The sequence below is a fragment of the Lactuca sativa genome, chromosome 3 (assembly GCF_002870075.4).
Source record: "Lactuca sativa cultivar Salinas chromosome 3, Lsat_Salinas_v11, whole genome shotgun sequence".
In the NCBI taxonomy this organism is placed as follows: domain Eukaryota; kingdom Viridiplantae; phylum Streptophyta; class Magnoliopsida; order Asterales; family Asteraceae; genus Lactuca; species Lactuca sativa.
In genome coordinates, this window is record NC_056625.2 from 145,005,486 (window position 1) to 145,077,574 (window position 72,089).

The 72,089-nt window shown below is 37.6% G+C and overlaps 3 protein-coding genes across 5 annotated transcripts; 1 reads left to right on the top strand and 2 right to left on the bottom strand.

Moving 5' to 3' along the window:
- Positions 1–12,064: 12,064 nt before the first annotated feature.
- LOC111885706 (B3 domain-containing protein Os01g0234100) lies at positions 12,065–14,451 on the bottom strand. The gene is made up of 7 exons (XM_023881949.3): positions 14,173–14,451; positions 13,973–14,059; positions 13,635–13,666; positions 13,414–13,555; positions 13,110–13,316; positions 12,922–12,988; positions 12,065–12,794 (listed from the first exon to the last, which is right to left on the bottom strand). The coding sequence occupies exons 1-7, from the start codon at positions 14,341–14,343 to the stop codon at positions 12,172–12,174; spliced, it is 1,329 nt and encodes a 442-aa protein (XP_023737717.1). The 5' UTR covers positions 14,344–14,451; the 3' UTR covers positions 12,065–12,171.
- Positions 14,452–22,324: 7,873 nt separating this feature from the next.
- LOC111885717 (cyclin-dependent kinase inhibitor 7) lies at positions 22,325–24,242 on the bottom strand. 3 transcript variants are annotated; one of them, XR_002848182.3, is made up of 5 exons: positions 23,579–24,242; positions 23,436–23,485; positions 23,149–23,301; positions 22,925–23,052; positions 22,325–22,675 (listed from the first exon to the last, which is right to left on the bottom strand). XR_002848182.3 is itself a non-coding variant. In XM_023881962.3 (4 exons), the coding sequence occupies exons 1-4, from the start codon at positions 23,765–23,767 to the stop codon at positions 22,983–22,985; spliced, it is 459 nt and encodes a 152-aa protein (XP_023737730.1). In that variant the 5' UTR covers positions 23,768–24,242; the 3' UTR covers positions 22,717–22,982. The 3 variants fall into 3 exon arrangements, 2 of the variants coding, with proteins under 2 accessions (XP_023737730.1, XP_023737729.1); XM_023881962.3 differs by lacking the exon at positions 22,325–22,675 and having other exon boundaries at positions 22,717–23,052; positions 23,436–23,482; XM_023881961.3 differs by lacking the exon at positions 22,325–22,675 and having other exon boundaries at positions 22,717–23,052.
- A 19,698-nt stretch (positions 24,243–43,940) lies between these two features.
- LOC111885704 (ubiquitin carboxyl-terminal hydrolase 4) lies at positions 43,941–45,697 on the top strand. Its single transcript, XM_042900526.2, has 5 exons — positions 43,941–44,093; positions 44,266–44,364; positions 44,463–44,642; positions 44,734–44,915; positions 44,986–45,697. The coding sequence occupies exons 1-5, from the start codon at positions 43,941–43,943 to the stop codon at positions 45,137–45,139; spliced, it is 768 nt and encodes a 255-aa protein (XP_042756460.2). The 3' UTR covers positions 45,140–45,697.
- The last annotated feature ends 26,392 nt before the right edge of the window (positions 45,698–72,089 follow it).

Sequence of the window (72,089 nt, forward strand, 5' to 3'; positions counted from 1 at the left end):
ATTAAACAATATGATTTCTCCTTTAATATATTATTCCCATAATATATTAATAAATCATATTTAATCTTTTCTCTCCATAATTCATCCTATCAAGTTGTTTTGGTGAAGGCAACCTAAAAGGACCATGCACCATCGGGTCAAGTACATACCAAAATAGTTATGGACTTAGACACTAATCCAACAGTCTCCCACTTGGATAAGTCTAACAGCTATTCTGCATATGACTTCAGATCCTGATCTGCAATCGTAGCTTTCCAAAGCCGCTGTCAACTCTGATCCTATCAGATACGCGTGTCCTTAGATAAGGGATCATATATTCCTCCATTCTAGATATCATATGAGATATGATTTCAAATCATTCTCTTTGTACTACTTCTCGACTTCCGATTTATGACGACTGACTAATTGAACAAAGCAAATTAGCCCTGGCCTGGCCGAGCATTTACGTTTGTCATCACTAAATCATCGAGGGGCCCAAAGATATCGCTTTTATCCTACTTTGGATAAAAGGAACGGATAAACTTTGATACAATGCTTGCTTGCACTCACTCACCGAATCACACACAACAATATGTTTTATAACACCAAGTTACTAGTGCATTTACATATTATCAATGTGCAACCGATTCGCAAGATACAACTCACACATCTCGGTTTCAAGAATATAAGATGTTATCGTCTCACTAATCACTCGTGATACAATCCATGGAGTGATCCAAGTGAGCGTGGGTTTAATCCAATGCTCAAATCACATTCATAAGCACTCATGAATGTTGCAGCAAACATTTGCTTATGTCTAATGCTCTTTAGACAATCCACACACCAATTCACGACAATCTTCATTCATATCTACTTCCAACATATGAACGATTGTGGCCCGTTCGAATAATTCGATTATTCTTAATAAATTCAATTATTCTGGAAGTCAAAACATGCAAATGTGAAACACAAGAATAATACTAATCCCATATGGCCTCAAACCTTTGAGTATAAATAAAACGAATTTTATTTATCACCATATTGATTACTCATTATTTGTCGTTTCGGGTAATCAACTTCTTGCTTGAATTACTACACTTGTCCCATGCTCCTAGCATGCACACAATGTTTACCTATGGTTCTTACTTTGTGAAATAGATCACATTGAACACATTTCCAATCATTCTCATTTCACAACTCCAAATCCTTTTTCATAAGTGTGAGAATATCAAATTCTTGTTACTTATGAAATATGCTAGATTCTAACATTCTATGCAACTATCCTTTCGTAATGTCACTGCACCAAAGTCACAAAGACTATTGCCAATGATATTACAAAGTCCTCTATCGGAGATTGTTACAAGACAATTCCATAGATATGATGTCTCTCACTCAAAGTACTTTCCTTTGAACATCCTTTTGCATAAAAGTTTCTAATCTTAGACATAGATTTTTCAATATTCATTCCCAATATGGACACGCTTCCATATTTTCCATATGACAACTCATTCTTAATAGAATCTTATCTATTCATAATAAAGTCGATATGGTTCATCCAATATGGAAACATTTCCATAATTTCCAATACTATACTTCCAACTACTCACAAGCGACCAATCCTCGTCGTACTTTGGGTTGTCCTTTGATAGTTGTTTAATTGTTTTAGTCAAAACCAATTCTAGTCCCTTTTCCCTCTAAATGCACTATACATTTGAAAAATTTTAGAATGGTCAATCATTAAAGCATTTGCAATCGATCCTATACCCGAAGCGTATGGGACACGACGCATAATGTTTTATTTGCTATGTTCTCAAAATTCGAATTGTGAAGAGGAATGCCGTAATAATAATCGAAATTTTAAGAACACACTATGTACCCTTGACTAAATTTATTAACATTTCTCAACCTAATCCTTTAGATTTGAAATGAAGCATAATATTATCTCTCCCTTAATTATAGCAAAACAACTATTCCATCCTTACGACTTTGTACAGAATGACTCTTGTTTTCTATAATTAATATTTTCAACTTGCAATATGTGCCTTAATAATCATATAATCATAACTTTTATGCTCCCACTATCATGATGATTATTATAAACATAACACTTATGCTCCCACTAGCTTTGACATGTATTCAAAAACAGCTTAACTTTCAGAAAAACAATACTTATTGAATTTCTTAAGTTCATGTTTCTAATACTTAATGCTTTGATAATCTTTTATCAAGGCCTCTTGAACTTATACACCTTTGCCTTCAATAGTTCATATGTGTGTCTAAACAATTAAGACTGATTGCCAAACCTCAAAATTCAAATTATGGAAAGGGATACCGTAACCATGATTGAATTCGAGAATGCAATTTTACAATTACTATCTTCTTAAAATCTTTCTTAGTGAAAGCATTTCCTCACAATCATTTTCATGAAGGAGGAAATCTTATGACACTTAGATTTAAACGGTGTATGTGTTCCTATCCATGTGAATTTGTTAAAACTAAAGTTTACGACAAATTCAAACTCATATGGACCGAACTTTCTTAATCTTGATTTCTTGCCTTATGGTAGCACAGCTGCCCACCATGTCTTCCAAGTAGTTAAGCAGCTCACCCTTTCCTATCAATGTACCTTTCATTGATTAAGGTGCTTTGCCTTTTATGCGTTCAAAATGAGAACTTATAGAACTCACATGCATAATTAACTCAATTGGAACAACACATAAACAAAATAATGTCAACACGATAGGTTGTAAACCTCAACTCGTGTGCTATTGATGATTGATAAAGGTTTATTTGATTTGTTCTTGAAACCTTTCAAGACCATTAAGACTCCCACTGACTCCTTGACATATAAGATTCTCTTGTCAATAACCATTTCTTGACAAACAAATATTGAAGAGTTAGTGTATCTTTTATTAAAACAAAACACTTCATAACTTTGGTCCTAGTTGATCTTTGTCTTGTCCAAGACATCACAACTTTCCACAATTGATGAATGTTATAAACCTTACTTTTTCACTCGATGTCACAATCTTAACTTTAAGACTTGTTATTGGAACGAAGTATGATTGACTTATTGATTTAACCATTTCTTCAATTCTTGATTCCTCTTCTTAGACATACAATTGTACTAAGACTCATTTAGAGGATCAATTGAGATATGGTTCTTAATCATTAAGACCTATCATTAAGCATAAAAGGTACTCTCCCTTCTTCTTAGAATGGAGAAACTTTTATCTTTCTGCCTACTTGATTCTTCTTATTCGTTCAGCTATTGAATCTAAACCCTTTAATCAATTTATAATTACACTTAATCTTGTAAGTATAATCATATTGACTAAACCTTTAGTAAATTATGACGAATATCTTTGTTACTTTTATCGTGGACTTGATTAACACGCAACTTTGTGTGCTCGATCTCTTAGTCCTTCACTTGACACTTTGTCAATGAATTAGTCTAATTTCCAAATATGAAATTTCTCATTCATCGTGCAACCAAGTTGCATGACTCCAAGTTTCTGTCCAATTGAAACTTGGGCGATGAGAAACTCTCCCTATTTGGTAAACTCTCGACTTTCCATAAATAACATAATAAGAATCAAATCCATTATTTCTAATATTCAAACATCAATTTTTCATATATGCCATTGCAAGGATAAATAAATAATATAAAATCAAAATTTATTTTATTGCGGAAAAATTTGTCCTTACATTGCAATTCATTGAAAAACTATGCTAATACATCTTTCTTAGCAATCTAATTCTAACTCTAAGTAGTAGCTCAAGAATCTAATCTTCAAGAAATGCGATCGAGATCGATTCCTTCACGGTTAGATTCTGCTCACTTCTTCCCTTAAGCTTCCTTCCTTTTCTTCGATTCTACAAAACATCAATAGTAATCTTATCACAATATGTATTAAGAATCTAGAATGAAGCTTAAAAGAGTTAGTCAATGGATTTTACCTATATTAGAGCCATACGTTTTGACTCTCCCATCTCTTAGATCTTAGGTAAATGGGGCAGCTTCGTCTCCAATGCCCTTTCTCTTGGAAATAAAAGCAAATTGACTCTTTTGGAACATGACATGGAACTACTTCAGACATTGCCTTTCTCTTATGATCAAACTTTTCGATCATAGCATGTCTTTCGTTGCCATTGTCTATATCCATAGAGGTCTTAAAGGCAGATTCACCAATCAACTTTGCTTTTCCATTGCGCCAAACCATTGCTGATTCAGCAGCAATAAGCATATAGATGAGATCTATAAGGGTCACGTCGCAGTTCATCATATAGTACTCTCTTACGAAATCACTATATAAGTTAGGAAGTGACTGAAGAACCCAATCAACAGCCATCTCCTCACAGACAACGGATCCCAACATTCTTAACCTATCAATGTGTGACTTCATCCCTAGGACGTGTGCACACACCGACTTTCCTTCTTTATGTTTACTTGCCAAAAGGGCTTGAGTGATCTTGAACTTTTCAAGCCTTTGAACTTGTGGGTTAGGGAGAATAATTTGAGGAGGTGGAGGGAGTGAAGCATGATTTCTTGTTCCTTGATCGAATCGTGGAATATCATCTTCATGTGGAATGCTTGTTCCACGAGATTTGGGAAGACCATAGTTTTCGAACTTTAACATCTACAATACGGGAGAAAACAAACTCAAGTTAGTTGATTGATTGAGTCCTTAGCAAATCACCCAAATGAGATACTAAGGCTAGGACCCAACACAATATTCTACAACTCGGGAAAGGGATGTCGTAACCCTAATTGCAGAATATTTTAAGGTAAGTGAATGACGATTCATTAATTTCCACCACAAAAAACGAAAAAGAATTTAAGTTTTAAATCTATGAAAACTCCTAGATCCTTTGAGATTCATTGAACATTCAATGGCATGTTTAGATCTCGATATGCCCCTCTTGTTTGTGACTGGGATGCCGAGGATCACAAAGCGGGTGTGAATAACCATGCAAACTTACATGGTGCCCTCACATGTTACAGTCACCTATTCGATGTGCCGGTAAACCACACACGCTCCACCGAACTATGACAAACATTGAGTCACCCTTTGCTACCTTTGCTTAGAACCATTTAGTGTGCCGGTAAACCACACACGCTCCACTAACGTCTTTGCAAGGGCACAAAGTGTAATTTCATGGAATTGCATCAATTCACTTTTGCCTAAGTAACTAAGATTGGGAATTTTATGAAAAAATTTAGTTACTTTAATAATTCATTATACTTATAATGGAAGGTTTCGTCCTATCCTACCCGTTCGGCTAACGACCCTCCACTAGTCAAGAGTGCGGTGGGTAAGAGTGGATACCCATTCAATCGCCATTTTATACGCAATTTCCTTAAACACCCCTTATAGACCAGCTTCGTGAATGAGGCCTACTAATGGTAAGACTGACTTTTACTCATACATATATATAATGTTAGACTTTTAATGTTATATATAGTATAGGGTGTATTTTACACTTTTAAAATACTAGGTGGTCAAATTTAACAATTATACTTTTAATTCAATTAAATTTTAAACCTAAACTTTTATGGATTTATTAAACCTCCTTTAATTATACACCTTAATTAATTAATAAAACCATAAGGGTGTGATTTGAACTTTTTCAAAACAATACTAGGGTTTTAGAATTTAACATTCCTAAATTAAACTTTTAATCAACTTTTAAATTCCAAAACTTGAGGGCAAGTTTTGAAACATTTCAAAACATTAGGGTTTAGAATTTAAATATACATCAAAATTAAGCTACTAATCAAAATTTAAATTCCAAAACTTGAGGGCAAGTTTTGAAACCTTTTTCAAAACATTAGGGTTTCAACTATTTAAATTTCAAAACAACAAAACTTTTGGGTTCAAATTTAAACTATAAAACCTAAAGGGGAAAATATGAAACTTTTCATAACAACAAGGATCAAATAACAAATAATCATAATTATCCATATTTGATTTATTTAATGATTTCTTGCAAAACAATTTATCAATTTAGTCAAAATAATTAATCAATTATCACATAAGGAAACAATTATCTTATTAATTGATAAATATCTTCAATTAGATCAAGAATATAGTCAAATATATCATAAAATCGGATTTATATTGATCTAATATGATAAGGTACCTATCCCAAAGCAAAAACAACAAGAAATCCCAAGATATACTCCATCTGACGAGTTGACTCGTCGAGCCAGGCTTGGACTTGGCGAGTTCAGCTATGGACTCGGCGAGTCCAGCCTCCAGAAACCAAAAATCGAATTTTTCAAACATATCAAGCATCAATACAATAGAAACCAGTCAAGGCTCTGATACCACTGATGGATTTTGGTCATAAGACATCCTATGTGCTCATACAAACCCTAATGCTTGGATCTAGGTTTCTCTATTGTACATGCTTTGAATCCAAGACTATAAATCCTAATTCTAGCATACAAGTAATCATATTAGATATTAGAATAGGTTTATAATGTTACCTTGATTGTTATGTAGCAATAACAATCCCAATTCCTCCTTGAATTGACTTTGGAAGGCTTAGAGTCACAAGTGTCACTCCTCTAATGGCTTACAAATACCATAAGCAAGAGGATGAAGAGGAGAGAGGATGGAGACTGCCCAAAACGTGTTCTAACCCTAGAAGAGATGTTCCCCACGTTTTTTAGCCTTAAGGGTTCTATATATAGTGAGGCTATTATGGTTATCTAACAAGGAAACCCTAATTTGGTTGCTTAAGCCCTAAGCAACCCATAGACTCCTTTAATCAAGCCCTTGGACGATTTCCTTATGGGCTTCCCATAAGAATTCGTCCACCTCTTGATTTAAGACAATCCATGGCCCAAATTGCAATTATCTTATAATTACAATTCCAGTCCCTTAAGTTTAATTAATCTCTTTTAGTCACAAAACTAATTACCAATTAATTATTGACTAATATTAATTAAACAATATGATTTCTCCTTTAATATATTATTCCCATAATATATTAATAAATCATATTTAATCCTTTCTCTCCATAATTCATCCTATCAAGTTGCTTTGGTGAAGGCAACCCAAAAGGACCATGCACCATCGGGTCAAGTACATACCAAAATAGTTATGGACTTAGACACTAATCCAACACTTACTTCATCTCCTACCTCTTCGAACTTCTTCGAACTAGACTTCGAGAGTTTTATCTTTTTTTTGGACCTTGGGGATCCCTCAAACTTTCTTTTCTCGCCAATTTCGACCTTGTTGGCGGTCCTGCCCTTGATCATTTCTTCAACAGACTTGGCAACCCAGATGGTTGCCTCTAGGGTAAGTGTCTGGCGTACTGGCACAGTGTACTCCCATGGTAGTCCCTTTGCATACCTAACTATTTTCGCCAGCTCGTCTGGGACAATGCGTAGAGCAAATTCCATCTTATATGTGAAGGCATTGGTGTATTCATCAATGGACATGTTGTCCTTCTTTAACATCAGGAATTTGTTTTCTAGCTCTAGCAGATCTTGGGCCGAGTAGAACTTTCGTTTGAATTGAACCAAAAATTCTACCCAAGTCAATTGCAGTGGCTCGTTGGGGCTTATGTTCTTCCCTAGAGTGTTCCACCAGCGAACAGCGCCACCTCTGAACTGACACATTGCATATGTGGTTTGTAGCTTGCCCTTGCAGCCACAAGTTATGAAAGCTACCTCCATCTCCGAGATCCAATCCATGAATCCGATCGGATCCTCCTTTCCAATGAAGGTCGATGGTTTGCAAGTCAAAAAGTCTTTATACTTGTATCCAAGTCCATCATTTCCTCCATCGTGATGATTCTGTCTAACAATTAGTGGGTTAGCTTGACCAATCACCCCACTGAAGTTACCTCCTTCTGACTGCCCTCCATTCACTTCGGGCTCTTCAATTGGTATTGACAGTTCTTCGAGATTCTACCGAAGTAGACGCCTAGTTTCTTCCATCTGATGATACAGCATCGTTTGAATCATCAATTGTACTCCAGCCATTGTTATCGACTCAGGTGTTGCTGTTACAACCAGTGCTTGCTCAACCACAGGTGGTTGATTCCTGTTTTCGTTCACGTTTCCAGCTCCACTTCTTGTTCTTGCCATTCTTGATCTATACACCGTATAATGTGATTTTTAGATCTTCATTTCACGATAAAATTTCAATTCATCCTTATTACTCCAAACGATTACATGCTAAATCTAATAACGTAGACATACACTTAGAATTCTACACACATAAGGTTTCCAGATCCGGTTGGCAATAGACCATAGATCCGAACAAATAATATCATATATGGCAACATATAACATTTAGCACATAAAAGTATTTTAGGCAACTTTCCTAAAATAAACTAGTGATCGTGTCTATAATATAACAGACACACACATCTCACAATCTTCACTTAGCATTCTAAGTTTAAGTCTAGAAATCCTACAAATTCCTAGTTCGCTTAAACTAATGCTCTGATACCAACTGTGACATCCCCAATTTCACGGCCAGAAAAGACCGATTTGTTTATGCTTTGTTTTTAAAATCAGAGTAACCGTTTAAAGAAAATTGTTGCGGAATTTTTCCCCAAAACAAAATATGATAAGAATTTATCAAAGCATTTCTTAAAGAAAAGTATTTTCATTATATAACAAAATCTTGGGATGTCATGTTTCGATACAGACACATAAGCATAAACAGAACTTACATTTAATTACACTAATGATTTACATCTCCTTTAGTCTCTCAGTGAAATATGTCTTCGTATTGATATATGTGATACAAAGAAAACTGAATGGGCCAGGCTTGGGAGCCTAATGAGCATATAGGGTTTTCGACCCACAATAATATAATTATTATATTCAACCATCAAACAATCAACCCAATTACCCATCCCCATTATCTTCTTTATTTCTCAAGGTTTTACCCTAAGAATTCAACTATCATTCATTCATTCATTCCTAAGGATTGACCTAAGGAATTGACACAAAATCCATTGCTACATAAGGCGCATCTACCAACATCATCCTTTAAGCGTCTATGTCAGGATTACGTCATACACTATGAGGCGCGACTGCCAGGTTTATGACATTCTCTTTTAGGCGCATCTGCCAGGATTATCCTATAAGCGCATCTGCTAGTATTATGACATTCTCTATTTGGTGCATCTACCAATATTATTCTCAAGCGCATCTGCTAGTATTATGACATTCTCTACTTGGTGCATCTACCATTATTGTTCTTTAAGCATCTTACATACCTCGTCATTTACCTCATCATTTTATCACATACCAACTATTTCATCTACCCATGTTCTACCCAACATATTAGTAGGTATAAAATACATATACGGTTTAACTCATTAAAAAACCATATAAAACATCCATTCCACACTTATCTCAAATAAACAATAGTATATAAACACATAACACGCATTTCAAAGCGAATACTTCATATTTATATGTTAGAAGAAAGTAACCACACACTCACTCATATAAACAACAATATATATACACATAGCATGTATTTAAAAAAATACTTCATATCTATGTGTAAGACGAAAGTGACTATACACTCAGTTGATCAGAAGATGATCGGACAGCACTACGACTTGTAGAAGTAGTATTCTTGGGTAGATCTGGAAGATCTTCACAAAAACTAGGCTTCTCGTGGGCAGAGCTTCGGCTTGGAAATTTCACTTCTCGGGATCTTCGGGGCTTCGGAACTTGCTTCGGGGCTCGGAAATGATACCGAAGCTTCGGGATATTTCTTGTACGAAAATCAAGGCAAAACGGGAGAGAGGAAGAAAGAGAGAAGAGAAAATGAGCAAAGAAAGTGGCTGATCTCGGTTTCTATTTATAGGTTGTTGGGTCTGGGATTATGTTGGGCGTAATTTCCAAATACGTTGGGCGTACGCTTTGGATAAGCTTTGGTATGCGTGCCACGATCTTCAAAAATTCATAACTTTCGCATACGAGCTCCGTTTTCGACGTTCTTTATATCCACGTGTAGGTGAGATTATGCTCTACAACTTTCATTTAGACTCCATTGGCTAATTTTGAATTTATTTTTATTATATTATTTTTAGTAGGCCGAGACAGGAAAACTCCGTTATAAATTCACAACTTCTTCATCCGACGTTCGTTTTCGTCTTTCTTTTTACCGTTGGACTACTATCAACAAGATCTTCGATTCTCGTTTAGATTGTTTCGGCTAAAAACCGCTCGATATCAAATCGAGTATTCGGGCTACATACCGCTAAGTCGAAACTTAAAAAAATCATAACCTCCTCATACGAAGTCAGATTCGGACGTTCTTTTTATGCATGCTCATGGTTTAACGAACTCTACAAATTTGGTTTAGATCGCTAAGGCTAAATATCAATCTAACGTAAATTCACTTTTTACGTCATTCAGCGTCGTGTCGGTTCTGTCGCGAAACTTCGACATGTCATAACTTCTTCGTTATAACTCGGATTTCGGCGTTCTTTATATACACGGAAACCTTGTGACATATACTACAACTTAGTTAAGATTATTCATTCTAAATAATCTTCTATCAAAAAGTCGTGTTTGACGCTGATCGTCTCTAAATTGACTAGCCCTAATCTACGGGCGTTACATTTTTGAAGAAAAAAAAGACTTAAATTTTCTCTGCTTGACCTAAGAGGTGGATCATTTTTCTCTGCAATAATTGTAGAAACGATATATCTCACCACCTTGAACGTTCTCTCCTTGTCTGTAGCTTTTAATAAAGAAGTGAACGAAGGAGGAGATGGAGACGGAGGGTTAAGGAGAGAGGCTTCTCCATCCACTAGAGTTGCCATAACGTCCAATAAGGGTTATAGGGAAATAGAAAGAATAAGAAAGCGAAGAGATTGAAGATGAAATGGTCGATCGCACAGCCTCACCCGAGTGATCAAGGGGAACAATGCCTCTCATCTGTCAAATTTTTATTTAGGCTCCTTAACGAAACTTATAATTTAAGCTTTTTTCTTTTTAAATTATTTAAATATTTTTAAATTTTAATATCTTATCTTACTATACTAATAAAAGAATAATTATTAGTGTCACTTGTTATTTTCTCATAATTTATATTTTCTTTTAAATACTTTATAAAAATGACATTTGTCATTTTCTCATCACTTTTTATTTTTTAAAAAGGTATTGATGTTAATAATAAGTTAGATAACTATTTATTTGATTCATGATTTTTATGTGACATTTAAATTCGTTTTGAATAAGTTTCGGTTTATGATTGCCGACAATTAATTGTATTTCTATATTAAAAATCCTACAAAATCATGTTTAACTAATAATTTATTGAAAATAATTGATCAATAATTATATGTTTTATTATAAAATTTTAATTATTTTTATAACCATGGTTCTCACGGACTATAACCTAGTATGTGTGTGTGTGTGTGTGTATATATATATATATATATATATATATATATATATATATATATATATATATATATATGCACTCGTTATATAAAATCTTTTTAATTTAGACAGAGACCAAAACCTCAAACAAAATTCATCCATTCAAATTTTGAAAGGGTTGAACATTTTTTCTAAAAAAATACATATCACAGGTCCATTTTTTTTGTAGTTTAGCCTTAAAAGAATTATATATTTTTTTAAGCAATATATCATAAGGTTTGTTTTTGTCGTCAAACTTTAATAAGATGTCGTTTTAAGTCATATATGTGTATAAAAATAAATATGAATAGAAAATACAAAATTGTCGCTTAAAGTCACACCTTACAAATAACAAGTCACACCTTAAAAATAAAATGGCTCGTTACAACCGGTAAAAACTTGAGAATTGACATTACCTCAAAAGGGTTTCAAACTTGAAGAAGTGGCTCGAAATCCAAGTATATGAATTATTTCTATCGGATCCGTGATCAGACTTAAAATGTTTTTTTCTTCTATCCCCTCTAAAGACAACTATATTCTAAATCATCTTAAAAGTAGTGACTTGTTTGAATTGCCACATCAAATTATCGTCTCTAGCTCCCCTTCAATTGAGTAATGTTGTTTGTCAAATGTATAAAAAAACGGAAAATTTGAAGTTTGTAGGCATAGAGAAACAATCCACCAATTACACATACACTTTGACCCAAATTGGTTAAACAAATATTAATGCAAAGAATAAACAAGTTAACAAAATTCAAAACCATCTCCACTTTCTACCATGGTGCATTAACCTCTTCTTGAAACTTCACCTCATGCCTCCCAACCTTCTCTTTTAAACCACCCACAATCACATCCAACTCTCCACATCTCTCCTTCAACCCCACAATCTCATCTTCAATTCTTTTCTTTTCAATCTTCGCTTCATTATACTTTTCAAAATCAAACCTACTTTCCGCTTCCAACACAAATCTTGAAAGTCTACATATTCTCTCGCGTAAAAATCCAACTTTCATCCCCAAAAATTCAAACGATTTCAAGGAATTATCCCATACACCGAATTCCTCCTTAGTTACCGTGACCTTGCACTTCTTGATTTTATTCGCAATTTTTACAGTTTCACCGATCATCCCAACTACCAACTTGTCATACAAATCTTCCGGAAGACAATCATGAAGCAACTCTTTACGGCTGTTACATAGATTGTAGTAGCTCATTTTTACATCTTCCGGAAGCTCTGAGTCAATGCATTGACCTTTGACCATGATTTGGAAACCTTGGAAGGTGGATGGAAGGTTTGGTTTTGAGGTTCTAGAACCTTCTAGAACTTCTGACTCACTTTCGTTTAATGGAGTTGGTGATCTCTGACGCTTGATTTTCTTTGTTGTTGTATCCGTTTCTATTTTGTTAAAAATTAAAAAATGTTAAATAAAACGAACCAAAACTGCGAGAGAAAATCTCATGGGACCAAAATTGAAAAAATCGGGTAAACTCAGGGACTATAAATGAAATTTACAGAAACAGACCTGGAATTGTGTTTTCTGTTTGCGCCTTCAACTCCAAAAGGCTATCATTCGCTCTGATTATATAAACCTACAAATTAGAAATTGAAGTTAGGTTTTGTTTCTTATTTTTCTGATTTCATGAATTTGAAGATTTCATGTTTATCGAGAACAAAAATTAAACCATGGAAATAAAAAGAGAAAGATGTCACCTTGAATTTAAATTGTTCGATTAACTGGAAGATTAAAACGTCCCCTTCAAGCAAATTATTTCTATTTGCAAACTTTTTCCACCCTGCACTAAGTCCATTCTTGTGAGCGATGAATTTGATATGATGTAGCTTCTTCTTTTCATCTTCAATGATCATATCACTGTCTGTTTTTGGTAAAAACAGCTTGCTGAATGGCTGTGGAAAGCTCTGCATTCAGGAGAGATGATCAGATGAACAGATGATGAAAATTTTCATGGATAAAAGTAAAGACTGAATCAAAAAGTTGAAAAGACAGTAGATTTACCATCCAATAACCAGAACCAACATGTGCTTTCGCCATTAATTTTATACAGCTGGGATGTTCGCTTCCTAGGGTTGACTGAATCTCTTCAGCTAGAATCATGGCAGGAGTGATTTCAACAGGAGATTTAGAGCATTTTGAGGAGCTGTATGTGAAATAAACACTATTACTTTGAAGATTCTTTCATTTAGAGAAGAACAGTGTAGAAATGAAGCAGAACTTACCTCAAACAATTACTGGAAGGATCGGTGATTACCTGTTGATGAAATTAATGATCTGTAAGCTCCATTTATGTGGATTGAACAGAAGAGATATACAGGAAACATGGAAAAGGTCAAAAAAAGAAATTTTGAATGTAACGTTAAACCCTAAACCCCAATAAAGGAAAGATGAACGGAATTGACCGGATTCTAAAAGGTTTTGTGAAGATGGATAGCTAACACTACGAATTGATAATTCCGAGTAATCAATTTGGTAACAAAAACTAAATTAATTGTGCAATTGAAAAGCATGATGTCGATAGCGAAAGGTATCGTTTTCTATGAAATAAAATAAAACTTACGATATTAGGTTTTGGATGTATCTTTTCCGCATTGATTTCACCTGTAGAAACGCCATATCTCACCGGCTTAAACTTTCTTCGCTTGCCCTAACAGAACCACAACCAGATCCAACATTAATCAACCGATGTTTCCGCAAATGCATTGAAAATGACATACGTATAGTTGCAAGTATGGATAAGGAAAGAGAAAAGAGAGAGACCAATAAAGAAGTTGAGGAGGGAGGAGGCGGAGTGGTAGGGAGAGAGGTTTTAGATTCAGCCAATTGGGAGATAGTGAAATCGTCTTCATCAGAATCATAAATGCTTTTATGCAGGTGGAGATCGGAATTTTGTAGGGGGAAATTGGATGCTTCGGCCACCGGAGCTGCCATAACTTAGAGGGTTTTAGGGAAGAACAAGTAAGAGAAGAGATTGCGGGAAAGTAGCGATGAAATTGATCGAAGGGATTAAGGGGACCTCAAATTGAAAACGTTGGTCATTCCATCTAAGAAATATATTTTTAGTTAATTGCTTTTACAAAAAATTAAATAAATCGTTCATATGTCAAAAAATAAATAAATAACTAAAAAAAATAATAATAGTACAATAGTTCTTTATCTAGTGAATAGAAAGATGAGTAAAACAAAAGTTAAAAGTATATTTGATTTCTCTGATATAAATTAGGTTTATCATTCTTTAATATGGAAACGAAAGCTTAATTAAGGTTTGAGTAAATTACACGAATGGTCCTATGGTTTTGGGTAATTTGCGCGTTTTGTTTCTAACTTATTTTTTTAACTCGGAAGATCCCTATTTGTTTTTGTTACGCGCTTGGTCCCTATTGTTTGTTTTTGTTACACATTTGGTCATTGCCTTACCTAAAAATACTATTATTTAAATAGAAAAAAATAGTGGGGTATGTAAGGTAATATGAGAGGGTGAGGTTGGGGGTGTGTTTATTTAAATAAATTAAAAAAAATTTTGAGGGTAAAATAGTCTTTTTAGGTAAGACAGGGACCAAACGCGTAACATAAATAAATAGTAGGGACCTTCCGAGTTAAAAAAATAAGTTAGGGACCAAACGTGCAAATTACCCTAAACCATAGGGGCCATTCGTGTAATTTACTCTTAAGGTTTACATGAAAGTCTAATCCATTTTATCTTTATCTAACAATCCAAGAATAGTTATCGTTTCAAATGTCTTTGATGACTTTTTTCGTGGAGAAGCTTTAGGAATGATGATGATCATTTCATTATCCACCAAGAAAAACTTGTTTTTGTTGATGGTTTGATTCCTCCACCACATGTTAGATTCACCGATGTATCAAGGATGGTATTAGTTAAATCGAATGGTCTTCGGTTGGCTTCTTAATTATCTTCATAAGAACATAGCAGAAAGTGTTCTCTTTCTACAAATTGCACATGTTATGTGGGAACAAATTGAATCAATTAATCTACCAAATTCAACAATAATTATATTAAATTTTCACATAACTTGGATGATTTTTATACTTATTTGAACGACAGCCATATATATAATAGAAATGAAAGCTAGCTACACACTAGCAAAAAAATACACATAGATTAAGATGTTATTGGATGTTGCATCCACGGATACTAATTTTCGGTAGCCTTTGCATTTCTAGACATATCCATTCTAAGAATAAGAATCAATACTTTCAAATAATAATTGTTTATGATACTTTTGTGACTAAACAACAACGTGTTCCGATATATCCAGCACACCTAAATAACAGTACAAAATATCACATTGTTAATCATCCATTCGCAGTTAACAACAAGACGTGCATCAATCCGCTGAAACATATATGAAGAGCTAAATAGAAATCATGGAAATCTATTTGTTCCTTATCTATTTGTTAGATAATAGATTGATTGATTCTCAAAATACAATTACATACCAATATATAAAGAATACATAAAGCCCAATGGCTAAACCATAAAGGGCTTTGGCCTAAACCCTAATCACTAACATCCCTTCATAGTTTGACGTAGTGGAGACGATTAAACTGGAAAAATAAACAAAAGAAGAAAACATAAAAACTAGATGAAGATAGTGGCATCTGTCACAACTAAGAATTTTGATGTTTTGTAAACATTAAACAATGATAACATTTGTGAACCAAAAATGTGAAAGCATGTATGATGCTTATTTAATAACAACAAAATTTTCATCAAATACTCTATACAAGCACTTCAAATAGTCAACAAAGAATTGGAAACCCTAGAAATTCCAGTTTAAGTCCATTATGGACTAGGATTTCCTTATTGGGCCTAATGGACCAATAAGCTTCCAATTTGACTATTTTGGGCTTAGGACCGTTAAATGGGCCCTAATTGGACCCACTTTCATTTATTTTAACATTTTGGGCCATAATGGGCCTAGAATGAAATAAAATACCCTAATGGACCATAACAAATCTAATTAACCTAATGAGTCATAAAACTCATTCTTTGAGTTATATTGGGCCGTGAATCACCTCCAAACATCAATTGGGCCAAAAATCATCAAAGTGGGCCCCTAATATGGACTTAAGAGCAAAAGGGCCCAAAATATTTCCTTCTTCTCTCTTTCGCGACCCAAGAAGAAAACAAAAAAAAGGAAAATGGCTAATTATCCAAGCCATGCCACCTCACTAATACATGGAGGTAATCCATGCAAACTAATCACTAAACAATACTCAATCCCATACATCCATGCAACTCTCTCTCTCTCTCTCTCTCTCTCTCTCTCTCTCTCTTCTCCCCCCTCTCTTCTTATGATCGGCCGAGAGCCAAACCACACATACACACAACATCAAAAACTTCTTCCAAACTCTCTCAAATATTCTCCTCCTTCCCATTCCAAAATCTTGAAGTTTTGCTTGTGCATCAAGAGGATTTAAGAGAATATCATCACGTCTTGGTAAGTTATACATATCTAAGGATTTTATAACTCTTTTCTCATGGTTAGATCCCTTCTCTTAAACATTTGTGGTAATCATACTCTTAGAATCACCTCAAGTTCGATATCATCATCAAGGTGTTGCTAGGGCCAAAAATCACCTCACTTTCTTCCATTTCTTCTTCAAAACAATGACCAACAAGAAAAGGTGAGTTCATACCCCTTTATTTTCGGTTTTCATATGTTTTATGGGGGAGAATACAAGTAAAATGTGTAGATCTATGTGTATGTGTATGTCATGTGTGATTTCTTGTGTTTATGTGGTAAATGTGTAACAAAAAGAATAGAAATTTCGATATCTATGGCTCTAAGAGGAAAATAAACATGATCTAAAATATACTACACTAAAACAAGTCAAGAAAAATTACCCTCTAAGATTAAAATATACATATTGCAACATAAAACTCATTTTTGGGCTATATTTGTCAAACAAACAAAAGTTGGGTTGAAAAATTGCTATTCACGGTTTTCTCATGGATTGAAAGAGTCAAAAAGTAAAAATAAGTGTTTTTATGAACATCATACTCTTTTAAAGGTTAGAAATAAAATTTATGGCTTAATGGGCCAAATTTTGGGCTTTTCGGCCCATTAACTAAAAAATTGCGAAAAATACAATTTTCAAGGGGTTGAAATGGTAAACTTCTCAAAAAAGGGGGTAAAAGGGTAAATAAAACTATTTCAGGGGTTAAAATGATGTGTTTTCCAAACAAGGATCACAAATGTAAACTTTTTGGAGTTTGGGCCAAAATTGTAAAAATTGCGAAAAGTTTGGGCTTAAACTGAAAAACTCTTTACTGGAGGGGATGAAACTGCCAAAGAGTAAATTTTGAACCAAAAGCATCATTTAAACAAGTCTAGGGGTTAAAAATGTCAAGAAAATGGTTTAAGGGCCTAAAATGTCTTTTTTATATAAGGGACTAAAATTGTCATTTTTATTAAAGAAGGGCTAAAAAGGTCAAACCTATATTTTGAACCAATTATTTTATTACTAAGATATTTGAGGTCAAAAATACCAAACTACAACTCATAAAAATAGAAAGATGAAAATACGTGAAATTCCAAATACCGTTATAAACAACCGACCGGCCTCGTGCCGATACGAATTTAACAATCACTCAATCAAACTTTCCAACAACTATACTATACCTAAAACAAGTAAACATTCAAATCCTTGGGCTTGAAAGTCTCAAATCATGCTTATTGGGCCTTCGTGACCCATTAACATAACTTTTGAGCCCAACGATAAAAATCAATGTTATTGGGCCTCTTGTGACCTAATTACATGTTTAAGGGACCCTCAATGACTTTTAAGTGCTATTGGTCCTTAGTGGCTCATTAGCATTGCTAGTAAGGTCCAAATAAATCAAATGTGAAACCGGTCATCGTGCCCTTCGTATACCCACTAGCCATAAATAATACGGGGGATTAGTAGGACCTTGTAATCATCTTTTCCTCGTTTATTAGGCCTACCATCAATTCAAGTAAACAAATACAGGTCGATAATCAATAGTAATCAATTCATTTGGGATTAAGTGAGTAATAACGCGCGGCACCAACGAGTGTCGGTCGTAGTCTGTAATTATAATCAAAGTCTCCTGGAGGGAGAGAGGGAGTTTGTATATAGATCTATACGGAGGTGACTCCCCCACACCTTAGCTGTTCGCTACAGTTAGACTCGACCAGTCTAGGGTGACAAAATCTTAAGATCAATTCCGGCGTTCACCAGAGTGCCAAGATAGAAGAACTAGTCATCATCCTGCATGGTTATAACAACTCACATAAATAAATCCAATACTATTTGAGTAATCAAGGCAAATCAAAATCATTCGTTATGATGGAATAACAATTCGAACAGTTATATGATATTTTGTTATCAAAAAACATCGGGTTTTCCGGGGGAGATCAACATTTTTCACCGGTACTTTCAATACAAAGCTTTTCATTTATACACGTTTTGAAATCATCATGCGTATATTTATGGATCTTCACACTTTTATATAAACAATTGTCTTTTTCAGAAAATATCGGATTTTCTGGGTTGTTTTCTTACAAACTACACAAAACATTTTCATATCACACCTGCTTATGAACTCTCCAACATTCCATATGTTGACCATTTTCAAAATAACTTGTAATCTCAGGTAACAGGTAAGCTAAGGAGTAATACCAAGTATGTTAGGGAATTATGCTTTTGAAAACTATCAAACAATTTATGCTATGGATTTGTAATGTTAAAACAATGCACTCGAGGTGAACAATGTCAGTTCTAATGTATTGATCCATGGTGATGTTTATGTTATGATTCATGTATATTCATTGTGATGATATTCAATTTAAGTCACGCGAGCCCTCGGACGTTTCCACCATCTGGTTTGGGGGTGTGACAGCATCGGCGCTGGTAGAGCTCTAACAATGGCGGCTAACAACGACTGCTCATCGGAGAAGAAGAGAGAAGATGCGACATCCATAGGTGATTCCGTTGTAGAAAAAGAAAAGTCTTGCGGCAACGTCTATGATCATGCAACTAGCGGAAAAGGAGTCCGGAGAAAGGCATCGAGAAAGAAAGAGGGCTCGAGTTGCGACAGACCGAGCCAACTCTGACGATATCGACAACTGCAATGTTGATAGAGAAAAAAAACAACTACAAATCAGAGGCTGCCCGATGGAGAAGGTGTCATCGGAAGGAGGCAACAACAACATCAAAAGGGGCTGAATTTGAAAAGAGATTTGAAGAAATGGTCAGCCGAGGAGGAGCCAGAAGGCTCAGAGGCAAGGGTCGGAGGAGGTAGAAGTAGACAAGGCAGTGGAAGAAATTGATGAAAGAGCTCTAGTTTGGTGTCAGTGGTTGTTTTATTATTTAGGTGGAAAAGAGAAAAAATAAAAAATATGGAACATAATTAAGGCATCTCTGACGACTATTAGAGAAGGTCGTCTGGGGTTGAAGGCGGTGGTTGTGGGTTGTCGTCAATAGTAGCGTTTTAACCTAGGACTTTCATATCATGTTATATAATAGATTGATTGTTTCTCAAAAAACAATTATATAAAAATATATAAAGAATACCTAAAGGGTTTGGGCCTAAATCCTAATCACTAACATTGGTTAAACTCTAATCATTAAGTGATTAGTAACCATATATTTAAAACCCAAAGTTTAAGTAGAATTTTACATTATAATATTTTACATTATAATATAACGCAGAGAGAACACATTGGCTAAATAACAATACATTATAAACTTTTCTATTTTTCTTTCAATTTGTTATAATTTTTTTACTAACCTACGTACCGAACTTATTTTGTTAACAATTTATTATTGCATAAACGGATAATTTTTGTTAAGTCTGTTTTTATCAATTAACAAACTAAACTAAATATTTTATTAGAACTCTTATTTATATGCACATATATACACAAAACAACTGTTTCATTTTCTTTTTGTTAATTAATTAAAATTTCAAAATATATAAACTAGTTTAATTTGGTTTAAATTTATTAGGGATAGAAAAAATCTAAATAAAGAAACCTAAGATTATTTTGATTTTACCAAAATTCAAAATTGCATTTTGACAAACAACTATATTAATTTGATTTTACTAAAACTATTTTATAAAAAATATAATTACATTTAAGAGATAGTTAATAAATTTAAAGTTTAATTTTAGTTTAATAAACATAAAAGAAGTTAATAGTTATCATGTACATTTATAGTTAATAAAGCTATTCTAGTTATTAGATTATCGTGATTCTCATCAAACCTACTACATTAGACTATTTTTGTAATCGTAAAGAATGATACGAGTGGTAAATTGAAAACAGTAAATAACAAGGTAAAAGCATTAATTTGTTACGGTCTTTCAACAAGATAATCTTACTCTCCTAATAAAAGAAAAAGAGTAGGGCTGACAATTCTTGATACGACACGCGGCACGACCTGCGACACGACACGAAATAAATGGGTTTGGGTTGAGTTTTTCAACCCGTCAACCCGCTAACCCTCCAACCCATTTATTAAACGGGTTATATATGGGTTTCTCAAAAAATAAACGGGTTGACCCGCCAACCTGTTTATATTCTTAATAAAAAAAATACTTTATTTTTAAATGTATTTATGTATCAAGTATTAATATTTAATAAGTATTACAAAAATATATCATTTATTCATAGACCATTTGACTGTTTTGACATTATGACTTGTGGTGAATGGTCTAATGTCATAAGTCGTAACCTATAAGGCTAAGTTTGTAACATGTTTCTATGAATGTTTTTAATTTTCATTTGGATGTTTAAGACTTAAATATGTAAAATTCGGACCCATGAACCCAAATCTGACCCACGACCCCGCCAACTTGTGAACCCGTTTAAATAAATGGGTTGGTGGGTCATATATGAGTTTATGTTCTAAATCCGCCAATCCGTGACCTGTATATTTAAATGGATTGTGTTTGGGTTGACATATTTTGACACGCCAACCCGCCAACCCGCGACACGCCAACCCGAACACGACACGATTGTCAGGCCTAAAAAAGAGACTTGAAATTTACCAGGTTCAACAACAAAAGTATGGGAAGTTGGAGAACAGAGTCACAGATCACAAAGCCACGGAGGCCACAAGTTCGTCGGCTGTCGGAAGTACTGTTCACGAATGTTGTTGATCATAATAGCAATCGGTGAACAGAGAGGTCAGTACAAATCTATTGCCCATCGGAGAGGAAGCACCGGTAACAGATATTAGTCAGAATAGCAGACGAACGGAGAGACGAAGACGTGAACGCTCCGACAGAGGAAGCATTTTTCAGTGAACAATTTTTTTTTCCACCAACACTGATGATCCTTTAGTGTTTGATAAATTGAATCGTTTTTGAATTTTAGTGTTTTACTTTTCTAGTCCAGTGGTTATCCTAATTTTTGTTATGATTTATTTTGATTTTTTCAATAAAATTCAGGATTTTTGTTTGATTACTCATTTACTTTCCTAATCTATCAATTATATGATAAATAATTAAATAAGAACTAATTTTTTAGTTTTTTTTTTCAATTATTTATTCATCTACACTTGTGTTATAACGAACAAGGAGGCCAAAAAGTTTGGGCAAAAATAAAACCATACACACATATACATAATATAGGTATTAGTACTTAGAAAAACAGGGGAGCCATGGCCCCCGATAGCTCTTTAAAGCATCCGCCCCTCGATGCTTGTCATTACTCATTAAGGTTCTTTAACATAGATGAGTAACGTGAGACATACATCACATTTCAGATTTTAAGGATGAGGTGACATTTAATTAACTTATTTAAAGTTTTAATTATAAAAAAAGTATTATAATTTTTTTATATTTGTGACATACAAATTTGGTAAAAAAAAATACCATATAGATGTTTTGGAATGGAAAAAGAAGACATACATGTTATGGCAAACTATAAAACGACTCATGTAATTTTCACTCTATAATTTAATTTAATACAAAAAAACTCAAATAGAAACAACAAAAATAACAAAAATCAACTTTACTCAAAACCAAATAACCAATTTTATATACACAAAAAAAAAAGATATTCTCTCAATATATGAGCTAATGACATCCATACAATCATTGTTTTCCATCAATGCTCATCCCAATAGAATGTTTTTTCACACGTGTCCGTAGCCGTCGGTGTAATTTGCATTTGTCTTTCCCCCATTCCGACCCCAAACTCCGGTTATCTCACCGCCGGTACCAACTCCGGCGACTACCATGATTAATTTTTAACATTCGACTCTAAAACCACAAGTTAAATATCGAAATTAAACAAGATGAGATGAAAAAGAACCTAGCTTGTAATCAGTGATGTGATAATTTTTTTGTTCATATGATCAGAAGCAGAAGGAATTGCAGTTAAAAGTACAACAATGTCAATGTACGTACTACTCTTCTTCCTCATTTTGTCTTTCAATGGCTTTTCCGTACAGAAATTCAGAGTTCAGACTCTTAATAATAATAAAAAAACTGCACATTAATTAATTCTACCTTAAATTTGTTACGAATTAATTTCATGTAATAATTATCAATCGTCATCTTATCATCTTCATGGCTTCAGTTGAACCCACTCGAATCGACCTTCTGATGGCGTCTCGTTTACAATGTCGAAATTGTACCTGAAAGTTTATGGGGTATGATCGAATCTCAGTTTTTGTTTTGTGTTTTGAAATTTTAGTTCTTAAATTTGATGAAAATGAAGAACGAGAACTCACTTGTCTTTGAAGCGTTTATGGAGGTCTTTCTCCGCGGCGGTGAAAAATTCTTCGAGCTCAGCCGTTGGCACTGTACGGCGGCGACAATTGGTTGTTGTTGACGACGGCTTTGATTTGAGCATCTCCGGTGGTTTGGATTCGGTGCTCGGTTTGCTGAAATGAACATCGATGAGTTTCGATTTGGTTTTAAAGGAATGGTGAAAATGTAACGACGCTGGATCATAAAACTTCATCTTCTTAAATTTGAAGAAACTATGAGAAGAATGAGATTACAGCCATTAACAAACCTTGCTCTTGTGTCCAAATTACAACTCGCAATTGTTTCAAATTCATCCTGCTAATTCGAAACCGAAAAAAATCAAATTATGACATTCACACAGAAGGAATCAGAGAGTATAAAAAAAGTTACAATTATCATTCATACGCATACCTTCAGATCTGCGAATTCCAATTCTTCTGTTGATCCATTAACTGAGAAACAAGACACTACATTGTGATCGCCGGCGGAAGTGCCTGTCTCGGTCTCCTTCTCCGTCGTAATTTGACTGAACGGTGACTTCGGTTCTCCATTACCGACCTTTCTCCTCTTCTCTGCAACCACCGAAGCTTTGGTCCTCATTCCTACCGAAGCAATGTCAATCGCCAACTTCTTTGCTGCAGTTCCTTGTATATATACTCGACTATTTATACGCACGCACACATGTTATATAGTTAGTTATTCGAATGGAGAATAATATCTTCTGTGATTCTTCTGTTTTTTTTTTTTTTTTTTTAGTTTTAGAGAGAGATAGGGGAGAGTGGAGGTGATGATGAGGACGTTGGTGATGGCAGGGATTCCGTTTGAATGCTGGTTGTTGATTGGGTGTGGGTAGCTGTGGTCCTCACTTTCTCTCTCTACATCGTTGTTACACTTCTACTGTGTGTCGGGAGTGTGATTTGATGGCGCCGTTACCTGATCCACGATCAACCCGTCGTCAATCTACCGGTATACGGTGGCTGGCTGGCTGGCCGGCGCCCCTATCCTGCGGTTACAAGTTGCAACTCATAAGTGAATCATTTTCAACGCAGCTCATTTGGTGATTATTTGGTGTGCAGCAAATTTCTTAATTTTATGGATTGTTCTTATATATATATATATATATATATATATATATATATATATATATATATATATATATATATATATATATATATATATATATATATATATATATATATAGGGAAGAACTATATAGAAAATGAATTATTAGGGCAACACATATTTGAACCAATGAAAACATGACAACACATCACTTCTATAATAACTTCCACAATACATTACTTGTGAAGAAAGAAATGGACACGTGTCATTTAATTATTGGTTCCGGTAGATGTTGTCATAGTTATTTGTTTTCCATAGAACTCATTCATATATATATATATATATATATATATATATATATATATATATATATATATATATATATATATATATATATATATATATATATATATATATACTAGGTGTAAGATAATTTTAAAGAAAAAAAATATGAAATTTTAAACATTTAAGAAGTTTGAATTTACAAAAAAAAAAAAAAAATAGAAAAATACTGAATTATTAAAATTAAATTGTTTGTTTTTTTTAAATTAAACAAATAATTAAGATAAATAAACAAAGGAAACTAATGAAATTTAATTTATAAAATTTGAAATTAGAAGAAAGTCAATTAATGAAATTGATATACATTTATTATTATATTTATTGTAAATATTACATTTAAATATTATGTGGAAATTAATAAATTGAAAAAAAATCACAAAATGCGATGTGGAAAAAAATTAATTAAAAATAACCACAAAATGACATGTGGCCAAATCAATGAGAGTGTGACATACGACAAAAAAGTTCTTTATTATATATATATATATATATATATATATATATATATATATATATATATATATATATATATAAAGAGAGAGAGAAAGAGAGAGAGAGAGAGAGAGAGAGAGAGAGAGAGAGAGAGGTCCATGTGTTTAAAGTAATTATTGTGTTATTGTATGCATAAATGTGGACCAATCATTTTAAAAACCTAGATAGGGGTAAAATTGTAATCTTAGCTTTTAATTAATTTTGGTAATTAATTATTCAATACATAAACCCTTTAATTTAGGCAAAATCGTTTACATTTACCGCTTTAAAACCCTAGACAGAAAACATCGACCTTTAACAATCAAGCAGCTCTCGATTGCTTCTCTTCTGGTTCCGGCATAATGTGTTAAGGCAAGAGAGGTGGGTGGTTGAATCGAGGGGATGAAGAGGCGACAGTTGGTTCTAGGGGTGAGCATTTGGACCGGCCCGGACCGAACCGGATCAGACCGGCTCTTGGACCGGACCAGTTATGGAGAATTTTGTGGACCATGGACTGGACCGGATGAGTCGTGTCCGTGTCCGGGTCCAGGTCCAGGTTTTCCGGTTTTTGGACCCGTTTGGACCGGTACAACTTTAATTGCTTAGAGTATAATAAGTAATCTACATTGATGTATAATATTATAACTTGCAAAATTAATATGTTTCCTTTTCACGCCTAACTAATCTACATTGATGTATAATATTATAACTTGCAATTTGCAAAAATTAATTTTCCAAATAAAAGCAACTAACATATAAATCAAGTTCACCAACAAAAGTTAAACAATTTTAAGACAAACATATAAAAGTATTACCGTAACAACAAAAATGATAGTTTAAACTTTAAAATCAATCAAACTAATAAATTTCATAAACTCATAATCTAATCTTCCATTGAATCTTTCCCATATCATTGTCATTCATATGTAACATATTTAAAGCTTGTGCAATCTCTAAATAAACACAAATGAAAATATTGTTAGTATTTAATAAAAAGTAATAATTGTATAAAAAAAGAATAAAGATTGTAATTTTTTTACCCAAAGCTATATCATCATCGTTCAAAATGTAATCAACGTTGTCAACTATCGGATTTGTAAACTTTATCACCCAATCTTGGGTGCATAACAAAGCTTCAACTATCAATGTTGATAAACTAGTTTGATACTCACTTACAACTCTACCACAAGTGCTAAACGCGGACTCAGAATTATAGTATAAAATAATACTAAAAAACTGAATTATTTCAGCTTTGATAGCTCTACATTGAAGGATTGCAACTCAGTGAATATAATACCAAAATAAACAAAATTATAGTCTAAATTCATCTACAAATTGTAAACTAAATGTTGGGAAAAACCGTAGGTCAATCCGACTTAAAACGAATGAGTTATGGGTGTTTAAAAAACGTCACAGATTATAAAATCTTGCTAAAAAGCTGAATTTTTTCAACTTTGATAGCTCTACTTTGAAGGATTGTAACTCAGTGAATATAATACCAAAATAAACAAAATTATAGTCTAGACTCATCTAAAAAGTGTAAACTAAATGTTGGAAAAAATCAGAGGCCGATCTGACTTAAAATGAATGAGTCATGGGTGTTTAAAAAACATCATAGCTTACAAAATATTGCTGAAAAGCTGAATTTTTTCAGCTTTGATAGCTCTATTTTGAAGGATTGTAACACGGTAAATATAATACCAAAATAAACAATATTATAGTCTAAATTCATCTACAAACTATAAACTAAATGTCAGAAAAAACCGTAGGTCAATCCGACTTAAAACGAATGAGTTATGTGTGTTTAAAAAACGTCACAAAAATCTTAATCATGTCCAACCGGTTCTAAACCTGGTAAAAACCGGACTGGACCGGGAAAAAAACCGGACCAGACCGGCGAGAAATCTTAGAACCGAGAACCAGCCCGGGGGTCCAAAAAACGGTCCGGTCCGGTTCACGGGTCCAGTCCAGTCTACCGGTCCAAATGTTCATCCCTAGTTGGTTCGAAGGAAGCAAGGATCATGTGCATCGCCGACACCTCTTCGGTATGGTCGCCTCCTTTTAGCTTTTACTTTTATGTCGGTTGGAGCTGGTGAGGTATGTCATAGGCTTGTTTTCATTATACTTGATGCAAAATGCTTGAAAAAGTTGAAAAATTGTTCACTGTTCAGTGAACTCGCCAAGTCCATGGGGGGACTCGACGAGTCCATGTGTTAATTCATCCTACTCGTCGAGTAGGTTCTTGCACTCGACGAGTAGGAGGCACTATGTGCAGTTTTTCTAGTTTTACTGCTGGAAATGGACTATAATCATTACCCTAAACTGTTTTGGACTTATAAAACATGTTTTTGATGTGGTAATGATTATGCTAATCCATTTTCAATGGTTATTATCAAAATTTCAAGTTTTATATGTCTTTATATGATTCTTGAAATTGTTGATATGAATGTTCTTGCTTCTAAATTTTAGTAGATCCTAAGAATTATTTGCAAATTGTTTATTAGTGTAATTATTTATCTAAATGCCAATTAATGGACTCCATAACTTGTCCTCAAGTTATGGAATTCCAAAAGTCTTTTCTTTAAAACCATTAAAACTCATAAGTTATAGAAATGAAAAGTATTGAATAGTTTCAAAACTTGCCCTCAAGTCTTGGAATTTGTAAAGTCTCACACACACTTTAATTCCAAACCCTAGAGTTTTAAAAGTTAAAATTTAACCCTTATACTTTATATTACTATAAGTTATATATATATATATATATATATATATATATATATATATATATATATATATATATATATATATATAAGATCAAATCAGTTTTACCGTTAGTAGGCCTCATTCACGAAGCCGGTCTATAAAGGGGTATAAGGTTGTTGCCTATAAAATGGCAGCTTAATGGGTGTCCACTCTCACTCACCGCGTCCTTGACTGGTGGAGGGTCGTTAGCCGAACGGGTAAGACAAGGACTATAATTCTCATTAAAAGTATAATGATAAATATAAAGTAACTAAACCTTTTATAAATTCACAATATTAGTTACTTTAGGAAAATGTGAAATTTGTGCTAACCCATGAAATTACACTTTGTACCTTACCAAGTCGTTGGTGGAGCGTGTGTGGGTAACCGGCACACTAACATGGACTAGTAAGAGTGGCAAAGGGTGACTTAATGTTTATCATAGATCGGTGGAGCGCGTGTGGGTAACCGGCACATCGATTAGGTGATAAGGATTAAGGGTACCAAGTTAATTTGCATGGTTATTCGTACCTTGTTTGTGATCCTCGACACCCCAGTCACAAACTTGAGAGGTCACAATCGAGATTTAAACATGGCATTGAAAAGTTCAATGAATCTCAAAAGATCTACGAGTTTCAATCCAATTAAAACCTAATAATTTATTTCGTTTTTCATGGTGGAAATTGGTGAATGGTCATTTGCCTACCTTCAAATATTTTATAACTTGGATTACAACATCCCTCTTCCAAGTTATAAAGTATTGTGTTGGGTCCTAGGCTTAATATTACATTTGGGTGTCTTATTAAGGATCATATATCTAATCTAAACTTGTCTTTCTTCTTTTCATATCTCTTCCAACAATGTTGCTTCCGGCTCAAATCCTACCGGCTCCTTCTCTCTCATGAACCTTTGTGGGAGAGTCATCTTTGATGGTTCAAACTTTAATGATTGGATCAGGAACTTCAGGATGGTCACACGTTACAAGGACAAGGAATATGTCCTCGACAAGGAGCTGAAAGAAATTGATGAGTCTACTGCTACTCTACAAGAGATCGCTGACTTTATGGCACATGAGAGAGATGCTACCAAAGTGGCATGTATCATGTTGGCCACAATGACAACTGAACTCCAGAAGTCCTATGAGGACTTTTACCCTTTTGAGATGCACATGGACCTGATGGACCGCTACCTTCAGAGTGCTCGTCAAGAGAGGTATGAAATCATTTATTCCATGATAACAATCCGAATGAAGGATGGTGAACCCATCACGGGCCACATGCAGAAAATGCAAAGGTTTGTGGACCGTTTGCTGAAGTTAAATGTGAACTTCCCTGATGAATTCGCTATGACATCATACTACACTCCTTACCTGCTTGTTATGATCAATTCTGAATGACCTATCACATGAACAAGGAGGAGGTCACACTCAGCAAGCTTCAAGGACTTTTGAAGACCGCCGAAAGTGGTCTCAAAGGTAAATCGGTTGTTACTACTCCTACTGCTAACACTGCCCCTGTTTTCGCAATCGGGCAGAGTAGAGGGAAGAAGAGGAAGACCCCTTCGAAGGGTACCAAGGGAAAGTCTCTTGATGGCTCCTCTTTCAGTGGAACCAAAGGTGGTTCTGTTACTCCTTCTTCCAACCCAAATGAAGCTGAATGCTTCTATTTTCATGATAAGGGGCACTAGAAATGAAACTGTCCCAAGTACCTGCAAGATGTTAAGGATGGGAAGGTCAAACCTACCCATGCAGGTATTTACACTATATTGTCTAATAACTCACCGCATACTAATTCTTGGTTCCTTGATACAGGTTGTGGTATTCATATATGTTCTGATTTGCAGGGCCTAAGAAAAAGTGAGGATGTGGAGCACGAAAAGATAAACTTGATCATGGGGAATAGGAAAGCTTCACCTGTCACCAAGATTGGAGTTTATTCTTTGTTGCTAAGTGGTGGGTTAGTGTTAGATTTGAATAAGTGTTTTTACTCGTCTGAAATGACGAGAAATATTATTTCTTTTCATGGTTTGTACAAACAAGGGTTTACTTTTTCATTTGATAATGAATGTGGCGGTATTAATGCTTTTTATAATGGTGTTTTTTTATTTTAAAGCATTACCTTGTGATGGTGTATATGAAACTGTGTCGGTTGTAGACAACTTAGGAAATAATGTGTTGTATATTGATTCTTCCACTAGTTTGGATAAGGCATCCTTGTGGCATTGTCGTCTTGGACATGTCAACAAGAAGCGTATAGGCCAACTCCAAAAGGCTGGAGTCTTGGAGTCATTTGAATTAAAGTTGGACGATAGTTACGAGTCTTGCTTGTTTGAAAAAAATGACAAAGTCACCCTTCAATTGTACTTGTGCTAGGGGTGAAGGTTTGTTGGAACTCATACACACAGATGTGTGTGTACCCTTCAGAACCGCCATAAGGGATGCTAACCGCTTCTATGTGACTTTTACTGATGGTTACATTAGATATAGTTATGTCTACTTAATCAAGTATAAGTCAGAAACCTTTGAAAAGCTCAAAGAGTTTAAACAGGAAGTGGAGAATCAGCTGGGCAGGAACATTAAGATGCTCCGATCCGATCGAGGAGGAGAGTATCTTAGTACATAGTTCCTTGACTATCTTAATAAATGTGGAATTGTTTCACAATTGACACCTCCTAGGACACCACAACTGAATGGTGTGGCTGAGAGGCGCAATCGAACCTTGTTAGACATGGTTCGTTCCATGATGAGCTGAACTTCGTTACCAATATCATTTTGGGGTATGCCATAGAGACTATCGCCCATATCCTTAATCTAGTCCCTACCAAGAAGGTTGCCAAAACACCTCACGAGATGTGGATTGGGAAAGTTCCCGATTTAGATCACATCAAGATTTGGGGTTGCGAGGCTTTTATGAGACATGAGACTCAGGACAAGCTCGAACCTCATAGTGAGCGGTGTATTTTCATTGGCTACCCACAAAAATCCTTTGGTTACCTCTTCTACAGACCTAGTGAGAATGTGGTCTTTGTGGCAAGGAGAGGGGTCTTTCGCGAGAGAGAATTTATAAGCCAAGGAAACAGTGGGAGGAAAATTGACCTTGAAGAGTTTCAAAAGTCAAGTGGTGAAGGAACCTCAAACCCTAGTAATCAACCTGAGGAGAAAACTCCTGTTGAACCAACTGACGAGTCTATACCTCTGAGGCGTTCCACTAAAGTTAGGAATGCACCTGAGCATTACTATGGTTTCCATATTACTGCGGAAGGTGATACATTTATCAGTGATAGTACATTGGTAAATTTGGATGAACCTAACAGCTATAGGGAAGCCATGGTAGGCCCCGAGTCTGCTAAATGGAAAGAGGCTTTGGACACTGAGATTCAGTCCATGTATGACAATCAAGTTTGGAACTTGGTTGACAATGTACCGGGTCGTAAGACGGTCGGGTGCAAATGGATCTTCAAGAAGAAGACCGACATGGATGGGAAAGTGCAAACTTATAAGGCACGACTGGTTGCTATGGGCTTCACTCAAACTCAAGGAGTTGATTATGATGAAGCCTTCTCACCAGTAGCAAAGATTAAGTCTGTTAGGGTCATGCTAGCCATTGTTGCATTTCCTGATTATGAAATATGGCAAATGGATGTCAAAACCACTTTCGTTAATGGAAAGTTGGCTGGGGATGTTTACATGAGTCAGCCAAAGGGTTTTTTCAGTGCAGAGTACCCTGATAGAGTGTCCAAGCTTGAGAAATTGATTTATGGATTGGAACAAGCATCTCGCAGCTGGAATCTTTGTTTTGATGAAAAAGTCAAAGAGTTTGGTTTTTCGAGAAGCGAAGATGAGTCATGTGTATATGTCAGAGCTAGTGGGAGTATAGTTAGCTTTTTGGTACTGTATGTTGATGACATACTACTCATGGGAAATGACATCCCAACTTTGCAGGAGGTTAAGTCCTGGCTTGGGACGTGTTTCGCTATGAAGGACCTTGAAGAAGCTGCCTATATCCTAGGGATAAGGATATTTAGAGAAAAGAGTAAAAGACTAATTGGACTTAGTCAAAGCACCTATGTGGACAATGAAAAGGTTCAACATGCAGAAATTCCAAGAAAGGTGACTTACCGAACCAACAAAATGCCAAATTAAGTAAGGATCAAAGCCCGAGTATCGAGGCTGAGATAGCTGAGATGAGTCGATTACCATATGCTTCCATTGTTGGCTCGATCATATATGCTATGACTTGTACTCGCCCTGATGTGGCCTTTGCTTTGAGCATGGTCAGCTGAAATCAGGGGAACTCTCGCAAGGTGTAACACCCGATTCCCGGTATGCAGTTAACTCAAGCATTTCTTGTTTTTTCTCTGGGACTCGACGAGTTGGAGGCCCAACTCGTCGAGTAGAGCCGAGATCCGCGGACAGTTTAAGTGACCTACTCGACGAGTCGGAAGACTGACTCGGCGAGTAAGTGCTGTTTGGGCAAACCCTAAATTGAGGGTTTCCACCCTATTTAAACGCCTTATCTCAGCCTCCATCGTCCCTTATACTCCTAGAAGACACCATATCGAAACCCTAGCCGTTTTTGTGAGTTCTAAGTCCATTTGGGTGCTTTTTGGTGGGTTGTGAAGCTTGAGAAGAGGAAAGGAGCTTGTGAGACCAAGGGGAAACAAGAAGATCCAGAGTTTGGAGCTCATTTTCAGCTTATTGGAGGTATGAAGCCGAACCTTTGTCTATAGATCTTGATTTTGGGCCTTTTCCTTCATCTTTCTAAGCCCTAAAGAGGTTATATTTGGGATTTAGCGTTGAAAGTCAGTGTATGCTTTAGATCCAGGTCTATTGGGGGGGGGGGGGGTTTATGGCACAAAGGTGCCCATTTTGTTGCCATGAACACCCCATGCACCTTGGAGGCCATCATTTATGGCTTTTTGGGCCTAAGACCCCTTGCATGTGTACCAAGTTTGGAACTTTACGTGTAAAATGGAAATTAGGAGGCCATATCTATGGTTTTGATGTGTTAAAATTGGTCAAGGATGGACTCGACGAGTTGTTCTTGGGACTCGACGAGTCTCGGTGTAAGGACCACCAAATCCTTTCTGTGGATGGACCAGTTGTTAGGGAGGAAAGTATCGTAGATGTTTAGACACGAAAAGGGACCTGGGAATCATGGGACTCGACGAGTGTATGAGCAGACTCGGCTAGTCCAAGGCAATCTCCCAATCTTTGAAGATGGACTCGACGAGTTGTTCATACAACTCGGCGAGTCGTAGACCGGACACATTCTTATGAGGGAGATGAACTGGCCGAATTCAAGGAAGAACTCGGCGAGTCGGATGAAGATGGTCCTGATGGTTTGAATGAAGGAGAAGCCGTCGAGTTCTTAATAGATTCGACGAGTGGAGTCGGGGTTGGATCGGGTTAATGAAGTATGGACTCGACGAGTTTGTAGACCAACTCGGCGAGTCAAGTCAAATGGGTGTTGACTTTGACCAATGTTGACTTTGTCTGGTTTTGGTATTGACCCGGTTAGGGTCCCCAATTCGGTCGTTAGGACCAATGGGTAGGTCGGACACCCCAGATATGTCTGACAACATGATTATGATATAATATTATGTGTTAGTAATAGGGGTGAAATAGTCCCCGTGTTCGGATGGGATAGATTAGAGGGTAGGTCAGCACCCCAGAATGGCTTGACATGGGTAGGTCAACACCCCATAATGGCTTGACATGGGTAGGTCAGCACCCCAGAATAGCTTGACATGGGTAGGTCAGCACCCCAAAATGGCTTGACATGGGTAGGTCGGCACCCCAGAATGGCTTGACATGAGTAGGGCGGGCGCCCCAGAATTTTCCCGGTAGTATGTATGCTATGTGATTGTATGGTATATGGTATGATGGGGTAACTCATGAAGCTTTGTGCTTACAGTTTTAGTTTTGGTTTCAGGTACCTCTTCATTCAAGGGGAAGGAGTCGACGGTGTAGCAGCGCATCACACACACATGATTTCCGCTTAGAGTTTTCTGGGATTGTATTCTGATATTTTGTTACTTCAAGATGATTTGGTTTTGAGACATGATATGATGTTTTTATGTATTGACATGATCTTGGCGATGTTTTGATAAACTAATTTATAAATCACTTAATTAAAAACAAAAAAATTGGCCTCAAATTTTGGGATGTTACAAGTTGTTATCAGAGCCCTGGTTTGAGGGATTCGGACACACCCTCGGGGGTTTCTAGACTCAAACCGAGGGACTAAGAGACTTTTTTCACAAAGAAAAAAGTTTCTAAAATTTTAAGTTAAAGAATTTTGAGAAAGGACAAGGTGTGTGATGCGTGCAACTGGCCGAGCTCAAGTAAGTTTTCCCCAAGATACCCATACTTGTTATGTTATGTGTATGATTTTTGACTCTGAGAACTACATACTAGATTAGGGCTAAGGATCTAGGAGGATGCCTTGTATGCCCAATATATGATTCTGAGAACTGCATGCTAGATTAGGGCTAAGGATCTAGGAGGATGCCTTGTATTCCTGATATATGATTCTGAGAACTGCATGCTAGATTAGGGCTGAGGATGTAGGAGGATGCCTTGAATGCCTGATGTATGAGCTGTATGCTAGGGCTGTTTAGCCAGCGGTAGGATAGCCTGATTAGGTTATGCCTGATGTGGTTACTCAATGCACGAATGCTGCTTGCTTTGTGCTAAAGGGGTCCCGACTAACTTTAGCCAACTAGTGAGCGGATATGTAACAGTATTCGCGAGCTATTTAGGGAAAGGAAGTCGGGACTCCTAGTGCAGTTGATGGCGGAGAGTAGGTCGAAGGGTGCTCTAGGAAAGCCTAGGATGAGATCAGTTGGAAATGGATATTGGTAAGGGGACTTGATGAAGTCGAGGCAATCCTTGAGGAAAGTACGAATAGATGTGGAAGGTAGTATGGGCCCGTACTACTGAAAGCAGAGGATCCATACTCGAGTCAAGGGGGGTCGAGATGGAACCAGGAAACCGAGAGAGTGTGTGAGGCCTCTCGGGAGTATGTATGATCCTGACGTTTACATGTTCATTTTTAGTATGGTGGTCACACGACATAGAGCAGGAGGCTCAGGATCTGGTTCAGGATTAGGATCAGGCTCGGGGGATGGATCCGAGCAGGTTGATGACGGGTTACGTGAGTTCATCGTGTCCGAGATCATGAGAGGTATCCTTGAGGTGACCCCGGTTATTTTCGGGTCAATCAAGGAAGGGATTGTTGAGCTGATGGAGGATCGCCTCCAAGCATTCAGGAGTGACTTGACGTCCAGCGAGTCGGGTACGCGCACACTGTCCTTCAAGGACTTTAGAGGGAGTGGTGCGCCGGATTTTCATGGAATGAAGGATCCCATTGCTGCCAGGAGATGGATCGTAGACATTGAGTCTGCGCAGTTGACGAGCTTCTGCCCGGAAGGGTCGAAGATCCGCTTTGCTGCGGGATGTCTGAGGGATAGAGCTAGAGACTAGTGGGAGTCGGTTGGTGACTCGTTGGGAGCCCTAGCTGTCGAGACTATGTTGTGGTCAGATTTCGTGACCAGATTCAGGGCTGAGTTTGTGCCGGATGTGGAGCTTCAGCAGCTGGCCAGGAAGTTTTTGGATATGAGGCAAACGACTGAGAGAGTGGCAGAGATCACCGCCAAGTTCAGGGAGAGGGCCTGTTGGTACCCCAATATGCCGGGGATGAGGAGATGTGAAAGGCCCGCTACCATGATATGTTGAGGGCTGATATTCGGGAGCATGTCAGCTATTCAGCCTGCCCGACCCTGGCGTCCATGATTGCCAGGGCACGGGAGAGGGAGCTCAATTTGGAGCACGTCAGGAAGAGGAAAGCAGAGACTGAGCAGGTGACAGGGGTTTCGGGGAAGAAACCTAAGGGATCCAACGTTAGGTCGAAGGGCCAGCCGGGCCAGAGCCGCTGCAGGAAATGCGGCAGGCCGCATAAGGGAGCTTGTAGAGCGGGATCATCGGGCTGCTACAAGTGCGGAAAGATGGGGCACTTTGGCAGGGATTGTACTACCCCTTCCCCCACATTGCAGATTTCAGACCTGATTTGCTTTCGTTGCAATCAGAGGGGCCATAAGTAGGCCAACTACCCTAGATTGACAGCAGCGACAACAGCAGCACCAATGGCGGTGCCGACCCCTACGTCAGCATGGGCTACGGAAGGCCGGAAGGCCAAGGTAGAGGCTCCAGTGGTGTGGAGCCAAGCATTTCACATGACAGCTGAGGAGGCACACGCTGCACCCAATGTGGTGACGGGTACAATTTCTTTCTTATGCTTTTATGTTATGTCGTTGTGATTCTGATATGTTATGTATGACCTCCGTTTAGGATCGTTCCATGTGAACGATATCCGAGTTCATGTATTGTTTGATTCAGGTGCTACCCGATCGTTTGTCTCTTTTGCGCTTAGCAAGAAGTTTCCTGAGTCTTCGGGCATGTTGGATTGCCCTCTAGAGGTTGAGATTGCGAACGACTGGTCAGTGCGAGCATCAGAGGTCTACCGAGATTGTGTTTTGAGGCTGTTCGAGGAGCGTTACCTGGTAGACTTGGTTCCCATACCTTTGCGGGGGAAAAAGGTTATTATTAGTATGGATTGGATAAGCCCCAATGGGGCAGTGATTGACTGTGTGCAGCAGTTGGTGCGGATCAGGACCCCAAGTGGGGGAGAGCTGGTGATTCAGGGCGAGAGGCCACAACAAGGACAAGCTTTATGTTCAGCAGCGAGAGCTAGGCGCTACTTTCAGCAAGGTTACACAGGATTTGTCGCCTATGTTATGAATACCCGGGAGGCGGGTAAGGCAACGGTGGGCGATGTGCCCGTGGTACAAGAGTTTGCAGATGTATTCCCCTAGGAGTTGCCTGGGATACCTCCGGAGAGGCAGGTATAGTTCAGGATTGACCTAGTCCCTGGTGCAGCTCTGATAGCCAAGGCACCGTATTGGTTGGCTCCTCCTGAGATGCAGGAGTTGTCTACACAGCTGCAGGAGCTGTTAGATAAGGGATTGATTAGACCGAGCAGTTCACCCTGGGGAGCCCCGATTTTGTTTGTGAAGAAAAAGGACGGGTCGCATCGGATGTGTATAGACTATCGGGAGTTGAATAAGGTAACGTTGAAGAATCGTTACTCACTTCTGAGGATTGACGATGTCTTTGACCAGCTACAGGGATCATCTTGGTTCTCCAAGATCGATTTGCGTTCAGGGTGTCATCAGATGAGGTTTAGAGAGGAGGATGTGCAGAATACTGCTTTTCGGATGCATTATGGCCACTACGAGTTCGTGGTGATGACTTTCGGGCTCACCAATGCTCCTGTCGCGTTCATGGATCTCATGAACCGCGTGTGTAGACCGATGTTGGATCGGTCTGTGATAGTTTTCATAGATGACATCTTGGTTTATTCCATGATGCGAGAGCAGCATGAGAAGCACTTGCGGGAGGTTCTAGATACTTTAAGGAGGGAGAGCTTGTATGCTAAGTTCTCCAAGTGTAAGTTCTGGTTACGCGAGGAGCAGTTTCTTGGATACCTTGTCAACCAGGACGAGATTTCGGTTGATCCGGCCAAGGTGGAGGCCGTGATGAGGTGGGAGGTTCCGAGGTCTCCATCTGAGATTCGGAGCTTCCTGGGACTGGCAGGCTACTATCGGATATTCATTCAGGACTTATCCAAGATAGTCGTGCCCCTGACCCAGTTGACGAGGAAAGTCGTGGTCTTTCGCTGGGGGCCTGAGTAGCAGGCTGCGTTTGAGACATTGAGACAAAGATTGTTTGAGGCGCCAATATTAGCCCTGCAGGTGGGCATGGAGGATTTTTTTGTATACTGCGATGCGTCCATCTCGGGTTTGGGCGCGGTATTGATGCAGAGGGGGCATGTTATAGTTTACGCTTCGAGGCAGCTGAAGCCTCACGAGGCGAATTATCCTACGCATGATTTGGAGCTGGGGCCTGTTGTTTTCGCCCCCAAGATTTGGCACCATTACCTGTATGGGGTTCGTTGTACCATTTACACGGACCATAAGAGCCTGAGGTATCTCATGGACCAGCCAAATCTGAATATGAGGTAGCGTTGGTGGCTTGATGTGGTGAAGGATTATGATTGTGAGATCCTCTACCACCCGGGGAAGGCTAATGTCATGGCCATGCGCTTAGCCGCAAGGCAATGCCGATCATGGACATCTGTCTGAGGATGACAGTTGTGACTCCGTTGTTGGAGCAGATTCGGGAGGCCCAACAGGAGGCCATGAAAGAGGAACATCGGAAGAGTGAGTGAATTGTGGGTCAGGTTTCCTACTTCGACTATGATAGCCGGGGAGTGTTGACCCTTCACCGTAGGGTGTGGGTCCCTTGTCATGGGGGTGTGCGCCAGGTATTGATGGCAGAGGCGCACAAATCCAGGTTCTCTATCCATCCCGGGGGCAACGAAGATGTACATGGATCTTCGTCTCGATTATTGGTGGCCCTGTATGAAGAGGGACATAGCTTGGTTTGTGGAAAGGTGCCTGACCTACAGGAAGGTCAAGGCTGAGCACCATATACCTCACGACAAGGTCCAGCCGTTAGATATCCTACTGTGGAAGTGGGAGGATATTACTATGGACTTCATTACGAAGCTTCCCGAGACCGCGCGAGGAGTGGATTCAATTTGGGTCATCGTGGATCGATTGACCAAGAGCGCCCATTTTATTTTGATTCAGGAGAGTATTTCGGCTGAAAAGTTGGCCGATATCTATATCAGGGAGGTAGTGGCACGGCACGGGGTGCCAGTTTTAGTGATTTCGGACAGGTACATGTGGTTCACTTCCAGGTTTTGGAAGAAGTTTCATGACGAGCTGGGTACTCGACTGCATTTTAGCACCGCCTTTCACCCGCAGACGGATGGCCAGAGCGAGCAGACCATACATACTATGGAGGATATGTTGCGGGCGTACGTTTTAGACTTCGGAGGTAGTTGGGATACTTACCTTCATTTGGCTGAGTTCTCTTATAACAATAGCTATCATGCGAGTATCGACCATCATCCTTTCGAGATGTTGTATGGGAGGAAGTGCAGGACCCCGATATGCTGGGGAGAGGTTGGGCAGAGAGTTATGGGGAGTACCGAAGTGGTACTCAAGACTACGGAGAGGATCCAACAGTTTTGGAGCAGGCTTCAGACTGCTCAGAGTCGATAGAAAAGTTATGCCGACAAGCATCGGTCAGACCTGTAGTTTCAGGTTAGGGATATGGTGCTCCTAAAGGTGTCGCCATGGAAGGGCGTCATTCGATTCAGGAAGCAGAGCAAGTTAGGCCCTAGGTATATTGGACCCTTCAGGGTTATGGCCCGGGTGGGAAAGGTGGCATATAGGTTGGATCTGCCAGCCGAACTCAGTCAGATTCATAGCACTTTTCATGTCTCCCAGTTGCGGAAATGCCTGGTAGACGATTTGGCGGTGGTGCCTTTGGAGGATATTCAGGATGATGGCAGCCTGAACTACATCGAGCGGCCAGTGGAAATCCTTGACAGAAAGTCTAAGGATCTGAGGAACAAGAGAGTGGAGCTGGTAAAGGTGTAGTGGCAGCTCCGAAAAGGCTCGGAATGGACCTGGGAGCTAGAGGACGAGATGAGGGAGCATTACCCTGAGCTTTTTCAGGATCGAGCAACAGACTTCGACGACGAAGTCTAAGATAAGTGGGGGAGATTTGTAACACCCGATTCCTGGTACGCAGTTAATTCAAGCATTTCTTGTGTTTTCTCTGGGACTCGACGAGTTGGAGGCCCAACTCGTCGAGTAGAGTCGAGATCCGTGGACAGTTTAAGCGACCTACTCGACGAGTCGGAAGATTGACTCGGCGAGTAGGTGTTGTTTGGGTAAAACCCTAAATTGATGGTTTGCACCCTATTTAAATGCCTTATCTCAGCCTCCATCTTCCCTTATACTCCTAGAAGACACCATATTGAAAACCTAGTCGTTTATGTGAGTTCTAAGGCCATTTTGGTGCTTTTTGGTGGGTTGTGAAGCTTGAGAAGAGGAAAGGAGCTTGTGAGACCAAGGGGAAACAAGAAGATCCAGCGTTTGGATCTCATTTTCAGCTTATTGGAGGTATGAAGCTGAACATTTGTCTATAGATCTTGATTTTGGGCCTTTTCCATCATCTTTCTAAGCCCTATAGAGGTTGTATTCGGGGTTTAGTGTTGGAAGTAAGTGTATGCTTTAGATCCAGGTTAATGGGGGGGGGGGGGGGAGGGGGTTTATGGCACAAAGGTGCCCATTTTGTTGCCATGAACACCCCATGCACCTTGGTGGGCCATCTTTTATGGCTTTTTGGGCCTAAGACCCCTTGCATGTGTACCAAGTTTGGAACTTTACGTGTAAAATGGACATTAGGAGGTCAGATCTATGGTTTTGGTGTGTTAAGACCCATTTAAATCGACTGTATAGTGTTGGTCAAGGATGGACTCGACGAGTTGTTCTTGGGACTTGATGAGTCTCGGTGTAAGGACCACCAAATACTTTCTGTGGATGGACCAGTTGTTAGGGAGGAAAGTCCCCTAGATTTTTAGACGCGAAAAGGGACCTCGGGAATCATGTGACTCGACGAGTGTATTAGCAGACTCGGTGAGTCCAAGGCAATCTCCCAATGTTTGAAGATGGACTCGACGAGTTGTTCATACAACTCGGCGAGTCATAGACCGGACGCATTCTTATGAGGGAGATGAATTCGCCGAGTTCAAGGAAAAACTCGGCGAGTCGGATGAAGATGGTCCCGATGGTTTGTATGAAGGAGAACCCGTCGAGTTCTTGCTAGACTGGACGAGTAGAGTCGGGGTTGGATCGGCTTAATGGAGTATGGACTCGACGAGTTGGTAGACCAACTCAGCGAGTTAGGTCAACTGGGTGTTGACTTTGACCAATGTTGACTTTCCTGGTTTTGGTATTGACCTGGCTAGGGTTGTATTTTCTATTCGATGACTTGAGGGTTGTCGTGTGGGGATTGAGGAGTCGAGGAGAGCCGACCTCCACGTCGAGGACAATTCAGACACTGCACAACATCGAGGTGAGTTACCTTCTTGTAGAAGTGGGTCTAAGGCACCAAGGTCGGCCTACTAGTAATTATAGGGGGTGAAATAGTTCCCGTGTTCGGTTGGGATAGATCGGAGGGTAGGTCAGCACCCAGAATGGCTTGACATGGGTAGGTCAACACCCCTGAATGGCTTGACATGGGTAGGCCAGCACCCCAGCATAGCTTGACATGGGTAGGTCAGCACCCCAGAATGGCTTGACATGGGTAGGTCAGCACCCCAGAATGGCTTGATATGGGTAGGGAGGGCGCCCCATAATTTGCTCGACAGTATGTATGCTATGTGATTGTATGGTATGTGGTATGATGGGGGAACTCACTAAGCTTTGTACTTACAGTTTTAGTTTTGGTTTCAAGTACCTCTTCGTTCAAGGGGAAGGAGCCGGCGGTGTAGCAGCGCATCACACACACATGATTTCCGCTTAGAGTTTTCTGGGATTGTACTATGATATTTTGTTACTTCAAGCTGATTTGGTTTTGAGACATGATATTATGGTTTTATGTATTGACATGATCTTGGTGATGTTTTGATAAACTAATTTATATATCACTTAATTAAAAACAAAATTTTAGGCCTCAAATTTTGGGATGTTACACAAGGCTCACTAGACTGCAGTGAAAAACATTCTCAAGTACCTGCAGAGGACTAAGGACTGGGTCCTTACCCTTGGTGGGAGTGATGACTTGAGAGTAGTAGGGTATAATGACGCTAGCTTTCAAACTGATAAGGATTATTTCTGCTCTCTGTCGGGCTGGGTCTTTACCATGAATGGAGCAGCAATTACTTGGAAAAGTTCCAATCAGGACATAGTAGCTGATTCGACATGTGAGTCAGAGTACATAGCAGTGAGTGAAGCGGCGAAGGAGGCGATATGGATGAGTAACTTCATCGGAGACCTTGGAGTTTTACCAGCTATAAAGGAGCCTATGGAGATTTACTGTGACAACAATAGTGCGGTTGCCTTAGCCAAGTAATCGAGACATCATGGCAGATCCATACACATTGACAGAAAATATCACTTCATAAGACACAAGATATAAGAAGGACTCCTCGTGGCAAAGAGGGTATCATCAGAAGAGAACCCAGTAGATTCCCTCACTAAGGGACAGACTAGGGTTAGGCATTTGCAGCATGCGAGGTGCATCGGGCTGAAGGATGATATTAGTTTTAAAGATTAGATAGCTATTTCTAAAACTTGTAAAATGTAATTGAAATTTGATGATTACACTACTAGAAAAATAGCCTTTTACGACGCGCAAACCACGACACTCATTAATCTATGTTACGCAAAAGAGAGGGACATTAAAAAAGTGTCATCTCTTCAAAAAATTTAAGGATTTAGGTCACGCATTATTGCGTGCCCTTAAATTAGTGTCTAATCCAAAAAAAAAACACGGAGGGCACCTCTAATAAAATACGTGTCGTCTATGGATGTCGCTTTATAAATTTTATTGCAACGCGCGTTGCATCCCCTAATAAACAGGCAGGGGAAAAATGAAATCCTAAAAAATTGAAAACCCCGCCTTCCTTTTTTCTCCTTTCCCTCTTGCCCTCCTTTCCCCTTTGCCTTAATTATCGGCGCTCAAATGAAAAGGAACGACTAGACTCAAAGTTGAAATTGGTCGGAGAATACAGTCTACGATGCAAAGTTGAAAAAGAACAACTCAGAAAAATCTATAATGCTGCGAGAATGCTTCTAACTCTTGAGGACAAAGATCCACGAAGAATCTTCGAAGGCGAAGCTCTCATGAGGACCATTATCTAGGGAAAACTTCATTGAACGCCGTCTTCCAACCCTCGTCTTCATTGAACAGACTATTTATTATCAAAAAATCATAGGGACCATTATCTAGGGCTTTTTTCAAGGAGTGCTTTGTGCAATGTTCTATACCTCGACTCTCCTCACCTGCAAGCGACCTCAGCTCACCTCTTTCCACCGGAGACCTCAGGCTCACCTCACCTCACCGGAGACTGGAACGATTGCTCAAGTTTCTAAGCCCTAGGGCTGATTAAGGTATGTTTATCATGCTCTCGACACACCTTAACAACACCACTAAAACACATTCTTAGTTGTCGACTTACTCTGCTAACCAATGTTCTCCATATCGCCTACTTCTTGCCTTCCCATGGTTCGCTAATTAGATCCGATTCGCCAAAGCTCACGAATCCATGTGAGTTCTTCCCTTTGTGTTGTATCTGAAGAAATTAGAAAAGTTTATGATCAATGTTCATGATAATTACCTGATTTACCTGATTGAAATCACTCTCCGTAGACAAATGATTTGAGCACAAAAAAAAGTGAATTTGGAAAATTTTTATTTGTTCACTCGTGAACCATGAGAGCAGGTAACATGTTTGAATAAATGAATATGAGATGTTACTTTTAAAATTTCTGATTACGAGAGAAAAAAGAAGAAACCTATAGAGCATGTAACCTAGTTTCATATGTAATTTCATTAAGTTATTTAGCATACCCAACTAATTGAGGGTTAAATGTTTGTTTTCATTACTGTTAATCTATTGTTTCCATATGGACCGAGTAATCTATTGTTTCATGCATTTACCCTTTCATCATTTTTGATTTCCTTTTGCATTTTATATGCTTTTGAGATAATCTGCTATCAGACAAGATGTATGTCTGTTTCTATCTGACCTATTAGTTTCCCACTAATACTGATTAGATGAGTAGGGTGACCTGTTATCATGTATGCTTGCCACATAAAGTTGTATTTTGCCATGCTTGAGTGACTTGCACCAATAGTTATTAAGCAAAAAGCTTGTAGTGGGTGATTTAGTTTTATTAGTTAGAGTTCACATGGTTATCAAAGTAGTTCGCTTTAGAGATTTGCTGGAGGCTGCTGTTGCTATATGCTAAACCCAGCAGCATATTGTTGTTGCTGTGATATCCTAAGTCCTAACTTTTTACAAGTCTTCCCTCATTTATTCTCACCATTTTTTTAATCTATTTATCCTTGACAACACTTGGTTTATTACCTTTCTAAAGATATTGAAAAAGCCTAGTAATTCATGTTGTTTGTTATAACTTCACTCAAAGTTTGACCTGAACTATTTTGCTAATGTTCTCATATATCTTTTTCTTAAATCATAATTTTCAAGGTCTATATTTTTGTGTTCCATTTCGTGAACAACTACTCAAATATTATGAGAAGGTTAAAAATCCAGATGTAGAAGAAAATCTCCTTACATGTTTGACAGAACTGTTTACACAGGTACACACTTTTACTTGTAAATAAGCTTTTAATGGTAGTTATTCTTTTCTCTTAATCACTTTATATTCTACACAATGGGCTTTTTCCATAGCTGTAACCATTCCATATTTTTTTTAAGTTGCATTTTATTTTCCTCATGATTTATATTCACCATTTGGGTTACTTGTATCAGATTAGTACACAAAAGAAGAAAACAGGTGTTATTGCTCCCAAACGCTTTGTACAAAGAGTGAAGAAAGAAAATGAACTTTTCCGTGGTTACATGCATCAGGTATTATAATTACATTATATAATAAACCAACCTCTTACATCAAATATGAAAATCCATTTACACTTAATTTTTCTGATGATGTTTTGAGTTTTGTGTAGGATGCACATGAAATTTTGAACTTTTTGTTAAAAGAACTAGTTGATATACTAGAGAAAGAAACAAAAGGTACAAAAGAACATTCATCACCTCCTGAAAAGATTCCCAATGGCATACATGTCCCTCTGGCCAATGGTGTAAGAAAGGAGCCCTTGGTTACATGGGTTCACAAAAACTTTCAGGTATATTCATATCTTTATTATTTTTCATTTTACTTAGCTTACCAATATCAAATATTAAACTCATCAATTGTCCTAAATTTTCCAATTTCAGGGTATACTCACAAACGAAACAAAGTGTTTAAGATGTGAGACTGTAACTGCAAGAGATGAGACACTCTTAGATCTGAGCCTTGATATTGAGCAAAACAGTTCCATTACAAGTTGCCTAAAGAACTTCAGTTCCACCGAGACTTTAAATGTTGAGGATAAGTTTTTCTGTGATAAGTGCTGCAGGTTTCTACTTTTATTTTTTTGTAATAATGGTTTTTTTTATGAAGGAAATGTAAGATTTTTTGTTTTACAGTTTACAGGAAGCACAGAAGAGGATGAAGATCAAGAAACAGCCGCATATTTTAGTGATACATGTCGCAAATATGCCAAATCTGAAAGGGTTCTTTTCCATTATAATGGTCATGGTGTACCTAAACCAACTGCCAATGGTGAAATTTGGTTTTTAACAGGGTAATTATATGTTTTTATTTTTCACTATCTTTCTATATTCATGACTTGTATTCAATAGTTTCCCTAGACTAATTTCCTCTATTCTTGTCAAATGTTGTAGAGTTATACACGGTATATTCCATTGCCTATCAGCGGCCTTGACTCATGGCTCAAGACTCCCTCCATATATGTTTTTGATTGTTCTGCTGCAGGGATGATTGCCAATGCCTTCATAGAGGTATTATTAACTATTTATTTCTTGACAACATTGTTATTATTGTTTGACTAAATGCTTGAATATCATTTATATATATATATAACTCCAGGATTGGACTCCCTCAAGTTCTTCTTTAGTAACTTCACCAAGAGACTATATTCTACTTGCAGCATGTGAAGCACATGAAAAAGTCATGAGTTTCCTATTGATGTCTTTATTTCTTGCCTTACAACTCCCATCAAGATTGCCTTAAGATGGTTTTGCACTCGATCATTACTACATGAATCACTTGATTATTCACTTATAGACAGAATACCTGGGAGACAAACTAATCGTAAGAAACTTCTTGGTGAGTTGAACTGGAGATCATCTGCCTTTATTGATTATTCACTTGATTGTTCTCCTGTATCTTATCCAATGTTACCTCCAACTCATCAACACCATATGTGGTAATAAACACATGAACTTGTTTATGATGTTATAATTCTTGAATCTTGATTATTTTGGTTATGGTTTGACCACATGTCATTATAGGGATGCATGGGATATGGCTGCTGAAATCTGCCTTTCACTTGATTGTTCTCCTGTATTTTATTTTGGTTATGGTTTGACCACGTGTCATTACAGGGACGTACATCACTTAGAATTTTTCATTTGATTCATTTCTACATTATGACAAATCTATAATTATGAGCATACTTCCATGTCTTGCTTGCTTTTCAGTTTTTTGGTGAGTTGTGCACAGTTTGATGTTGTGAAAGCATCTGGATTGGTTCCGCCTGTGATGCGATCATACAGTAATAATATTAATGGGGATTAGGATTTGACAGAAGGTAAATTGATGACATGACAATAGCAAATCCTAGGAAAGAAGGGTATCTTGGTCCGCTTGAGTATACTTCATATGCTGATTGCTACAAGCAAAAGTAAGCATTCAAGTCTTGTACCGTTTCGTTTCTAAACTGTTGTGATCCAAAAAAACGGAGAGAGGAAAAAAGGAATAACCATATATATATTAAATTTGTAATCCATAAAGTCAGAAAAGACACAGCCCCTTCCCTTCCTTTACTTCTTGTTCAATTTTCTTTATGTTGTACATTCCAGTAACTGATTTTTCATGCTGCAGGTTCTGTTTGAAGATTTGGGCAAATTTAAGCAGGTTAACTCTGCCCTCTTCACATTTTATTTTCTCACAACATTTTGGCATTGAAATTTAACATTGGTGATCCAGAAACATAATGCTCCAAGCAATAATGATGTTTTTTATCACTCAGTATTATTGGCTAGCACTTTGTATCTCTTTCAAGCATGTATATCTTCATAGTGGATTTGAAAAGTTGTTTTTTACTCCATTAATTCCCACTTTTCTAGTCAATTAAATTTTAAAATGTGCTTACCATATTTACCAATGATGTTGCAATATTGGTGATATGTTGATAGCTAAATCTTCTAGTATTTATTTTCCTAACTCTCATAGAAACACAATGCTCTTATTATATTTCATTTTGGAACAACTTTTTTAGTACGTCCATGGGCTGGCAACTCGATCAGTTCATTATTATCATCATCTAGGACCAATTCTACAAGACTCCGGGTTCTTCTTCCTGTATGTATAACTCAATGCTCGGATCTTTCTTTATTCATAAAACACATTCTTTGTGTCTCTAAAGTCCTAATGATCATATTTATAACTATGTTTATTTTTCATGAAGGAACTTGGGCAGGAAAGAGCATATGTCAGTGAGACATTATTCACCTTTGTCTTCCTTTCCTTTGTCCTGGTAATTATTCTTTCCATTTAATGTTTTGTAAGCTCTAATTACTTTGCATTTATGATTGTTATGTACATTTAGTTCCAATGGTTTTCTTTATTACTGACGGGGCTGTTGAAAATGAGAGAAAAATCTATGAAGTTATAAAGAAAAAACTAGAAAACAAAGGATCAGAATTGGCCCCATGTATTAACACGTTTGGTATAGGTATTGCTTCGCATTATTATTCCCTCCTTTTACTATACATACTTATTTTATTTTTTTGATAGAGAAAATAAGCAGTTTGTTTTTAATTGTAAGTGTGATTGACATTGCGTTCTCCTTTAATTTTATTTCCACTTTTTCTTAGATTTGAAAGATTTGATAAGCTTGCATACCTTGTTGTTTCCTTGATTGTGCAAGATCATACTGCAATCATTACCTTTTGCGAATGCTTGCAATGATTGGGAAGGGTCATTATGATGCTTCTTACACTGCAGGTACATAATTCATATGTGTTTCAAAACATTAAAATTTAAATGGAGGGGAAGCCAAGGAGTTTGTTCCTCTTCTTTTTGTGTTCTATTCTTTTACCCTTGGCTTATAGTTATTTGTATTTGTTGTCATCTGTTTTTATCTTTTTGACGCAATGCAACATGTTGCTGCTGAAGGCATAGCCTTGGTCAAACAGGCAGAAGATGTTGCAAGTAATAAGAAGGCAGAAAAGAGATTGCAGGTTGATCCTGCTACATGGACAATAATGATCTTTAGGGTCTGCTAGAAGGATTGGAGATTGCAGTTAAGCTTCTATCTAGTACTTCACGCCAAGGACTTGATGAATTTAAGCTAGCAATGTTTTACTTGATTTGGACATGAACCCTAAGATATCATATTTTGACATGGCTAGAAGCTTTGGAGGAAACGAGACTCAAGCAAAAGTAAACACATAGAGAGTTGTTGGCACATAGTAAGCTAGATAATGTAATTGTATATAAATGAGTTCATTTTTTTATAACATTTACTCACTATTGGAATAATTATTTGTATTTGACATATTAGTGAAATAAATTATCTTTGTTGTTTATGGTATTCTATTTTGTATTATGAGATTTTTAATGTATTATTTAATTTGAAAATTAGTAAATCCATAAATAATATTTTTTTTTAAACTTTTAAAATTATGATACGCAAAAATGTGTGTCATCTTCATTTATGACATGGCCTTTCTTGATACGCATTGCGTGTCATTAACACGTGCGTCATAAGGTTATGACACGCGAATGCATGTCGTCTTCCTTTATGACAGGGCCTTCCTTGATACGCATTGCATGTCGTAAACGCGCGTCGTAATTGCGTGTCATAAATGAGCGTCGTAAATGCGCGTCGTCTCTCTTTATGACAGGGCCTTCCTTGACGCGCATTTGCGCGTCGTCTGAGCCTTTTACGACGCGCAATGAGCGTCATAAAAGGCTGTTTTTCTAGTAGTGTTAAATAAAATTTGTTGTTTATTTATAAGTAAGGTGTTGCTATTTGGTGTCAATCGTTTACTATTGTTTCAATTTTGCATGTTTTGACTTTCAGAATAATTACTTTATTCAAACTCTCCACAGTCAGTCATATGTTGGAAGTAGGTATGAATTAAGACTGTCATGAATTGGGATTGTAGATGTCTAAGGTGGTTAGACATAGCAAAAGTTGATACAACATTCATGAGTGCTCATAACTTCTGAGTATTGGATTAAACCCACACTCACTTGTATCACTTCATGGAATTTATCTCGAGTGATCGTGAGACGGTAATATCATATAAGTCTTCAAACCTAGAGATATGAGTTGTTGCCTATGATTTGGTTATGCATTGACTGTATGAAAATGCATCAGTAACTTGATGTTATAAAACATGCCTTGGTGTATGATTCAACAAGTAGTAGAACAAGCATATGAGTCGAAGTTTATACGGTCCTTTTAATTCTTGGAGGATGAAAAGAGATATAGGGGTCCCTCGATGATTTTGTTTTGACCTACGTGTCGGTCTCGGTCAGAACCAAATTGATGTGTTCAGTTTAGTTCTATGTCAAACAAATCGGAAATCGGGAAACAAACTGCTGGACAATAAGTACGACATTGTTACATGTATTTGTTCGGTTGATATCTAGAATAGAGGATTATATGATCACTTATCTAAAATGGCACTTCATAGTTCAACATAATTTTAAGAGCTACGATTGTTGGTCGGTTCCTGAAGTCATACTATAGTTATAAGACTTATCCAAGTGGGAGACTGTTGGATAAGGTGTCTAAGTCCGTAACTATATTTGGTATGTACTTGACCCGACCCAACATGGTCCATTTGGGTTGCACTTCACCGAAACAATTTGTATGGATAAACTTTTGAGAATAGTATAGTTATGATTTATTAATATATTATAAGTTATAATATATTAATATGAAATCATATTATTTAATTAGTATTGATCAAGAATTAATTTAGAATTAATTTTGTGATCAAAAGGAAGTAATTAAATATGGACTCTTATATATATAAAATGGGCCAATTTCATTTAGGATGGGCTAACATGCTAGTTAGGTTGAGAACCTTGGAAAATCAAATTTACATGTATAATAGAGAAAACATAGATCCAAGGTTTCTAGGGTTTCATGTACACCATAGGAGTGTTAGAATGCTCAAAACCCTTCAGTGACTCCATTAGAGGTGCAACACCTGGGGCACTAGGCTTTCAGAAGTCAAGATCAAGAAGGATTAAACTTGTTATTGCTACATAACAAGAGAGGTAAAGATTCTAACCCTAATCATATGTGATTTTCGAAATATGCGTGCTAGTTATAGGGTTATTTCTTTGGTATTCATAGTTGTATGTTCAATTTAGAAAAACCTAGATCCAAAGCAATTTGGGTTGCATGTACACCATAGGATGTTGTTATGCTAAAAACCAAAACACCTTATTCCCTCGCAGGGGAATAGGGACTAGATCCACAAAAAACTATTCATCGAACAACTGTAGTGTACATCCCCGGTGAACCCTCGCGACCCTGACGGTCCTATCATCTGTTATCTCTACATCAAGTGGGTAATCCAGCTCTCCAGGTGCCCCTGTGAATCGCTTTCTGAGCGCGAGTGACACAAAAGATCGGGTGGAACCTGAATCAAATAGTACCAAAGCTAATATATTGTTCACTAAGAACGATCCTATAACAAAACACATAAACATAAGCAATAATCAATATAAATAAAGAGATAAGGAGAAGATACATACCTGTCACCACGATGGAAGCTGCTCGTGCCTCCTCTGATGTGAACTATGCTCCTCGCCACAGGCGCCTCACCCTGGCCATGACGGCCATCTGTAATCCTCAACGTAGTAGGGGCGGGTGCTACCACCTGCCCTGCTGCTGCTAAACTCAGGCACTGGGACCGCTTATGTCCCTTCTGGTTGCACTGAAAGCAAAACATGTATGATACTGTCGTGGTGGTGGTAGTAGGTGTACAATGTTTGCTCATATTCCCAGTTTGGCCGCACTTAAAGCATCCTGAACTCGCTGCATTGAACGTCCCATCGTGCATCTTGCCGCATTTACCACAACGGTCGCGCCCTGCTGGCTCCAAGGTCTGTGATCTGACACCTTGGGCTTCTTTTCCACACTCCCTGTCTGAACCCCCTCGGATTTCCTATTCCTCTCCATCTCCGAATCCAACTCTCTCTCTCTCTCTCTCTCTCTCTCTCTCTCTCTCTCGCCCTAGCAATCATATCCTCCAACGTCTTGCAGCTGGAGCAGCTCACAAATTGGCAGATATCACTCCACAACATCTCATGATATCGGGCATTTTTCATCTCCTCGTCCGCCACATATTGCAGAACGAGAAAGGCCCTCTCCCTAAACATAGCGATGATCTCCGCCACCGTCTCAGTCGTCTGCTGGAGATCCTTGAACTCCCTAGAAAGCTGCTGCACCTCTATCACAGGTGCAAAATCAGCCCAGAACCTGGCCTAAAAGTCACTCCGGGTCATAGCATCAAGAGCCACATCATCACCAATGGCATGTCCGAACTCCTCCCACCAGTCACGTGCCCTGTCCTTCAGAAGATAGGACGCGAGTTGAACCCTGTCCCCTCGGGACATCTGCTGGTGCGGAATACATTGGCGACATTCTCCAACCATCTGGTAATTGCAATGGGGTCTCTAGCCCCATGGTAATCGGGAGCTCCACAAGCTGTGAACCCATTAAATGTCAGTGTACGTGACCCCATCATGGCCGCCACCTCGGTCCGGAAGGCACTCAATCTCTCATCCAAAAGCTCTAAAATACCCTCCTTGATCATGCCGAAGATCATAGGAGTCTGATCCAAAATACTGCGTGTGATATCAAAGGAGATGAACTCCCTCGTTTGGTCATCTAACTGCCCGATTCCAGAGCCCGAGCCCGAGCCCTCACTTGCGCTTGAACTGACGACTGGTCTAGTGCGTATTACCACCATTCTGAAAAACAACATCATAAGAAACATCATAATACTAATCATATCTCAAGGGATCACATATACTACCAGTTCCTTGGATTCATCTCATCCTTCCTTGATTCGAGCATGGATCCTCTGTTTTCAGTAGTACGGGCCCATACTACATTCCACATCTCTCCGTACCTTCCTCAAGAACTTCCTTGACTTCACCAAGTCGCTCCTAATACTACTGCTTCACGTGCTACTCTCATCCTAGACTTGCCCTAGGGTAATCACCATCCCACTCTCCGCCATCAGCTACATAAGATTCCCTGCTATCTCCCCTTATAGCTCGCGAATACCATTACATATCACTAAAACTATATAATTCTTCGAATGAGAGATCCTACCCTACAACGGTTAGACACAAACAAGAGCTGCGAAATAGAGTTAGACCTAACCTTATGAAATTATTTAGTCCTTGTAATATGTAACTTAACATATTCGTTTACTAGTTAGTAAAAGATAACGAAGACTCCTAAAAACACAAAGCAAGCAACATTCGAGCATTGAGTAAACATAATCAAGTATATACTAATCAGGCGATCATATCACTGACTAGTCTGTACTAGCATGCTGTTCATAAAGCTGATACATATATAACAGACACATATGGCATCCTTCCTAGATCCTTAGCCCTAATCTGGCAAGCGATTCTCATAAGCATATAATAACATAAGCTTGTATGGGTAATTTGGGAATACATAGTTGAGCTCGGCTGATTGCACGCACCACACCCTTTTCTCCTTTTCAAAATTCTTTTCTTTTTTTCAAAGTCCTTTTTATAAAAATGATTTTCCTTTGAAAATTTTCATTCCATGTCCTTATTTTGAGTTAAGACACATCCGCGAGTGTGTCTGAATCCCTCAAACCAAGGCTATGATACCAACTTGAAACATCCCAAAAGTACGGTCCAAAAATTTCGTTTTTAATTATTCATAAAACCATAGATACCATCCATCATCTCATAAAAACATAAGTAATGTATCACAAAATCATCATAACAATATACTGTATCAAAATCATGTGTCAAAATATCAGAGTCTAAAACATCCCAGGCTAAAAGCTGTGGTGTGTGCCATGCAGTCATCCCAAGCTCTTCCCCTTGCTAGCAGAAGTACCTGAAACCAAAACTGAAAACTGTAAGCACGAAGCTTAGCGAGTCTCCCCAAACTACCACATACCATACATAATCACATAATCCCATACATTGGGCCTTACCCACTGCATCGGGGCCCGCCCGACATTGGAAAAATCCGGCATCGGGCCCCGCCCGGAATCAGACTGAAGTCCGGTATACATATAACATATGAAAAAGCATAAAACATAAACACATAACATAAACATATAAGCTAAATCCTTCCTCGGGCTTGCCTCGACATTGGACTGAAATCCGGAACATATAACACATAGCATATAACTAACATTTCTCAGGCTTGCCCCGACATCAGACCAAAGTCTGGAACATATAAACAAACACGTGCAAGAATCACGAAGACTTCAAGCATACAAACGTTCCTCGGGATTGCCCCGACATCGGACCGAAATCCGGAAACATATAATCTGCATTGGGTAGCCCCGACATTAGACCGAAGTCTAGAATACGCTAACATACATAAACAGGCCAACATTGGTGCCTTTGACCTGTTCCTACCGGAGGAACACTCACCTCTCAAGCTGGCTGCTGAAATCTCAAGTGAGGAATCTCTGATGGCTGCTCTAACAACTCCCCAACTATAATTTTCACAATAAACACTTAGTCAAAAACTATGAATCCTTCTATGGGTTAAATGACCATTTTACCCCTAGTTAAAGTCAACATTCTAAGTTGACCTAACTCGCCGAGTTGACCTATCAACTCGCCGAGTTCTATAACTCAAAAATCCTAAAATCATGATCCAGCTTATCGAGTCAGCCCCCTGACTCGCCGAGTTCCCTATCTGTTCATAGTCGCGATTTGGTAAATTAACTCGTCGAGTCCCTTCACAGACTCTTCGAGTTCTATCTTAAGCTGAACCGGGACAACACGACTCAACTTGTCGAGCTCCTATGTCTGTTTGGTCCATCTTATCAGATTAAACCTCTACACTCTAGATCCAAGGTCCATACTTCATCTACACACTGGAAATGCTCTTTTAAGGGTAAAGCTTCCAAATTTATCCGCTAAGAATCCTTCTTAATGGGTTTAGCTAAAACCCTATCTCCTTAAGACATAGATCTTCGTCCAAAAGCCTTATTACTCCAACCCAAAGCACGAAAATCGAGATCTAGATCCTAGACACCAAATGAGCACGTAAAGTCTCAGACTTTACTTCCATGCATGGCCTTTTGGGACTTAAAAGGCCAAAATAACGTCTTTATGTCATGAAACTGTTGGATTAGTGTCTAAGCCTGTAACTATATTTGGTATGTACTTGACCCGGCTGTGCATATTCCTTTTGGGTTGCCTTCACCAAAGTAACATGATAGGATGATTTATGGAGAAAAAGGAGTAATTATGATTTATTAATATATTATATGAATAATATATTAAAGGAGAAATCATATTGTTTAATTAATATTAGTCAAGAATTTATTAAGAAATAGTTTTGTGACTAAAAGACATTAATTAAACTTAAGGGACTGAAATTGTAATTATAAGACAATTACAATTGGGATATGGATCACCTTGGAACATAGGTTGGAAGAATTCTATGGGAAGCCCATAAAGAAATCGTCCAAGGGGTGTTCTAAAGGGAGTCTATGGGCTGCTTAGGGCCTAAGCAGTCAAATTAGTGTTTCCTAGTTGAAAAACCTAATGGCCTACCTATATAAGGAACCCCTAAGGCCCCAAAAACGTGGCTAACACTTCTAAGAAAACCCTAGACATTTTTGGTGCCTCCTCCTCCTTCTCATAAGTCATTCTCTTGCTTATGGTGTTTGTAAGCCATTAAAGGAGTGACATTTGTGACTCTAAGCTCCAAGACAAGAAGATTCAAGTCATTATCAAAGAGGTAATCATCTAGGTCTGTTCGTATATGATATTTTTGAAATACACATGCTAGATTAGGGTTCTTAAGTCTTGGATGAATTGCATGTACAATAGAGAAACCTAGATCCAAGCTTTAGGGTTTGCATGAGCACATATGATGTTCTTATAGGAAAAACCCATCAGTGGTATCAAAGCTAAGATTGGCTTCTGTTGTATATGATGCAATGCTTATTTATCTGTTGAATATCGAGTTTCAGGCCTCTGCCCGACCCGACTCGGCAAGTCAGTATCTGGACTCGGCGAGTCTGGCTATCAGACAGACGAATTTTCGGAATTTTGTTTTTGCCTATTTTGACTTAGGATAATTGCCATAATTGTTTCAAATTAATAAAATACGAATTTTATTGATTCCTTATGATTATCTTTGTCAAAGTAAAAGATTTTGGTCATCTAATTAGATAATTTTTACCTTATTTGATAAATGTTAAAGTATTTGAATTATTTGGTCAATTATCTTGCATGCAATTGGATTAGGTCAAAACTAGATAATCACCAATTAATTGTTTAATTGCCTTATTTGTATTTTGATCTAATAGTTTTGAAAGGTTTCAAAACTTGGCCTCAAGTTTTGAAATTTAATTTTTTGATTAAAAAGTTTAATTTTGAAATATTTAAATTCTAAACCCTAATGATTTGAAATGTTTCAAAACTTGACCTCAAGTTTTGGAATTTAAATTTTAATTAAAAGTTTAATTTTAAAATGTTAAATTCTAAAACCCTAAGTTTTGAAAAAGTTCAAATTGAACCCTTATGGTTTTATTAAATTAATTAAGTGTATAATTAAAAGAGAGTTAATAAATCCATAGTTATATGATTTACATTTAATTAAATTAAAAGTGTGATTTATTAAATTAAACCACCTAGTATTTTAAAAGTGTAAAATGCACTCTTATACTATATATAACATTAAAGATCTAATATTATATATGTATAAATTAAACTGGTAGTCTTACCGTTAGTTGGCTCATTCATGAAGCCAATCTATAAGGGGGGTATAAGGTTATGGCCTATAAAATGGCCGTTTAATGGGTGTCCACTCTCACCCACCGCTTCCCTTATTGGTGGAGGGTTGTTAGCCGAACAAGTAGGATAGGGAAAACCCTGTCCATTAAAAGTATAGTGAAGTATAAAGTGACCAAATGTTTTTACAAAATTCCCAATCTTAGTTACTTTAGGCAAAAGTAAATTTGATGCAATTCCATGAAATTACACTTTATACCCTTGCGAAGACGTTAGTGGAGCGTTTGTGGTTAACCGACACACTAAATGGTTCTAAGAAAATGTAGCAAAGGGTGACTCAATATTTGTTATATTTAGGTGGAGTGTATGTGGTTAACCGACACATCGAATAGGTGACTGTAACATTGGGGGCACAATGTAATTTTGCATGGTTATTCACACCCTGTTTTGTGATCCTTGGCATCCCAGTCACAAATCGAGGGGCATATCGAGATTTAAATATGCCATTGAAAAAGTTCAATGAATCTCAAAGGATCTAGGAGTTTTTCAATACATTTAAAGCTTAATCTCATTTTCGTTTTTAATGGTGGAAAATTAGTGAATCATCATTCACTTACCTTCAAATGTTCTGCAATTTGGGTTACGACATCCCTCTCCCAAGTTGTAGAGCATTGTGTTGGGTCCTAGCCTTAATATCTTATTTGGGTGTTTTATTAAGGATTCAATCGATCAACTAACTTGAATTTTCTCTTGTTTTGTAGATGTCAAAGTATGACAACTATGGTCTTCCCAAATCCCGTGGAACAAGCTTTTCACATGAAGATGATATTCCATGATTCGATCGAGGAACTCGAGATCATGCTTCACTTCCTCCACCTCCTCCTATTGTTCTCCCTAAGCCACAAGTTCAAAGGCTTGAAAAGTTTAAACTCACTCAAGCCCTTTTGGCAAGTAAACGTGAAGAAGGAAAGTCAGTGTGTGCACATGTCTTAGAGATGAAGTCACACATTGATAGGTTAAGAATGTTGGGAGTCGTTGTTGACTGGGTTCTTCAGTCGCTTCCTGACTCATGTAGTGAGTTTGTAATAGAGTACTATATGATAGACCACAACGTGACCCTCATCGATCTCACCTATCTGCTTATTGTTGCTGAATCAGCGATGATTTGGCACACTGGAAAAGCAAAGTTGATTGGTGGATCTTCCTTCCAAACCTCTATGGACATAGGCAATGGCAACGAAAGGCATGCTATGGTCGAAAAGTTTGATCATAAGAAAAAGGAAAAGTTTGAAGTAGTTCTATGTGCTATTCCAAAAGAGTCGGTTTGCTTTTATTGCCAAGAGAAGGGGCATTGGAGACGAAGCTGCCAAATCTACCTAAGATATCTAAGAGATGGGAGAGTCAAGACGTATGGCTGTACTTCAGGTAAAATCCACTATCTAACTCCATTAATTTCCTGTTCATTGATTCTTAATACACAATGTGATAATATTACAATTTGAATGTTTTGCAGAATCAGGGAAAAGAGAGGAAGCTTGATGGAAGAGCAAGATGAGTCTGATCACGAAGAAATGAATCACGATCACATGGATTCGAAGATCATATTTTGAGCTTAGAAAGTTATGATAGAGTTGTTAGGAATATTTGATTGCATAGTTTTTCAGTTGATTTTGCATTGTAAGGACATGTTTTCCGCTGCTTTTATGAATAAAATAATTTTTTGATTTGTCTTATTTATTTATATATATCCTTGCAATGAAATCGTTGTCAAAAATTGATGTTTATGTATTTCTATAAATGGATGTGATTCTTAGTTATGTTATTTATGGTAGTGTCAAAAAAAAATCTAAGTAAGGGAAGATTCCCATCACCCAAGTTTCAATTGGACAGAAACTTGGAATCATATGATTTGAATCATGTGATGTATGGAAATCTTAGTACTTAGGAAATTAAGACTAATTCCTTGATCACACAAGTATGTGAGTCAAGTAAAGGGCTAAAGGAATAGAACACAATGTTGTGCACTAGTCAAGTCCACCACAAATAACAATAAGACTATTCGTCATAATTTACTAAAAGTCTAGTACATGTGGTTATGCTTACAAGATTAAGTGTAATTCTGAATCATTGAAAAGTTTCAATGAATGGCAGAACGAATAAGAAGAATCAATTAGGCAGAAAGATAAAAGTTTCTCCAATCTAAGAAGAAGGGAGAGTACTTTTGTATCAGATTTTATGATCGTCTTAATGATTAAGAACCATATCAAAATTGATCCTCTAAGGACATCTTAGTGCACTAGTATGGCTAAGAAGAGTAATCGAAATTTTTTGAAATGGTTAAATCAAAAGGATGAATCATACTTCGTTCCAAAATCAAGTCTTAGAATCGTACTCCAAGATTGTGAATTGAGTGACACACACTCATCAAATGTGAAGTAGAAAATTGTTTTTCCTACTCATTCACGTTTGAAATTGGTAAGTTGTGATGTCTTGGAGAAGACAAAGATCAACTAAGACCAAATGTGTGTAATGTTTGTCTTGATATAGACACACACCAACTCTTGGATATTTGTTTATTAAGAAATGTTTCTTGATAAGAGAATCTTATATGTCAAGAGGTAAGTGGGAGTCTAAATGATCTTGAAAAGTTTCGAGAAATAATCAAGAGTAAACCTATTATTAAAAACTAGCACATGACTTGAGGATTGTAATCTATCGTGTTGACAAAATTCTATTTATGTGCCAATCCAGTTGAGTGATTATGTATATGAGTTCTACGAGTTCTCAATAGACTGCATAAGGCAAACACCTTGTTCAATGAAAGTACATTGACTGGCATAGGTGAGCTCCTAGAAAAGTTGGAAGCAATGGTGGGACCCTTGATGGCAATAAATTAAGAATGAACAAGTTCTGTCCATAAGAGTTTGAATTCGTCACAAACATTATCTTTTGATTATGCTTATGACAAATTCACATGGATAGGAACACATACACTATAAAAATCTAAGTGTCATAAGGTTTCTCTCCTTCATGAAAATGATTGTGAGGAAACACTTTCACTAAGAGATATTTTAAGAAGATAGTGATTATGTAAATTGCATTCTCAAATTCGATTATGATTACGACATCCCTCTTTGTAGTTCGAATTGTGAGATTTGGCAATTGGTCTGAACATTTGGGACTTAGTAAAATAAGTTCAGAATTAGTTTAGACACACATGTGAGCTATCTAAGGAAAGGTGTGTGATTTTGAGAAGCTTAGATAAAGGCTTATCGAAGCATATCATATTAGAAACAATGAACTCTGGAAGTCAATAAGTATTGTTTTCTAGAAGTTTAGTTGGTTTCTAAATATGTGTCAAAGCTAGTGGGAGCATAAATGTTATGCCAGAATGGATATAATCATCATGTTAGTGGGAGCATGATTATTATTTAAGTATTGCAAGTTGACAACTCACTTTGCAAAGTTGCAGGGGTAGAAAAGTTGTTTTTGCTATAATTAAGGGAGAGAATGTTATACTTCGTTTCCAATCTAAAAGCTTAGATCGAGAAATTTTAATTGAATTTAGTCAAGGGTATATTTATTATTTGCATTCTCGAAGTTCGATTATGATTACGACATCCCTTTTCATAGTTCGAATTTTGAGAACACGTCAAATAGAAATATTATGGCAATATTAAAGCAAGAAACTGGTAAAGTATCACTTTTTCGCTGCAAATTGTATCCCATACGATTCGGGTATAGGATCGATTGCATATGCTGTAATATTCGACCGTTCTAAAATTTTCCAGATGCCTAGGGCATTTAGAGGGAAAAAGGGAATAGAACCGGTTTTGACTAAAATAATTAAACAACTGCCAAGGACAATCTACGGTTTGCCAATGATTGGTCGCTTGTGGACAGTTTGAAGTATAGTCATGGATGGACCATATTGACATTATTATGAATAGATAAGATTCTATTTAGAATGAGGTGTCATATGGCAAATATGGAAATGTTTCCATATTGGGAGTTGGATATCGAGAATCAATGTCTAAGATTAGAAACTTTTATGCAAGAAGGATGTTCAAAGGAATGTACTTTGAATGTGAGACTTCATGAATATGGAATTGACTTGTGACAATCTCCAATAGAGTACGTTGTAATTTCATTGTCAAAGTCTTGGTGACTTTAGTGCTATGATATTACGAAAGGATTGTTGCATAAAATTTTAAAATCTAACATATTCTAGTAGTGGTGAGAATTTTGTATTCTTACGCTAATGGATTAGGAATTGTGAAATGAGTGTGATTGAAAATGTTATTCAATTATACCATTTCACAAAGTAAGGACCATAGGAAACATAGTGTGCATGCTAAGAGCATGGGACAATTGTTGTTATAATTCAAGTAAGAAGTTGATTACCCGAGACAACAAATAATGAGTAATCAATATTGTGATTAAATAAAAGGTGTTTTATTTATACTCAAAAGTTTGGGGCCATATAGGATTAGTATTATTCTTGTGTTTCACTTTGCATGTTTTGACTTCCTGAATAATTAAATTATTTCCGAATAATAAGATTATTCAAACCCTCCACAGTCACTCATTGTTTAGAAGTAGGAATGAAAGAAGACTGTCATGAATATGACTGTAGATTGTCTAAAGTGTTTTAGATATAGCAAAAGTTTGCTGCAGGGTTCATGAGTGCTGCTATAAGATTAGAGTATTGGAATAAACCCACGCTCACTTGGATCGCTTCATGGATTTTATCACGAGTGATTGGTGATACGATAATATCTTATATTCTTGAAACCAAGATGTGTAAGTTGTATCTTGCGAGTTGGTTATGCATTGATAATATGTAAACGCACCAGTAACTAGGTGTTATAAAACGTATTGTTGTGTGTGATTCAGTGAGTGAGTATAAGCGAGCATTTAGTCGAAGTTTATCCGTTCCTTTTACCCAAAGTGGGATAAAACCGATATCTGTGGGCCCTTCGATGATTTAGTGATGACACCTAAGCGCTTAGCCAAGCCGGGACTAAGTTGATGTGTTCACTTGTAGTCTGTTGTCAGTCGTCCTGAATTGGAAATCGGGAAACAACACATAGATTGAGAGAATGATTTCAATCCATGTCTCATGTCTATACGATATCTAGAATGGAGGAATATATGATCCCTTATCTAAAGAACAGGTTGCTGATAAGATCAGAGTTCGAGAACGTCTTTGAGAGCTACGATTGCTAATCGGATTGTACTTACATTATAGTTACTAGACTTATCTAAGTGGGAGACTGTTGGATTAGTGTCTAAGCCCGTAAGTATATTCAGTATGTACTTGACCCGGTTGTGCATGGTCCTTTTGGGTTGCCTTCACCAAAGTAACTTGATAGGATGATTTATGGAGAAAAAGGAATAATTATGATTTATTAATATATTATATGAATAATATATTAAAGGAAAAATCATATTGTTTAATTAATATTAGTCAAGAATTTATTAAGAAATAGTTTTGTGACTAAAAGACATTAATGAAACTTAGGGGACTGAAATTGTAATTATAAGACAATTGCAATTGGGCTATGGATCACCTTGGAACATAGGTTGGACGAATTCTATGGGAAGCCCATAAAGAAATCGTCCAAGGGGTGTTCTAAAGGGAGTTCATGGGCTGCTTAGGGCCTAAGCAGTCAAATTAGGGTTTCCTAGTTGAAAACCCCAATGGCCTACCTATATAAGGAACCCCCAAGGCCCCATAAACGTGGCTAACACTTCAAAGAGAAGCCTAGACGTTTTTGGTGCCTCCTCCTCCTTCTCATAAGTCATTATCTTTCTTATGGTGTTTGTAAGCGATTAGAGGAGTGACATTTGTGACTCTAAGCTTTAAGACAAGAAGATTCAAGTCATTATCAAAGAGGTAAGCATCTTGAATCTTGGATGAATTGCATGTACAATAGAGAAACCTAGATCCAAGATTTAGGGTTTTCATGAGCACATATGATGTTCTTATAGCTAAAACCCATCAGAAACCCCTTCTAGATTCCATATCTGAAAGGTAAGCCACTTAGGGCGTCCATGTCCCAAAGATCAAGGTTCTTGAACCAAAACCCTCATAAAATGGAAATAAGGTGATCTAATGAACTAATAGCCAAGTTAGAAACTTGATTACCAGAAAGTGATGAGGATGGGAGGAAGTCTCTAGATCTACTATCTTCTCCTTGAACCTTCTAGCTCCTTCTTCTTCTTCTAGCTTCAAGAACACACAAAATTACTCAAGAATGGCTCACACACTCACAAAATGCTCTAGGGTTTCATGGATTAGGGTTTAGGAATTGGAGGATGGAAATGAGGACATAAGGTGGGGATTAAGATGATTAAATAGGGTGAAGACCCCAAAATTAGGGTTTCACTATGGCAGACCTACTCGCCGAGTTGAGGGCTCTCAACTTGTCGAATAGACTGCTTAAAACCCGCGTCCAATCTCGTTTCTGCTCAACAAGTCTGAGGCTCCAATCTCGTCGAGTAGCTCTACAAAAATAAATAATTTTTAATTAAATGCGTACCAAGAATCAGGCGTGACAAGATCGGATCAGGATCTTAAGATCCTACCAGAATGAACTCATATTCAAATTTTCTCGCAAGATAGTGTAAATCAACTTTAATTTCTTATGCATCACCCATAGTTTTGTTGCTACAAACCGTAAACATTATGAATAAAACATCTTAAATAGAAATAAGATCATTTTGATCATGTACAAGTAAGACATAAGATCAAAAAAAGATTATTATGAGTATGTTCTGCCTAACTCGAGATGAAATGATAAAAATGTGATGCTCTAGAAGATTTCTTACAACTTTTGACATTCGATTTCAATTTAAATAGATGAATTTTTGATACTTGGCCATATAATAAAAGTAAGGAGGTGAGATCGAGATTGTAGTGTGATCAGAATTGCTTTTCACTTGTAGGATCTTAAAATCGTAAGATTGTAAGATCAAAATTGAGATTTTAACAACTTTGGAATGAACATCAAAATCCATTAAGGCCTTGAGAAAGTAGAGGAGCCAAGATACTGTTGGAATAGTGTCTAAGGCTGCAACTATATTAGACAAGTATTTGACCCGGTTGTGCATGGTCCTTTTGGGTTGCCTTCACCATAGCAACTTGATAGGATGATTTATTAAGAGAGAGTAAATATTATTAATATATTATGAGAATAATATAATGAATAATATATTTGTTATTTGATTAATATAAGTCATAGAATTAATTAGAATTAATTTGGTGACTTAAAGAGATTAATTAAATAAAGGGGTATAAACTGTCAATTGTTTGATAGTTAAGCTTTAGACTGTAAATCCATTGGGATATGCTTTGGACGAATTCTAAGAGTGTTAGGATAGCCAAAATCGTCCAAAGGCTTATCTATGGAATGGATTTGGATAGCCTTAAGAGAAGATTATCCAATTAGGGTTTAGGTTGTAACCCTTAAGGAGTCTACAAGTATAAATAGACCCCATGGCATAGGGAATTCGACACATCTCATAAAGTAAGAGAACCCTGGCCGAATTCCTCCCCTCTCCTTTCTCCTAAATCATTCTTCTTGCTATTGGTGTTTGTAAGCCATTAGAGGAGTGACATTTGTGACTCTACAAGCTCCAAGACAACAAGGTCAACAAAGGAACTCAAAGGTATGATTCTAGATCTGTTTCAATGTTGTTATTTAACCTAATTAGTCATTAGAGGACTTGGATTCAAAGCATGTTTATTAGAAAGCCTAGATCCGAGCATTAGGGTTTTGCATGTGCACATAGGAAAGTTCTTATGGCTAAAACCCATCAGATACATCAACTGAATAGAGGAGCCAAGAAGGGGTAATTAGTCCTCACTAACTAATAAGGTGAGCTATAACTCGCACTCACACTCACACACACACAATCTCTCTCTATCTCTCTCTCTATGTTGTTATATAAATATATATATATATATATATATATATATATATATATATATATATATATATGTGTGTGTGTGTGTGTTTGTGTTTGTATGTGGTACTTGTGGTTATGCACTTAAGATCATGTATTTGAGCATGTGTGTATAACCAAAGTATATAGAGATGTATATAGAAAGACCAAGAGTATTATGAGTAATACCCTTAAGAGTAGATAAAGAAAGAATGAGATTATAGGTATTATAATTCTATGTATGAATAGATGATGAGAAAAGGTATATGTGGATATCTAGGAGATTGTAGGTACAAATAGATAATAATTATATGTAATATAATCATAAGTTTATGTAAGTATGTCTAGACATGAATTGCATTGTGTTGAATACATATGTGTCATTAGACATAGATAAAGAATAACTACTTAATGAGTTAAGTACTAGATGTGTATCAAAAGATCTCTTGAGGAGATACAAAGATAGAATGTCGGTGACACGAGCTAGGCCTGACAATCAGGTTGGGTTCGGGTTAGTGGGTCATAGGTTGGTGGGTCAGAAAACATAAACTTAACCCAACACATATAATATATGGGTTGGCGGGATGGAAACCTCAACCCAACCCAACCCATATAACCCGTTTAAGTATATGGGTTTGCGGGTTCACAGGTTTGTGGGTCAAACCTAACCCGCATAACCTGTTTAATAAATAAGCAACACATTTTCTAAAAATGAGGTTTATTCAACATAAAATCATAAAGTGATTAAAATCATTAGCATAAAAAATGAGGTTTTCAACACAAAGTCATAAATATCCAAATAAAATTAAAAAAAAACATTCATACAAAATGTAATTGTTAAAAAATATAAAAAAACAATTCAATAATCCATTCATGCTAGAGTGGTCGATTTGTGTGTTTTCCGAATTTTCTTCCCTCGGTCGGTGGTGTACAAGCTGAGTAGTCGACGAGTCGACGACAGGCGGGCTAGTAGGTGACTGGCGAATCGACGATGAGCAGATGACGGGGTGAGGACGTGAGGAGAACCCATCGGCCAGTGATGGTTTGGTGGATGCATTCTTCGTTCGTGACTCGTGAGTATCTGTGTTTTATTTTTTGATTAGGGAACCACAAAAAACTAGCCAGGCGATTATATAAATATGGAAGGAATACAATGATATTAAATATTATGAACACAGAAGGAAATCAGATTTTATTGATAATTAAATATATCTATTTTTTAATTGTAATATATATATATATATAAATATATATATATATATATATATATATATATATATATATATATATATATATATATATATATATATATATATATATATATATACGGGTTAGTGGGTTGACTCACGAACCCAAACAGGTAAGCCAACCCAACCCAACCCATGAAATAAACGGGTTGGAGGGTCAAAAACCTCAACCCAAAACCATTTATTTTTAGGTTGGGTCAGTTTTGGATTACGGGTTGGTTCGAGAGATGCCACCCCTAGGACAAGCATTATGTGATAAGTCATATAATGGAGATAGAGATGTTCAGAAAGATGATTCCTTTGTAAATAGGATAGAGGTTACTTTGGAGACATGATTATAATTCCTTCAAGAATAAGATAGAGGTTCCTTCGGGGATAAGAGTATGATTCATTTGGGAACAATATGATAGTTCCTTATGGAACATAGATAGATGATCCCTTTAGGGATGCTGATAGATGATTCCTGCGGGAATTAAAGAGTGTATATGGTTAGAAAATATAAAGAAAAGGTTCCATGAATGGAACAAGGTAATGAATTTCTTTTAAGAACTTGGAAATAATCCATGAGGGGATTAAGAATAAGGCATCCATGAGGGATTCAAGGGAAGAAAGAAAATGGAAAAAGATCCACGATGGATTGAGATGAGAAGTATGAGATAAAAAAAGAAGAGAAACAGGTGAGCGTGTATAGAGTATAGGGAATAGTAGAGGAAAGATGAGATATGATAGAGTATGTGGAGAGTATGTGATGAGCCTGAAAAGAGGCTAAGAAAGATAGAAGATATAGATGATTTGCAAGAATAGAAGTGAGTGATATTGAAGAAAAATAACAAAGGACAGAGTATGATAATGAGAGAATAGAATGCTAAGGTATGAGAAGAGATGGAAGAAAAGAGATAGATTTGATGAGATGGGAAACAATGATAGTTTATGCCATGAGAAGAAGAGTTTAGGATGTAGAGCATAAGATAGAAGAAAATCAGAAATATTAGGGTATGAAAGATGGAAAGAGTATAAAAACATGAAAACGGAAAGAATACAACTTACCAGACATTGTTATCTGATGTTGTATGTTGGGCTGAAGATTGTTTTGATGTTGCGTCTTTTGGGCTCGTTAGTTTAGCCTTGTAACACTCCGGTTTGGGCCTGTCCAACCGAGAGCCTTTTATGTATAGTATTTAAGTTAATGCTTGCATGCATATTAGGTTAACGATTTTAGAGTATAACGATTATAGAGATCATCGATATAGCGATTCATCTAGAGTATAACAGTTTTCCTTAATCGTTCTTGTAACCTACTAATCCTCTACAGTTGATGTTCTTAATCGAGCTCTTCTGAGGATTTTGTTTAATCATTCGACACGTTTGATTCAATCTTTGCTTGTTCTTATTATTGCGTTCTTACTGTTTTATATTTATATACTTGTTCAAGATCTAATCGATCTTCATTGATTAAAGGTTTTTAATCTCTTCAATTGGTATCAGAGCGGGAGGCTGTGTAATCGATACACATCTTTTCTGTGAAAAAGATTTCCATTAGGGTTTTCTGCAATCATCGATATTTATTGAGCCGTCATCTTAATTGACGTATCTTAATATTTATTGTTTTGCCCTAATCTGCTTTATTACAAGTCTGATCTTTGAACAGGTTTTTACGATCATAATGGACGCGACGCAATCAAACCCTATTAATATTTCCAACAACATCGGTTCGACGACAAAGATTCCAATCTTATACACCCATGATTATGAAGTATGGGCGCATCACTTTGAAGACTACGTGATTGGATCGGAGGATAATGGGTACCTCATATGGGAAGCCATCATCAATGGACCGTTTTCTCATTCTGCTACGTCTAGAATCATTAAGACACAAAAAGAGTACAACGATCTGCTTAAGGACGTGAAGGACATTGCACAAGATGAAAAAGACAAATTCCAGTGCAACATTAAGGCGTTAAGGTTAATCAGATTCGCTCTTCAGTCCGACACATTCAGATTGGTCAGCTCATGCACGACGGCGAAGGAAGTATGGGATAGACTTCGCGAACTGTATTCCACAGACGAAGATCTTGAACATTCTATCCAAACCTTGCTTCTATCTGAGTTTGGAGAATTCAGGCAAGGGACCGAAGAATTGGTGACCCAGACGTTTGATCGCTTCAATCATCTTCTCAGCAAGATGATCAAACACGATATTGAAAGGAAGCTTATCGAACAGAAGGTTACTTTCTTGAATGGACTGAGGTCAGAATGGAGAGCAGTGGTTTCCACAGTCAAAGCCCATGAACAGTTTAAATCATACTCTTTGGCGAAACTGGTGGGTATTCTAAAGTCCCAAGAGAAGATCATGGTACAAGAGAAGAACGTTGTTTCTAGTCTTGGTTCGTTGGCCCTCCTATCTAAAAGTAAAGCTGTGATGGAGGATGAAGAGCTCAACTTGGAGGAATATGACCTCACTTCTGAGGATTATGCCATGATGGTGTCCAATCCTAAGAGGTTCATAAAGAAGAGATTCCCCAGCAACAAAAACCAAAACTGGCAGGGGAGTTACAGCTCTGAAAAGGCGAACAATGAACCGAAGGCTGAGGAGCCCAAGAAGGAACCGAAGGCAGATGGCGATTCCAGAGTAAGCTGTTTCTACTGTGGTGGCAAGAACCACTATGCTAAGGACTGTGTTCTTAAGAAGATGGCTGAAAAGGACGATGGAAATAATGAGGAAGCCATGCTGCAGAAGAGATTGGATGAGTTGAGAAAGAAGAAGTCTACCGCTAACCCTTCTATTAATGCTCTTATTGTGTAGGGTTCGGTTAATGACGATGAGTTCGGTAGCACTGAAGTTTGGTCTACTGACTCAGAAGATGAAGAAGTGAGGAAGCCTACCCATGGAAAGGCGTATGTGGCTAAGGAGGAAAGCAGTGGAGGAAAATGCTTCATGGTGACTGACGTATCTCAAATGAGAGGATACAACACCGATGGTGGAAGTGATGGACCGAAGGTGCAGGAAGACATGTGCTTTACGGCCAAACCCCTCAGCCAGCAGTTCGATGAGCTTGATGAACTGATAAAGAAGGTACAATCTGTTTTTATTTCATCTAAAGTACCACCATCCTCATATGAGAAAGAACTAAAAAATGTTAATACAAGAATTTCTCATTTAGATAGTAGCTTAACTCAAACTCGAGTCACCAATTCTAACCTGACTGATCAATTAAGCAGGGTGGCGTCGAAGAGTGAGGAGCGGAGAATGTGGATCGAGTTAAAAGAGTCGGAATTAGTTAAAGTTAAAGACGAAAACATTTATTTGCAGAGAGACAATTTAAAATTGTTAAAACAACGAAATGTTTTTTGTTTAATTGCTAAACGTTTATATTCTAATATTACTCAGCTTCACCTAGATTGTGAAATAGGCCAAAAGATCCATCGCATGATTTTACCCTTCCTAGAGTTTAAGGAGGATGAAATCGATGCAGAAGCCTACAACTGTGAGAGTGTAATATCGTCTGATGATGTCAATCCGACCTATATGTATGGACTGGACAAAATTGAGTCCTTCATTAAATCCAAGGACCACAAGGACATGCTCAAAAATCTTTTGGATGAAAATGATAGACTTAAACTGAGAACCGAAACTATACAAAAATTTGACTCTTTAAACGCCAACGTTAGCTCAGAAAACAAAATTGATGTTGAAAATGCAACTGAGCTTAACGAGGACGAAAACATGAGTGAAATTTCTGTAGAGGACACGGTTGACTACTCATAATTTATTAAAAGCGAACCTGAAAACCACAAAAATCTCATTTCTGAAAACTCTGTGGCGTTCGCTCGATTGTCCCAAAAAAAGTCCCCGAAATTAGTAGAGAAAGCTGTTGTGTATCAAAAGGTCAGGACCACTCCGAATCAAGTATACAAGGTGACTGGAGTAACCGAACATCAAACAGCTGAGCTCACAGATATTGTAAACGAAGACAATGCTGATGGCTGTGATGAGTACTTCTGGGAAGCTCCAATAGATAATGGAAACGAAACCGTTGGCCTATCTGAAAGAACCTCCTGGATGAGAAAAGGGAGATACATACCTGAACCCTTGAATAAGCCTGATAATTTCAGTGAGCCAAGCACCAGTGGTACGAAAGATATTCCTCAGGAGGATGGAAGATCAGCGAAAGAAGACATTCCCTCTACTCCAACAGCTCAAAGTGGAACCTCTTCAGACATTCCTTCTACTCCCTCAGTGCAAACTGGATCTTCTTCGGACATTCCCTCTGCTCCCTCGGCTCAAAGTAAAACTCCTGAAGTTCAAAAGGAACCAGCCAAGGTGACAACAAAAACGAAAGCGAACGTTCATCATCAACCTAAGCAGATGAGGAATAAGAAGATAGAAAGGAACCAAAGATACAAGAAAAACCTTTCTGAAAGGAAACAATTCTGGCACTCCCAGAATGCATACTACTCACACCAAGATAAAAATCTGAGGTATGAAAACAATCCTGCTGGAAAGCCTGAAAATCACAACAACCGAAAGCCAAGGTTCGGTTCACAAACAAACACCAACCGAAAGCAAAGGTTCGGTTCCAAGAACAACTCCAACCGAACGCAGAGGTTCGGTTCTGAAGTCAAAAGAGAAAAAGACTCTAAGGTCAGTCCCTCCAATGATCAAAAGCAAAAAGGTCACCTAGAGTCACCAGCCAGGAAGTCTTCTCTATCCAAATCCTCTCATTCTAACTCTTCTCGTTCTTCTAATTCTTCTACTTCCACTGATTCAGCTCCATCTTGCTCTAAAGCTAATTCCGCTTGTTCTCAAAAACCTCATTCATCAGCTGAACAAAAGGGAAAGCAGAAGGTCAATGAATCCAAACCAGCGTCCAAAACGAACACACCCAATCCTAACAAAATAAAAGTCTTTACCATTAAAAAGAAAGATGAAACAACTCTTATAAAACGAACATATTTAGTTGACATCTCTCTTACTGTTCCTGTTCCCATGAAAAGCTCACATGGACCCAAGAAACTTTGGGTTTCTAAATCTGCTTAATTTTACAGGTTATAAGTGACGAGCAGTTCGACGAAGAATGGTACATCGATAGTGGCTGCTCACGTCACATGACAGGGAGGAAAGAGGAGCTCAGGGAATACATATCTCTTGCAAATGGTGGCAACGTCAAGTTTGGAAATAATTCTTTCGGCACCATAAAGGGATATGGAATGATAACAAATGGAGATTTCACTATAAGGAAGGTGGCTTATGTGGAAGGACTCCAACACAACCTCATCAGTGTATCTCAGCTTGTTGGAGGTACAGGTCTCAAAGTCTCATTCGATGATGAAGGTTCTGAAATCATAGAGAAAAAGACAAAGAAAGTGATTCTGAAGTCAGAGCGAAAGGGTGAAATGTTTCCTCTGAACATGAAACCCATCACAGGAAACCCAGCCATATGCCTGTTATCAAAAGCTCAATCCGACGAAAGCTGGTTGTGGCACCGAAGACTCTCTCATCTCAACTTCAAAGATATCAACCGACTTGTCACTGGAGGTCATGTTAGGGGTCTTCCATTGCTCAAGTTCGACAGAGAGCATTTGTGTACTGCATGCGAAATGGGGAAGCAGAGTCGTCAAAGTCACCCATCTGTAATCAACACAAAAGTTGTTGAACCACTCGAATTACTTCATATCGATTTGTGTGGTCCTTCATCTATCGAAAGCATCGGTGGTAGCAAGTATATTCTTGTTATTGTAGATGACTTTTCACGATTTACATGGGTGTTCTTTCTAAAGCTCAAATCTGAAGCGACTCAAAAGCTGAAAGTGTTTATCAAGCAAATTGAAGTTCAGCTCAAGAAGGTTGTTCGCAACATCAGGAGCGACAATGGTCTTGAATTCAAGAATAGGGAGTTTGAAGACTTTCTTGCAGACAAGGGGATTAGTCACAATTTCTCAGCTCCCTACACACCACAATAGAACGGAATAGTCGAAAGGCGAAACCGATCTTTGTGTGAAGCTGCCCGAACTATGCTAAGTTTCGCTTCCTTACCTCTTTATTTTTGGGCTGACGCTATTTCTGCTGCTTGTTTTACATAGAACAAATCCTATCTCAACAAGCGATTCACGCTCACACCATATGAGATACTAAACAACAGAAAGCCCAATGTGAAATTTTCCATGTGTTCGGCTCAAGGTGTTTCATCTTTAACTCTAAAGAACACCGCAACAAGTTTGATGTCAAAGCCGACGAGGGAATTTTTCTGGGTTACTCGCTCACATCCAAGGCGTACAGGGTCCTAAACAAACGTTCAAGAAGGATTAAAGAGACATACTATGTGACCTTTGACGATAGCTATGTCAAGAAGCTACTGGCCAAAGAAGACACTGCTGGGGAAATCTTTCCTCAAACTGGCCAAGTCACAGTCTCTATCGCCAACTTATATGAGAAATTTCTGGAACTCTTTGACGAACCGGAAAAAGCTTCTCTCTCAGAAGCAGGTGCAGCTGACAACAAAATTGATCATATGAAACAAATTGTCGAAGATGCTGCCAGAAGAATGCATGAAAGAGAATCGCCCACTGATGACTCTCTATCCAACAATGCTTCAGTTGAGGGGGAGCCAAGTTCTCATGTCGAGGGGGAGCCAAGCTCACAAGTCCAGGGGGAGCCAAGTTCCACCTCTCCAACCGAAGGTGCTTCTCCAACCGAAAGCACTTCTCCAACCGAAGGTACCTCTCCAACCGAAGGTACCTCTCCAACCGAAGGTGCTTCATCGCCTGAAAGCTCAGCGCCTCAAGAAACCCCTGAACCTCATGTTTCTCAAAGCTCATCAATTGAGGGGGAGCATGATGATATGACGCTTGATTACGATAGCCAATCTGAGCCATAAGAGATGATTAATGCTGAACTAGACCCAACCTTCGATCCGAATTACCCTCCTCTTACCAAATGGACCAAAGATCATCCTATCTCTCAAGTAGTTGGTGATGTATCTGAAAAGGTTCTGACCCGATCTCAGTTGAAGGCAAAACAGACATCCTTATTTTCAAAGGTTGAGTTTTGTATGCTTAACTCATTCATATCAAAAGTTGAACCGAAGACAGTTAACACTGCCCTCGATCACTCTGATTGGGTTCAAGCAATGCAAGACGAACTGAACGAATTTGAAAGGAATAAAGTCTGGCGCCTCATTCTAACTCCACCAGATGCTTCAGTTGTTGGTCTCAAGTGGGTCTTCAGGAACAAACTGGATAAGGAAGGTAATGTAATAAGGAACAAGGCTCGTCTGGTTGTAAAGGGATACTGTCAGGAG

Bases quoted from the DNA above. Each gene is read 5' to 3' on its own strand.
- LOC111885704 (XM_042900526.2), top strand. From the start codon at position 43,941: ATGTTCTCATATATCTTTTTCTTAAATCATAATTTTCAAGGTCTATAT. The intron at 44,365-44,462 runs GTATTATAATTA...AGTTTTGTGTAG, and splicing joins TCCGTGGTTACATGCATCAG to GATGCACATGAAATTTTGAA. The intron at 44,643-44,733 runs GTATATTCATAT...TTCCAATTTCAG, and splicing joins GGGTTCACAAAAACTTTCAG to GGTATACTCACAAACGAAAC.
- LOC111885717 (XM_023881961.3), bottom strand. From the start codon at position 23,767: ATGAGGACCAAAGCTTCGGTGGTTGCAGAGAAGAGGAGAAAGGTCGGT. The intron at 23,302-23,435 runs GTTTGTTAATGG...TGTTCATTTCAG, and splicing joins AATTTGGACACAAGAGCAAG to CAAACCGAGCACCGAATCCA. The intron at 23,053-23,148 runs GTGAGTTCTCGT...ATAAACTTTCAG, and splicing joins CATAAACGCTTCAAAGACAA to GTACAATTTCGACATTGTAA.
- LOC111885706 (XM_023881949.3), bottom strand. From the start codon at position 14,343: ATGGCAGCTCCGGTGGCCGAAGCATCCAATTTCCCCCTACAAAATTCC. The intron at 14,060-14,172 runs GTCTCTCTCTTT...TGGTTCTGTTAG, and splicing joins CCTCCTCAACTTCTTTATTG to GGCAAGCGAAGAAAGTTTAA. The intron at 12,989-13,109 runs GTGACATCTTTC...TCTAATTTGTAG, and splicing joins TCGAACAATTTAAATTCAAG to GTTTATATAATCAGAGCGAA.